Source organism: Primulina eburnea, chromosome 10 (assembly GCF_022965805.1).
Source record: "Primulina eburnea isolate SZY01 chromosome 10, ASM2296580v1, whole genome shotgun sequence".
Lineage (NCBI taxonomy): Eukaryota > Viridiplantae > Streptophyta > Magnoliopsida > Lamiales > Gesneriaceae > Primulina > Primulina eburnea.
The window spans coordinates 35,671,433-35,743,521 of record NC_133110.1 but is presented as its reverse complement, the minus strand read 5'-3'; the positions used below and the strand labels follow the sequence as shown (position 1 = coordinate 35,743,521).

At 33.7% G+C, this 72,089-nt stretch overlaps 4 protein-coding genes and 1 long non-coding RNA gene across 8 annotated transcripts; 4 read left to right on the top strand and 1 right to left on the bottom strand.

The window, feature by feature from the left end:
• Positions 1–456: 456 nt before the first annotated feature.
• On the bottom strand, positions 457–1,679 carry LOC140803928 (NAC domain-containing protein 83-like). Of its 3 annotated transcripts, XM_073159768.1 has the most exons (4): positions 1,334–1,679; positions 944–1,227; positions 635–856; positions 457–533 (listed from the first exon to the last, which is right to left on the bottom strand). In XM_073159768.1, the coding sequence occupies exons 1-3, from the start codon at positions 1,521–1,523 to the stop codon at positions 650–652; spliced, it is 681 nt and encodes a 226-aa protein (XP_073015869.1). In that variant the 5' UTR covers positions 1,524–1,679; the 3' UTR covers positions 457–533; positions 635–649. The 3 variants fall into 3 exon arrangements, with proteins under 3 accessions (XP_073015869.1, XP_073015870.1, XP_073015868.1); XM_073159769.1 differs by having other exon boundaries at positions 457–850; XM_073159767.1 differs by having other exon boundaries at positions 457–856; positions 1,334–1,678.
• Positions 1,680–17,608: 15,929 nt separating this feature from the next.
• LOC140803381 (uncharacterized) lies at positions 17,609–21,602 on the top strand. The gene is made up of 2 exons (XR_012111859.1): positions 17,609–17,704; positions 21,131–21,602. It is a non-coding gene; the product is annotated as an uncharacterized lncRNA (long non-coding RNA).
• Positions 21,603–21,937: 335 nt separating this feature from the next.
• On the top strand, positions 21,938–33,035 carry LOC140803380 (putative late blight resistance protein homolog R1A-10). The gene is made up of 2 exons (XM_073159243.1): positions 21,938–23,921; positions 32,934–33,035. Exon 1 carries the CDS (start codon positions 22,043–22,045, stop codon positions 23,570–23,572), a length of 1,530 nt encoding a protein of 509 aa, XP_073015344.1. The 5' UTR covers positions 21,938–22,042; the 3' UTR covers positions 23,573–23,921; positions 32,934–33,035.
• On the top strand, positions 30,961–32,997 carry LOC140803377 (putative late blight resistance protein homolog R1A-10). Of its 2 annotated transcripts, none has more exons than XM_073159240.1 (2): positions 30,961–32,736; positions 32,820–32,997. In XM_073159240.1, the coding sequence occupies exons 1-2, from the start codon at positions 30,962–30,964 to the stop codon at positions 32,857–32,859; spliced, it is 1,815 nt and encodes a 604-aa protein (XP_073015341.1). In that variant the 5' UTR covers position 30,961; the 3' UTR covers positions 32,860–32,997. The 2 variants fall into 2 exon arrangements, with proteins under 2 accessions (XP_073015341.1, XP_073015340.1); XM_073159239.1 differs by having other exon boundaries at positions 32,808–32,997.
• A 19,959-nt stretch (positions 33,036–52,994) lies between the features above and the next one.
• On the top strand, positions 52,995–55,726 carry LOC140803376 (putative late blight resistance protein homolog R1C-3). Its single transcript, XM_073159238.1, has one exon. It carries the CDS (start codon positions 53,215–53,217, stop codon positions 55,573–55,575), a length of 2,361 nt encoding a protein of 786 aa, XP_073015339.1. The 5' UTR covers positions 52,995–53,214; the 3' UTR covers positions 55,576–55,726.
• Positions 55,727–72,089: the final 16,363 nt, after the last annotated feature.

Sequence of the window (72,089 nt, the reverse complement as noted above, 5' to 3'; positions counted from 1 at the left end):
ACTTCATGAGATGAAATGACGAATGATGAGATGATACCAAAAACATAACTAATTTTTAACTCGAATTATTGTAAAACTTGAGCGAAATACTAGATGATGCAGTGACCTCTCTCACATCTATGCTATCAAAAGAACCCTCATCATGTATGTTTATTTAGCCACATCTCTCACAATTCATCTAAATCTGGTGTACCGTTTGGCTCGTGAGATGATGATGAATGATTGGATGATACTGACAACATAGCTATTTTTTTAACTCAAATAATTATAAAACTTGAGCCAAGATGATGAAAAAAAAATGTTGAATTTCAATATTAGCTCCAAACGATGTTTTTTATAATTCTATAGATGCGTAACCAATTTAATTTTGAACGAGATCAACCCATCAAACTCTCAGCCAGCAAAATGTGGTGCACTTAGAGTCGAGCTAATCGACGTAGCGATGGAGTCCAACGGTTCATTGAATACTCCGAAATGTTGGTTTCATTGATGATAATTCTGCACCAGCCCTCGTGAACCAAGTTCAGGTGGTGCTGTGATGCATTAAATACATTTTATAAATCTCATCTTGAAGAAATGTAACTACTGATCAATAACTTTGAATAATCTATAAAAAAGATGGGAAATGAAGTACATTAAATTCTTGCTACTAATTAGTTTCATCATTGGAGACAATATCTGAAGAGACCTCAGTTAGAATGCTAGAAGAATCAGAATCCACTGAAGAAGATGACGAAGAAGAACTATAACTCCCAAGTCCCGCGCTGTAATCGATTTTTCCCTTATGATCACTTGTTTTCTTCGTAGACAAATGGCACAAAATCCAGTTTCCTATTGGAATTAAAGATCCCTGCAACTATATATATAGAATCAAGATCCGATGAGTACCAAGAAAACTATACAAGAATTTGGAAAACCGAAAAACATATAGAAATAATCATACCAGAGAAATTTTCTTCTTCTGCTGGATTGTACTAGCTGCTGTTGCAAGGGCAGTAATATAGTATTCGTGCATGATCCAATCAGTTCTCGCGACTCGAGTGTTCTTCCCCTCGTAGAACACCAGCGTCCTCTTGATCCCGACTAGTGGCATCGTTTTCGAGCAAACTATTCGTTTCTCCGGACCAATGGCCCTCCAGAAACCAGCACGAGTTGGTATTACGATTCGTTTCTGGTTTCCATAGTTGGCCTTGTTGATGAAAAAGTACCTTTCTTGATCCGAATCGCCTATAAAAACAAATAAAGAACTAATTACAGAAAACCCTATTGCATATGCATGTGTAGTACAGAATCAAGAATGCTGAAAAGGTAGGGAAAAGATATGATAAACTACCTGCTGGAAAACTCCAGGGACCAGAACCCGAAATGGCGATTTCTGGAATGATTGAAGCAGGCAGTGGATATGAAAATATTTTCCGGGCCAAGTACTGAAAGACGATCTCCTTATCCGTCGGCTGGAACCGGAATCCGGGAGGCAATTTGCTGATAACTCCATCTTTAACGAAGCTAAACTTGTCCGTCATCGACGAATTCCCTCCAAAAGACGATTATAGAAGATTTCTACGAAATGTAGAAAAAAAATTATGAATCTGATGATGAATGTGGCAAACACAGCAAGGAATTTAAATGAAACTGAGACTTAAAGAGTAAGGGTGGACGTGCACGGAGAGTTCTACACTCGGGGGTTCTATATAAAAGAGTATTTTAACGGCTTATTTTCTTTCTAGGAAACTTTTCTTTAGAAAAATGTTGTGTCCACGCCGTAATTTGCATACAATTTTTTAAATCCGAAAGCACATTGTTTGTCTGTAAAAAGATATCTAAGTATAATTAATTAATTATCATCCCACTCCACTCGAATTTATGAGTCAATAATATAAATAATCTATTGGTATATTATTTTTTATTCGACTTTAATTTCATCCTAATCAACAAAGGAAATTGCCATGAGTGGATGATAATTTTAATAATTTGTTTTGCAATTTTAATCATTTTTTTTCCCGGAGCAATGACATGTTTGGAGCCTCGTCAACTCTAATGACTAAAATTGTAAAGAAATTAAACGATACAATTAAAACACGATCTTTTACTGTATTTAGTAGGGATGCAAATGAACCGAGTCAAACTCGACAATCATACAACTCGAGCTCGACTGACTATTCATTTCAAGCTCAAGCTCGGTCCGTGAAAATATCGAGTTATTGAAGTTCAACCTCAAAAAGTTCTATAATGTTTGTAGCATGATTTTTAGGTTTAAATTTTGTATTTATATGGGCAAAAATTAAACTTGAACTCAACTCGAGTGAACGGTCGAGCTATTCAAACTTGACTCGAGCTTGACCGAGTCGCTTACGAACTATTCATAATTAGTTTGACTCGTTTATATTCCTAACATTCTGAGTTAAAAAAACAAACATATATGCATGACAAATGTCTTAATTTCTCATCCGATAAAGTGCTAATTCAGGGTCAAACACATGGATTGTGAAAGCACAATTATCAATGCGTTGGTTGAAAACTTGGACTGCTTCATTACCAAAGACTGCTGTCATAATTACCAAATGGAATGATAATTTGATATTAAATGCGAATTATGGATGTCTGACACATAAAGCTAATTTCTCCACGTATATAAATATTTTAAATAAGGTTGGATTAATATAAATATATATAAAGCATCATGTGTGATATCTTTATTTTCTTGATTTTTATTTAAAAAAAAATGATAGGGTTGAAAGCGAAAAAGAATGAAAAAGACTAGAGCTTTAGGATAAAGTAAATCCCTCAAAAGAGACATTGACTTAAAATGGGATTGGATAGGTTCTTTCCTTCATGAAGAAGATGTTGCTTTTGTTCAATTTTATTTATAGTATAAAAATCATACAATAAATCAAATGGCAAATTAATACATCATAAATACTACCAAGTGACACATCCTATTCGTGTGCTACAAATTAAAATGTCATTAGTTCGAGTTCCTATATCGCATAATAATTGTCTATCGTGTTAATACAAATAAAAATTCCAAGAAATGCAATAAAATTTTAGGTGAAATTTTGAAATGAAAATAAATTACTTGATATATTTAATGATTGAATCTATGTTTTTATAACCATATCGGTGATCGAACCGGTCAATTTTAAAATAGTGGTTCAACTACTCTGACAGATTCAATCATACGGTCGGATTAGAACATTGTTATATTATATAAAACTAGTATTTAACATGTGCAATGCACGGGATGATATTATTAAAAATTAGTGAAAAAAGAATAGATATTTAAATTGAAAAAATAATATAATTATAAAAACTATTTTTTTGCTAATTTTAAAAAACTTTCTTAATTACAACGCATGCGATTAATTTTTTTGGCTAATACTCACTATCATATATCAAAATTTTAGATTGTATTTGTAATGCCCAGGAATTATAGAATTGATAAACCAAGATTATTAATCTTTATTAACGTGAGACTCGGAAGATATGAGAATGCATGACATGCAATGAGGGTAGAAAAGACATGTGAAAATAAGAGTTTTTATTTGAGACAAGACCGCACCCGTGCCCAGAACAGGAGTGCACCCGCGGTCATGCAATTGTGGATTTTTGTAAGAAAGGTCGAAGCCACACCGCACTCGCGGTGCAACAAAGACCGCACCCGCGGTGCATGGACAGAAAGTTGGCAAATTTTATTCGAAGCGATACCACACCCGCGGTGCAAGAGGGACCGCACCCGTGGTAGTGACACCGCACCCGTGGTCTTGTATGTAGCGCACCCGCGGTCGAAGATTTTGAAAATTATAAAGCAGCCGAAGCTTGAGCGCACCCGCGCTGCTGAACACACTGCACCCGCGGTCATGCGTGTAGCTTGAAAAATGATGCCACGTTTCATGAAGTGCATGCAGTATATATACAGAAGAATGATACGTTATTTCCTCAGAATTCAGACAAAAGGGGCGAAGACTTTGAAAGAAAATCCTTACGCCTTTTAGATTTGCGATTGTGGAAGATCCGTCTATCAGAATTCGAATCCGAACGCAGTATCGTGCTCCTTTCGCTACGAGCTACACAAGGACGTAAGTTTTGTTACATTTTGAGATGTTTTGAAAATATGATGTTGCTAGAATCGAATATGATTCAGATATGATGTTTCTGCTACCGTAAATATTATAGAATTGAAGTCAGATTAAAGAACAGACTGTTTATGTAATTGTTATGATTTTTGAAAGATATTGACTGAGATTCTATATCAGAATTGTGTTAGTATTCAGAGTATGAATTATATTAACACAGATTATGAGTTCCAGTATTATATGTGTGATGTTCAGAATTGACGGGGTTATTCAGATTATATTGTTATGCCGTCGAAACATCAGTTGATTCGATATTGATCAGAGTATATTTCGATTTGAATATTAATCAGAACAGGTATTGAATTGAGTTGTGTATTGATATTATACCTATTCAATTGTCATTATCAGATTGAGAATGGACCGAGATAGAGTCGGGACTTCTTCTTCTTTTTCTTCTGAGCGAGAAGATAAAGGTATAAATTAATGTTGAGTTGGGATTGCACAACTCGAGTGAGGTTTGACTCGAGTTTCTCTAAATCACATACTTTACTTTATTGCATTGATATTTGCATTGAGTTGATTGATATACTTGTTCTCTTGAATTATAGATGACAGGTGTTAGACGAGTAATCTTGTGACAGAAGTGCCTTATAGTGGTGGTATCTCCACGGGCACATTGCACGATATCTCAAGATAGGATGTTAGCGATGGAGCTACATTCCATGACGGTTAGATCAGGACACCGGATGTTTGGTTATATCGAGTAAATAGAATTGGAATTTCTTCTATTACGGAATTCGATATAGGAACACCATATTTGGTTATATCGTAATTCGATATAGGAACACCCTAAGTGGTTATATCGTAAATAGATATAGGAATACCATATTTGGTTATATCGTGATTCGATATAGGAACACCATAAGTGGTTATATCTTAAATCGCTATAGGAACACCATATGTGGTTATATCGAGTAATAGGGTCAGAGTTCCTTCTATTACGGAATTCGGTATAGGATTACCACATCTGAAAATCGGGATTCCTAGTCTAGGATTGAGTCTAGTCTAAAAAGTAGAGTCACGAGGTTGAGTGACAGTATATCGATTTGTATTGATGAATGTTAAGTTATGTTCCTGATATTGGTACATGCTTAGAATAGATTTATTCTTGATATTGATTTATGTTCCTGATTAAGGTACATGTTTAGAATGTGATTCATTCTTGTTATTGATTCATATCATGATTTTGATATATGATATGATTTTCTGTTATATGCTCTTATATTGTTTATATGATTGCATGTATACATGATTTATACTGGGATATTTATATCTCACCGGAGTTATCCGGCTGTTGTCTTGTTTGTATATGTGCATGGCAACAGGTGGGCTAGGATCAGGGTCAAGAAGAGAACGAGGCTGGATTAGATAGCGTGGAGATCCGGGCTTTGAAGCAACTTAGGATTTAGCACTGACTTGTAGTTGAATCTAGTCGGATTATTGTAGAGTATACAATAATTGTATGATATGTTTAATATGTAATTTGAATTTAATTACATTACGTTTCCGCTTTGCATTTTAAAAAAATGTAGACCCTGTTTATACTAATTGATTATAGACCCTTTTTATACTAATTGATTAATTAGTAATAATTATGATTTAAAACATGATTAACGTCCGGGTCCCCACAACAGGTGGTATCAGAGCATTAGGTTCCAGAGCTGTAGGTCCTTGAACTATAGGTTCCTTAGCACTGAGATAGAGAAGAGTGAGCGGGGTAGAATGAGTTTTCTTTCCTTGCATGTGATTGCTAGCATGTGATTGATTATAATGGAATTACATTGTGTATGCTAGCATGATATTATATGTTACTGCCTGGATTTATATGGCATATGATTGAATATAATGTTGAAATTACATTGTATATGCTAAGATTTCAGTATGTTTTTACTGTATATGAAGCTACATGTTACCTGAATATCTGAGTTGATTTGGTAATATGTATTATTTGAAACTGGATCAGAACCAATTATTGATCAGAGGTAAGCTGATCAGATTGGGATTGAGACGGATTTGTCTCCTGTTACTACTAATATCTGTGATTATCAGATACTCCTCCTAGAAGGATTCCAGAAAGGGGTAATACTTCGTCTGATCAGATAGATGTATCAGAAACTCAGATGGAAATAAAGTTGGGAGAGTTCCAGTTATTGCAACCGCCGATTCTGAGTGGTATCGAGACGTCTGAAGGTTGTGAAAACTGGTTTGATGACATAGAAATACTGTTCGATTTACTTGATTGTACAGATGAACAGAGAGTTAAACTGGTGCCCCATCAGTTAAGAGAGGCTGCCAGGAGTTGGTGGATTACAACCAAAGGAATATTAGAACTACGTGGTACTGTGATCACATGGGAAGTCTTTAAAGCTGAATTTTATCGAAGATTCTTCGCAGGATCGTACCGAGAGGACAAGAAATTAGAATTTGAGAATTTGAGCCAAGGTCAACTGAATATTGAAGGGTATGTTGATAAATTCTCTACTCTACTGCATTTTGCTCCTCATGTAGCTGGGAATGATGAAGCTGTAATGGCTCAGTTCATTAGAGGATTGAACTCGGAGATAGTTGCATTGATGAATATACAGCGACCGTACCATTTTGCTGATGCCTTGAGTAGAGCGAAGAGAGCGGAGACGAGTCTGATTAGACAACTAGGAAGGTTGTGTGTGACAACCCCAGACACAACAATCCCCTCTCCGATTTGATCGCGGTAGCACGAGTGGAAAGCAGGAATTGCTGAAAGCTCGAAAGAAGCCATTCAAGAAGTTAGAGAGTGGTTCCTCTAGCTCTAGTAGTTCCAGCCCGAGTTATACTGGAACCTATTGCAGAGTTTGTGGCGGGAGACATCTCACGGAGCAATGCCGGGGAGTAACTGGTAGGTGCAATATATGTAAACAACAAGGACATTTCGCTAAAGCTTGTCCACAGAGAGGTCCCTGAAGATTTCAGGGAGCAGGATCATCTGGTGGAAAGGATCGAGGAACAGAACCAGGACACCCTTGATGATATAGTGACAGGTATTGATCTTTTATGATTGTATTGCATATGTATTGATATATACGAATGCATTCTTGATGTTTATCTGTGACTGAGTTGCGTTGATATATGTTGTACCTGTTGGGTCTGTGTTACTGTAGTACTGACCTTTATACTCTTTGGGGAAAAGAATTGATATCGGTGAATTCTGTGACATATTATATACTACAGTAAGCTGAGAATGAAAACGAGTTAAAGGGTGTTGTACTTGTGTTGCCTGATTCGGATTACGTTATTGATATTGATATATCGAACAAGTACAGAGCTATTTTAGATTCTTTCCAGGAGATGGTAAGATTCGAACCTGAAATGGCCAAGGAATGAATGTTATACGATAAGGATTTAGATTTTAAATTCCTTGATATCTGTATTGTTATGATTCGATGATTATCGAAAGGAATGGAGTAATTCCTTATGTATTCAGTTGATGACTGAAGTTGAGTCTATCATGAATAGATTTACTAGTAGCAGGAAGTTTGCTATAGTCTTTCAGATGAGATTTCAGGTTTGTTCTGTATCAGGAAGAATGATGTCAGTCTTGATTCGATACCAGGTATGGGTTTCATTTTAGAATTTCTTAATAAATAATACTGATTGAACTGAAAGAATTGGAATGTCAGTTGAAAGATTTACTGCCGGAGAATTAGAGTTACACCTGATTATGTGTTTCTCTGTAAAAGACTTCAGTTCTGTGTTTGGATTGATAAAGTCTGTGTTCGGAAGTGTTATGATGATTTTATGCTTGTTTTGTCTATGACATTTTATTATATTCATAGCATATAACCGATTGAATTGAACAGTTGAAATTTTTATTGAATATTCTGGGAACTGAAATTGTTGCATACAAAATTGTTCGGATATGTATCGGGATGGTAAAAGATTGTATTCAGAGTCCGTGATATCTGAAAATAGTATACTGATTGATTGTAGCACGGTGAGACCGTGATCAGTGGCTGAGTACGACATTGAATATGGCAGAATTTTCGAAATGTCAGAAATTGCGTTCTATGCAGTTATTAGATCAGTATTGCGTATTGATATTCTGAATCTGATCCGATATTATTATCATTATGAGTTCGTTTTTAGATACCGATCGTTAAGAACCGTTGAGCTTATATACAGTTCAGTCGAGTCAGAACTGATTTTGAAGATTAAAGTAGTTTAGAAGTTTGATCAGATTGTTCAAAACTTGATTTGATAGTCAGAACCGAATACCAGGTAGGTATTTCTTCTTTAATTTATGTTATTAACTAATTTGTTTATATCAGTAGTTCGGATCTGAAATCACGGATAGGGTCAGAAATGCACCGTAGTGGATTCAGTGTTCAGTCTGATGATTGAAAATGTATGATATTCGAACAAATAATTGTGATATAGACAGATGAGATCAGTTATGATAGAAATTGTATTGAAATGTTGGCAGAAATTGTACTGATACGTCTGAATCACTAACAGAAAAGACAGAAAGATAGAAATCAGAAGATTTATTACAGAATTGTATAGTTCTAAATAGAAATGGGAGTACATTTCTATGGCTTTTGTAATGAAATTACCGCCATTTTTCCAGATTAGGATATGATATGATTGTGATTGACAGATTGTTCAATCTATATCTATTAGTTTGTACAAGATGACGTACAAATATAACCAAATGACACAGATCGATGTCAGGAAAAATGGTCAGAATAATTAGAATACAGAAATAGAGTATATCGGATTATGATTTCCGGTTGATTTTGTACTTATGACAGGGTATACCACGAGCTTTCTCTCAGACTTGTCACATATTGACAGACATTCAGGGTATATTTTATCCAGATTTGAAATCAGAGGTTGATACAAGAAAGAGATTTCAGAATGAATTCATTGAGATGAGAATTTGATTTAAACTCTGTTATACATATCTTCTGATATATCTGAATTGATTGTTTGTGAGTTCGAGGACGAACTCAGATCTAAGAAGGGGAGAAATGTAATGCCCAGGAATTATAGAATTGATAAACCAAGATTATTAATCTTCATTAACGTGAGACTCGGAAGATATGAGAATGCATGACATGCAATGAGGGTAGAAAAGACATGAGAAAATAAGAATTTTTATTTGAGACAAGACCGCACCCGCGCCCAGAACAGGAGTGCACCCGCGGTCATGCAATTGTGGATTTTTTTAAGAAAGGCCGAAGCCACACCGCACTCGCGGTGCAACAAAGACCGCACCTGCGGTGCATGGACAGAAAGTTGGCAAATTTTATTCGAAGCGATACCGCACCCGCGGTGCAAGAGGGACCGCACCCGCGGTAGTGACACCGCACCCGCGGTCGAAAATTTTTGAAAATTATAAAGTAGCCGAAGCTTGAGCGCACCTGCTGTAGTGACCCGTTCCAGAATCACCTACTAGTCAAGAACTAAGCATGCAATTAACCTAATTAACAATAATCAGAGATAACAGCGGAAAAAGTCAACAACAATACCGATAAACTAAACCAACCAGCTACTCAACGTCCTCCTCCTGCTCCTCCTGAGCTGTCCAACCTGAGGCCTGCCCCGTGGGAATGGGGTGTCCAAGAATAAACAAAACCGAGGACGTGAGCGATAAGAACGCCCAGTACAAAAGTATGAGTATACAGACCTATATGAAATGCACATGCTATGATCATGATACCGGGGTAGTCAAGAAACAGGAATCACAAAGGATCTCAAAATGCTCAGTCTAGAGGCGCCAAGTGGATAGTGCCGCGCGGTACACCTCTGGGTCACTGCATCCACTACAAGACAGACGTGGACCTAAAATGTCCCGGACCACCGAAGCCCTCCCGACCCGTCGGCCACTGTGTACTCTCGGTGTCCATGCGTCCACAAGACAGGGCTGAGCGGCCCCAAGATATAGCTTATCTCGAAAGAGATACAGCTCAACAGTAAAGGCTATCTCAAAGGAGAATACGGCTCAACATGAAATGCAACGTGCAGTAATAAACGTGACATAATAGCATGCATCATATGACATATATCAATGCACCACATAATCATGCAACACATATAAGAATGTATACTCAACCAGGATATCTCGGATAGTACTTTCGTACCTCTATCACAGCAAGCCTAGCCTTACGCAACACCGCTAATCAGGTCTAGAACAAGCCTTCGTCCGTCGACAGCCCTTTGATGTCGATTGCCTCGAAACTCCGGCGCTGCTATGCTACCAATCCCGGCAGCTCTTGGCTATCGCTCGAACAACAACTAGCCCTAGAATCCTTCCAAAACTCTCAAAGAGGAGACTTAACTCAAGGAATGGCAAGTCACAAATGAGAAATCCGAGCACTATTTATAGGCCATGTTCGGATCCTCCGAACACCACTTCGGAACGTCCGAACGCTACGTGTCCATTGGCTCTTGACAGCTCATGATCGGATCCTCCGATCATACACTTCGGACCGTCCGAACATGCACGTGTCCAGCTGCTCTTGACACCTCATGATCGGATCCACCGAACCCACTTCGGACCTTCCGAACTCTTCGGTGCTTCCGAACCATCTTCGGTCCGTCCGATCATGACTCGGTCAAAATTACACATTAAACCTTCTTAATCACCAATAATCCGTTAATTACCCAATTTGGGATTCGGGCTACTACATTCTCCCCCCCTTAAAACGATTTCGTCCTCGAAATCAAGCTTAGAAAATGAACAAAACGAAAATAACAACATCATTACCCTCCAAATCTAAGGGACAACCCATCACTAGACGCTTGGCTAAAACCGAATGACCCATCGGAGTAGAAACGGAAAGAATGACATCTAGAGAAACATGCGGTAACTTATGACGCTTAACAAATCGTCCTGGTCACCCCAACGACCTACACTTCCCTGACTACTCTCATCACCACAGTGGTCAGCCCTTGCTACAACATAGAATAGGGAAACTAGTAAATTGGTCAACGGAAATCCCAAAACAAAAATCTATATCCCAAAATCGCACGCATGCTCTGATACCATAAATGTAGTGACCCGTTCCAGAATCACCTACTAGTCAAGAACTAAGCATGCAATTAACCTAATTAACAATAATCAGAGATAACAGCGGAAAAAGTCAACAACAATACCGATAAACTAAACCAACCAGCTACTCAACGTCCTCCTCCTGCTCCTCCTGAGCTGTCCAACCTGAGGCCTGCCCCGTGGGAATGGGGTGTCCAAGAATAAACAAAACCGAGGACGTGAGCGATAAGAACGCCCAGTACAAAAGTATGAGTATACAGACCTATATGAAATGCACATGCTATGATCATGATACCGGGGTAGTCAAGAAACAGGAATCACAAAGGATCTCAAAATGCTCAGTCTAGAGGCGCCAAGTGGATAGTGCCGCGCGGTACACCTCTGGGTCACTGCATCCACTACAAGACAGACGTGGACCTAAAATGTCCCGGACCACCGAAGCCCTCCCGACCCGTCGGCCACTGTGTACTCTCGGTGTCCATGCGTCCACAAGACAGGGCTGAGCGGCCCCAAGATATAGCTTATCTCGAAAGAGATACAGCTCAACAGTAAAGGCTATCTCAAAGGAGAATACGGCTCAACATGAAATGCAACGTGCAGTAATAAACGTGACATAATAGCATGCATCATATGACATATATCAATGCACCACATAATCATGCAACACATATAAGAATGTATACTCAACCAGGATATCTCGGATAGTACTTTCGTACCTCTATCACAGCAAGCCTAGCCTTACGCAACACCGCTAATCAGGTCTAGAACAAGCCTTCGTCCGTCGACAGCCCTTTGATGTCGATTGCCTCGAAACTCCGGCGCTGCTATGCTACCAATCCCGGCAGCTCTTGGCTATCGCTCGAACAACAACTAGCCCTAGAATCCTTCCAAAACTCTCAAAGAGGAGACTTAACTCAAGGAATGGCAAGTCACAAATGAGAAATCCGAGCACTATTTATAGGCCATGTTCGGATCCTCCGAACACCACTTCGGAACGTCCGAACGCTACGTGTCCATTGGCTCTTGACAGCTCATGATCGGATCCTCCGATCATACACTTCGGACCGTCCGAACATGCACGTGTCCAGCTGCTCTTGACACCTCATGATCGGATCCACCGAACCCACTTCGGACCTTCCGAACTCTTCGGTGCTTCCGAACCATCTTCGGTCCGTCCGATCATGACTCGGTCAAAATTACACATTAAACCTTCTTAATCACCAATAATCCGTTAATTACCCAATTTGGGATTCGGGCTACTACACATGCGCTGCTGAACACACCGCACCCGCGGGCATGCGTGTCGCTTGAAAAATGATGCCACGTTTCATGAAGTGCATGCAGTATATATACAGAAGAATGACACGTTATTTCCTCAGAATTCAGACAAAAGGGGCGAAGACTTTGAAAGAAAATCCTTACGCCTTTTAGATTTGCGATTGTGGAAAATCCGTCTATCAGAATTCGAATCCGAACGCAGTATCGTGCTCCTTTCGCTACGAGCTACACAAGGACGTAAGTTTTGTTACGTTTTGAGATGTTTTGAAAATATGATGTTGCTAGAATCGAATATGATTAAGATATGATGTTTCTGCTACCGTAAATATTATAGAATTGAAGTCAGATTAAAGAACATATTGTTTATGTAATTGTTATGATTTTTGAAAGATATTGACTGAGATTCTATATCAGAATTGTGGTAGTATTCAGAGTATGAATTATATTAACACAGATTATGAGTTCCAGTATTATATGTGTGATGTTCAGAATTGACGGGGTTATTCAGATTGTATTGTTATGCCGTCGAAAATCAGTTGATTCGATATTGATCAGAGTATATTTCGATTTGAATATTAATCAGAACATGTATTGAATTGAGTTGTGTATTGATATTATACCTATTCAATTGTCATTATCAGATTGAGAATGGACCGACATAGAGTCGGGACTTCTTCTTCTTTTTCTTCTGAGCGAGAAGATAAAGGTATAAATTAATGTTGAGTTGGGATTGCACAACTCGAGTGAGGTTTGACTCGAGTTTCCCTAAATCACATACTTTACTTTATTGCATTGATATTTGCATTGAGTTGATTGATATACTTGTTCTCTTGAATTATAGATGACAGGTGTTAAACGAGTAATCTTGTGACAGAAGTGCCTTATAGTGGTGGTATCTCCACGGGCACATTGCACGATATCTCAAGATAGGATGTTAGCGATGGAGCTACATTCCATGACGGTTAGATCAGGACACCGGATGTTTGGTTATATCGAGTAAATAGAATTGGAATTTCTTCTATTACGGAATTCGATATAGGAACACCATATTTGGTTATATCGTAATTCGATATAGGAACACCCTAAGTGGTTATATCGTAAATAGATATAGGAATACCATATTTGGTTATATCGTAATTCGATATAGGAACACCATAAGTGGTTATATCTTAAATCGCTATAGGAACACCATATGTGGTTATATCGAGTAATAGGGTCAGAGTTCCTTCTATTACGGAATTCGGTATAGGATCACCACATCTGAAAATCGGGATTCCTAGGCTAGGATTGAGTCTAGTCTAAAAAGTAGAGTCACGAGGTTGAGTGACAGTATATCGATTTGTATTGATGAATGTTAAGTTATGTTCTTGATATTGGTACATGCTTAGAATAGAATTTATTCTTGATATTTATTTATGTTCCTGATTAGGGTACATGTTTAGAATGTGATTCATTCTTGTTATTGATTCATATCATGATTTTGATATATGATATGATTTTCTGTTATATGCTCTTATATTGTTTATATGATTGCATGTATACATGATTTATACTGGGATATTTATATCTCACCGGAGTTATCCGGCTGTTGTCTTGTTTGTATGTGTGCATGGCAACAGGTGGGCTAGAATCAGGGTCAAGAAGAGAACGAGGCTGGATTAGATAGCGTGGAGATCCGGGCTTTGAAGCAACTTAGGATTTAGCACTGACTTGTAGTTGAATCTAGTCGGATTATTGTAGAGTATACAATAATTGTATGATATGTTTAATATGTAATTTGAATTTAATTACATTACGTTTCCGCTTTGCATTTTAAAAAAAATGTAGACCCTGTTTATACTAATTGATTAATTAGTAATAATTATGATTTAAAACATGATTAACGTCCGGGTCCCCACAGTATTAGCCTATGGCAATGATATGATGCTTATCATGCCCAAATTACTTACTAAAAAAAAATACATATTTAATTCTTTGATTTTTGAGAAGTTATATATTATTATTTTTTAACATGTGATAAAAAAAAATTTAAATCAAATTCAACAAAATTAATGAGAAATATTTTTTTTTAAATTCAATAATTTCTTCTAAATCCACAATCACAAACAATTTTGTGACATATCACGTGTTTGACACATTTGAATGATAACAATAATTGTTTCAACAATATTTTTATCCAAATAGATTGTTATTTTATCTACAAAATGTCTTCATAATATACACAACAGCCTATTATTCCTAAAGAAAAATGAAATATGCGATTATAAATAAATTATGTATAAACCAGAAAATTTATTTTATTAACATTTACTATGTGTATTCCAAAACAATGCCAATAAATTTGTAATGTGTCTCCTAATAAAATGTGTATTTTCTTTAGAATTGGTTTGATCATTTACATTATGGGAAATTTTATACTATCATGTATCCGTGAACTTTGTAATATAGAACGAAATTATCACATTAGTAAATACGTAATAATTAAAAATTTGCACAAATAGAGGAATAATATTTTTTACTTGTCGATCATGAAAGTCAGATTTCAAACTTAATGTATTGTTGTTTCCATATGAAGGTAGTTCATAATAATGAACAAATCTAAATTTAAACGAACATTACATCTTGGAAAGATTCAACTCGGATATGGTGCTGAAAAGATGAGTCATTTCAGAATTCAATTTTGGAGTAGATAGATTTAGTACGTGAAATAGATTAAAATTGGTTTTTAATATAATATGCAATATTGTATTAGTTATAATTTAAAATTCAAATAAGACATCCCAAAGGACAAAAATTATAAATTGGATGCTTTTTGCATAATTATCATACATTAACTGTTTGAAATTATGTAAATCTCGAATTGCATGCATAGGGTGTCAACATTTTTTTATTATTGAGGGTAATATATATATGTTTATTGAGGGTAATTTAATGTCAATTTATAACTCTTTGAATCAATCTCTTTTAATTTTCTTGGGCTCTCTTATTTAAATTTTTAAGAACAGAATTCAAGATATACAATATACGTATGGTTTTGGAAGAAAAATACAATATATTAATTCTTTCAAATTAAGGTAATTTCGAAATTATATGTATCTAGATCAAAAATTTATGATTACTAAATGATAAATTAATATTAATTGGAAAACCTTGTTGTAGTGATAACTTTTAACACTCAACCAATTTAATTTTTAGAAAAATTAAATAAACTAATTAAATATTGTATTTCTTTTTTAGTAAGTAATTTGGGCAGGAAATTACTTAAAATAGAAAAATTTATTTTTGAATGATTTACCTCATGAGTGATATTGAACATTGCAATAATTTGTATTTTAAATTTATTTATACAGTTTTTAACTAAACTGATTGATATAATCAATGCAAAATTTTTGATATAGTTTATGTTTTCAATAGAGTTTAGTTTTAATTTGCGTAAAAAAAACATAAATTACATTTGGAGTAATATAAAAATTAATTAAGTTCAAATATGAATTAAATGAATTGATATAACCAATGCAAACAATAATTGAGGTGATCATTTATTGCAATACATATATGTCAATAATCATGATAAATCTTTCTTTTTTTAGAAATTATATTTTGGCGAGAAATTACTATTTTTTGACAAAAACTCTGCTTTTATATATATATATATATAATATAATATAGTAAATAATATATTTTGAATTAGTTAAATTTGCATATAAAAAATAAAAAATATATTTACAAAAATTTAAAATCTAACCAACTAAATATATATAATCAAATATATAAAATAATTATATACATATTTTAAAAATCAGATAAACTCTAATGCTATTAAAGTAATATTTTTAACAAAGTTCAAAAACCAAATAATCACATATATACAACAAAAAGTAAAAATTTAAATATATAAATATTTAAATTAAAAAAAATTAAAGGTGAACCAACCGGTCAGACCAGTTCTTGGTTTTGATCAGTAAAACGGTTTCTGGGAGTGTTTCAGAGCGGTTTTCGACTGAATAGGCCGGTCCGATCTAGGTTTAAAAACATTGGATTGAACATGATATAACTTCTAACCAATCCCAAATATAAAAGCTATATTTCTTTTTCATATGTCTCTATTATATCATCCATGATCTCAAATATAAAAGTTTATATTTCCAACAAAGTTTTATACTATATTATTAAACTCATTGACTAAGATTAAAATGAACCATATCTTTGCTTAATTTTTGGGGTCAAAATTTGTATTCGATGCAAAGGGATCTCTCAAATCGACAAAGTCAAGAATCTATCATCAAAATCTTTTGAGCATATCATCGTGATTCGTGAATACGATGCAAAAAAAAAAAAAAAGACATTCGAATGATTTGAAATATTGATATATCTTTAGTGTTTTGTTTAATTTTACATTGCCCAAGAAAATCCAGATAATTATTTAACACAAATTTTTTTTACTATAGTCTCACGAACCAATTTTGTGAGACGAGTCTCCTATTTAGGTAACTAATGAAAAATATTACTTTTTAATGCCAAAAATATTACTTATTCTTGTAAATATGAGAAAGTTGATATGTTTCCGTGAGACGTACTATTTATTTAAATATTCAACTATTATTAAAAATATGTAAAAAGTAACTATTCTATATATTTTTATTTAGAAAAGAGCATGTAAAAATCACAAGTATTCACTACGTATATAGGAGAAAAATAAATTGTAATATTATTTGAATATTTAAATAATTATCGAGAGACCGTTTCTATCTATATTTTGTGAAATGATTTCTTTGATCAAATTCATGGGACGGATTGACTTGATCCGTATATATAGTCAAAAGTAATTTGACATAAAATGTAATAGATTTCATTGGTCCATAGGATCAAAGATCTGTCTTATAAAATTGAAATGTTAGACATTCTTACATTATTTTTTGTTTAAATACTTATATAATCAACAATGTTTATGTGCTATATAATCTTAAACAAAAAAAAAAATTATTTATGGGTGATTTCAATTTTTTTTTAATTGAGTAAATCGAAATTGAAATTTCAAATTGATTTTTACAGAAATTTTTAATTCCTATATATATATATATATATTATATCAAATTTGTGTCCAATATGAGGTACCCGGGCCAAGCCCACAATTATATATCCAGTTCTGTGTTTAACCCAATCATTCCAAGTCTTGTAGGGGTTTTCCAGATTTAAATCAGAATTACCAGAAATAATTTATGCTTCAGGGCTAAGCTCCCCCGAATTGCAGAGGTTTCTGAACGTAAGTTATTCAAAATACTATTCATTTGAATGCGTGTGTTTGTTTCATTTGGGTGTTGTGGATTAAATCTTGATGTGAATATCTTTAGGAAGCAATATCTTATTTTAACTGTTGAGGAATTAATTTTTGTTTGGCTTCTATTTTATTTTTTTTATAGTTTTTTTTAATTGAATCTTCTGCTTATTTGTAATTGATGTCACAGATTGAGATTGTTATGACATGTTGAATTCTGTGTAGTAATCGGCAGGTCCATGAAAATTTGACTACTGTAATCCCGGAACATTTATTTATTTCCCAAAGAAACGAATGCTTGTTTTGATCATGTTTTCTATTGAGGGAATATGGTGTTTCTTTTAATGATGTAATTTTTTAATATACAGAGTTGACAGACCATTGCATGCGCGAATAGGTGGCCTTATTTTTATTTGTTGATTCGTGGTGGATTTGAAGTCCTTAAGTTTCGTCAGTTTTTGGGTCTAGGTTGGCCCTGTCTCAGGGATGTTGATGGTAGAGTTGTTCCGTGCCTTAGAATTGCCCTTAAGTTAAAAACCTGTGTCCCTAGAAAAGATTTGGTGATTTGTTCCGACTATTTGCGCATTTGCTCGCTTGCACGCTTGGTCTTTGTTTTTGCACAGTGTCAAAATCACGAGGCATAAAAAAGAGCTCAAGTGTCTGGTGCTTAAAGCGCAAAGCAAAGCACACGCTTTATGGGAAAAAAAATGGAAAACAAAATTCTCAAAAAAATAAAAATATAACCAAAAGTCTTTGAAAATGTGATATATGAAATATCAAATATCAAAATAATCGTCATCTTTTTTGTATTTTTCCAATTGAGTCGTAATCTTATCTTGTAAATCATCACCTCTCATCAATCTTGATATGCACTTGTACAAACCCACCATCACTTCTGTATCATTTTTTATGCCAGGTTTTAATTAAAATACTCTGGATTCAAGAAATATCCATATGCGTGCAAAGGTCGATGGAGTTGAATGGTCCATCTGTCGTCAATGAAATAAAAAAACTCTACGATTTTTTTCTGATAGCTTCTTTGGCTTTATCCACTGACTCTTAATTATAGACCATACGAGACTTTTTTTCACCATCTACTAGCCGCAATACTTTCACCAAAGGGCCGCCAACTTTTGAAGCATACACTATAGTTTTCCAAAATGAAAGCATCAAAATCACTTTTGCTACACGTTTTCCGACAACCACTTTAGAAAATCGACTATTTGCTCACTTTTCAGAAGAAACATCTTTTTCAAATTCGCTTGTTGTTCTTGAAACTGCTTTAAAGTCAAAAAAGCAGTTGCGAAATGTGTCTTTGCAGTTCTTACCATGTTTCTCTGTCCAAACTCCCTCGTCATGGTCAATACTTGTGGTTTATTGTAAATATTTAATGCAATGTTCTGAGTCGAGAAATTTTTTGAATATATCCCCGATTAACAAATCTAAACAATTAGCTGCACAGAGAGACCTTACAAGTGTGGAAATCGGTTTTTTCAAAAGACGACATGAGAAAACAAAGTAAATTTAATCAAACAAAATGAAAATATCTAATTCTTAATTGAATGCAACATAAAATTAAAATATTACCTGCATTGACATTGCAGCTTGCGTTATCTGTTACAGCTTGAATCACATTCTTTTCTCGAACGCAAATCACAAATTTAGAAAGTAACTCAAACATCTTGTCGCTCGTGTGAGAATACTCCGAAGCATCAAATGATTCAATAAATACACTTCCTTTGAAAACTTTATTAGACTCTTACTCTATTTATCCATCCACCCATCTCATGATCGTGCACCCATATTTAACCTTCACTTCATGATATGATGGATGTTTCGTTCCCAATCCATAACACCCAATAACATTATTTCGATGCTCAAAAGAATCATATTTAATGACATTAATATGAATTCCATCATCATACATCCGTGTAGCGAGTTTCTCAACCGCAATGTCTCTTAATTTCCTTTTATTTTCATAAAATAAGCTTTTATATTTTGAACGTCTTTGTTTGGAAATTTCATCGACATCTTTCATAAAGTAAAGATTAATAGGTCCAATTTGCTGACACTTTTTACTTTGGACTGTAGGATGGATGCTTGAACTGGATATTGTCCGTTTTCCTTTTTGTTTATTAGAATATCAACCTCATATTCTTCTAAATCAACAATATCTTTCATTTGATTTTCAATTCACTTTTTTTCTCCATGAACTCTCCAACTTCTTCTTTAACTTGCTTGGAATATTTCGGACAAGCTTTCATATTTCTATTGTCCCCAGCGAAATGTAGCTTATTTCGATAAATCCCGTCATTTGTTGTTTTGCCACAAAAAACACAACTAACAAAACAATATTTGGATTTTTAGTATCCGAAAGTCTAGCATAAGACCAAACAATATCCTTCCGATTTGGCAGATTTGTATTTGACATGTTTAAGAATTAACCAACTGAAAATCATAATAATCAATCAATGAATTGAAAAAAGTAAACAAAACTATAAAAACTAAAGAAGAAATTCATTTTTATCTTCTAAAACATTAAATATAAAAGAAGAGGAATTCTTACCGATCCATAACTTAGGCAGAGAGGTAGACAAAGCGCCGGCGAGGTCAGATGGGAGGTGGTGAGCCAGAGAGCAGAGGCAGGAGAGCAGCCCAGAAATCAATCGCATCAGGGCTTTTATTTTTATTTTTTAGCAGCGCATGTTTTTTAAAAATTATTTTCGGCGCTTTTCTTTCAAGCGCACTGAAACGCGCACTTCAAAGCGCACGAAGTGCACGCTTTCAACAACTATGTTTTTGCCTCATTTTGTTCATTTTCTCTCACCCCTGGCAATTATGTACATATTTATATTTGTTTGGTCGACATTCTGTTGTCAGTGTTTACTACATCTTTATTTACTTTCTGAGTTAGGTTTTGTTGTTTTCGTGATAATGTATATATACATATACTTGTATTTTCCTTTTAAACCTCGGAGATTTGATAGGCTATAGTTTGCTCTCAACATAACTATCACTTTGTGTATTTAGATCCCTTCTTTAATGTCACTAGTCAACTTGTCATGCTATTTGAAGAAGCTTGCTCAATTACATATGATTTATGGGCATGTAGCACATCTTTGTACAGAGGGGCTGTGGAACTGTAAGTTTGGTCCATTCAAGATTCTTAAACTCATTGAAAATATAATTTTAGTTCGTGATTATTTTGCTGCATTTAGTTTTTCAGTGATATAGAGCTTTCCACTCTTGAATCAATTTTTTTAGGTACATTCTAAAATTGCTTATTGATATTTCCGAACTCATATATGTGCTACTTTCTTCTTCGAGTTGTGTTCATGATATTTGTTGATCATATGTATTGTTGATGGACTTTCTAATTAATATTTGATATGTTCCATGGATAAATCTTTACAGCGAGAAAAAGAAAATGCTATGGTTAGTGAAAATGATTGGAAAGCTTACATTCGAGTGCTGGTGGAAGCAAGTTCAGCTCTAGTGAATCTACTTGTCTCGCCAATTATTGTGCCCAGCGCTACATGTATATGAGTCCCGCCATCATGAAGCGTCTCCAGCAGTGAAATTATTCAGAGTTTGGAAGAAGTCTGTCAAGTCTCGGTCTCGGAACTCGTAAGCGCACTCCTCTTAACAGTGACGATAAGCAAGTAATTATATGCAATCTAGACGATGTTTCTTACATCAATAGTCAGTTTTCATCAAAATGTACCTTGATTTTTTGTTATGTCAGCTATTTCTTAATCCAGGCGACCTCCATGTGTGCAGTTTCTAAGTTAAAGTGTCTAATTCTTGAGTTTCTTTGTAATTTTTAAGCTAATGCTTGCGACCTAAAGAATTCCCCACTTAAGCCGCCTTTCTTGGCTCCCTTATTGCATTCACCAATTTTATTTAGAGTGAGTCTCCTGTGAGACCGTCTCACGGATCTTAATCTGTGAGACGGGTCAACTCTACCCATATTCACAAAAAAAGTAGTACTCTTAGTATAAAAAGTAATATTTTTCCATGGATGATCTAAATAAGAGATCCATCTCACAAATATGACCCGTGAGACCGTCTCACACAAGTTTTTGCCTTTTATTTATTGATTTGACTGTGAAATTGAATTTTTGATATTTTTAATAGACAATTTGATAAATTCGTAATTTTGGCAATTCTGGCCTACAATTTAATTTATAATTCAGGTGCAAATGGACATGATCAAAAAAAGTTGAAAATAAAACACAATTTATATAATTTTAAAATAGAATTTACAAAAAGTTTGTCGGATAAAAATTAATTTAATCGTATCCATGAGCTGTCCCTTAAATTATAATGATCTTTAATCAGGAATTAATTGTTAATGAATGGAAATGCTACCAGCTAAATAATCAATTAAATAAGCAGCCAACTATGACTGACATTAACTTATACTTTAAAGAAAATGTGTCGCATATCTGTGCCCTTCCGTTTTTGTCTCCTCCCATGGCTGCTGCTTATGCTTCGCTTCTTGCTCTTGCTCGATCATTGCGAGAGATTTTGGATCTTGAGCAGTATATCGATCCTCTTCACAAAGAAAAAAATGTTTCTCTCAAGGAAAAAGTTGATTTCATCGTTGATTTCTTTGAAGATTATTCAGATAAGTATCAAGAAACACTTGGTCGTGAGGGAAATGGGATTAGAGAAGCTGCATATGAAGCTCAAGATTTCATGGATTCGTATCAGTGTTCGGTGTCAACTATTGGTGATGATGGGAGTTCTGAAGAGGCTGATTTGAACTTGGATCGAGACTTAACCATGGCGTCTGAAAGGATTGGTTTTATTTGGGATGAGACGATGAAGATGAACAACAGGGACACGACAAGAGATCTCCGATCCGTATCTTATTCTTTTCCTGTTGATCGTTCATCCACAGTCCAAACCACTGCCAGAAAAAGGGTAGTGGGATTTGATGATGACTTGCTCGTAATCAAAGAACGGTTATACGAAGACTCTGCTAACCTCCAAATTATCCCAGTTGTCGGGATGGGGGGAATCGGGAAGACGACTCTGGCTAGAAAAGCATACGAAGATTCAATCCTTTCTCAATACTTCGACAAATGCGCATGGATCACAGTGTCACAAGAGTATCAAAGGAGAGAGGTTCTTTCAGGGCTTTTGAAGTCCCTCAAGAATGAACAATCTAATGAGAACGAAGCAGAACTGGCAAAACTAGTGTATCAAAGTCTCTTTGGCAGGCGATATCTCATTGTGATTGATGATATATGGAGTACCCAGGCATGGGATGATTTGAAGATGACATTCCCAGATGATGGTAGTGGAAGTCGAATCCTGTTAACCACCAGGCTATTAGATGTGGCTTCTCGTGCGAGATCTTCAGATGCTCCTGTTCACCAAATGAAGTGTTTAAATAATGATCAAAGTTGGAAATTACTTCAAGAAAGTGTTTTTGAACAACAATCTTGTCCTCTCCAACTGGTGGAAGTCGGGAAGAAAATTGCGGAAAATTGTGGGGGACTTCCTCTCACCATCGTGGTGGTTGCAGGACTACTCCTTTCTTCAGGCAACGTGATGAGAGAAGAAGTGTGGGAAAATATTTCGGAAAATATAAGTTCTAAAGAGCCTACAATTGCCCTTCAGTGCTCAAAGATACTGTGTTTTAGTTATGATGGGTTACCTCTTCGACTAAAACCATGCTTCCTCTACATAGCAGCTTTTCCTGAAGATACTGAAATTGATGTTTCTGAGCTAATTAAGTTGTGGGTTGCTGAGGGATTTCTGAAACCAAATGATCAATTCAAATGGTTGGAAGATGTGGGCGAACATTATTTGGAGGATCTGGTGAACAGAAGTTTGCTGTTGTGAGCAAGAAAGGGCCTGACGGGAAGCTCGAAACTGTTGGAATCCATGACATGTTGAGGGAGATTTGCATAACAAAAGCTGAAGAAGAGGGGTTTCTTCATGGTGTCTCATCCAAAACGAATTCCAGAATAGAAATCATAAACAAACCATATCGCCGCCTCCAAATTCATTGCACGCAACATTTTCAGGAATGGAAAATCCTAGATTCGAGCGTGCGTTCGGTTCTAATTTTCTCCGAAAGATACGAGGAGCCAAGATTATATCTACGATCTAGGCACGTCGGTGTCTTGGATGCACCCCAAGTAACTTGGCAGAAATTTTCAAATGTAATATCTACATTCGTCAATTTAAGGTACTTTGCTTTTGCCTTAACCCATGCATCATGTCCCAATGGATTTCCAGTCTCAATATCGAAACAGCCCAATCTCGAAACTATAGTTGTTTATCCAGATGTCATCCTATTCGGAAACTTATGGCAAGTACCATATGAAATCTTAAAGATGCCGAAGTTAAGGCATCTGATCTGGAACTAAGATTTTCGTTTATCCCATACCTCTGATATAAGAATTGTTCATGAAAGTGATCTACAAACAATTGAGACAGTGGCCGATTTCATATTTACCGAAGAGATAATCAAAAAACTTGTGAATCTGAAGAAATTGGCTGTTGTATATTATATGAAGAATCATGATTGGGATTATTATAATCTCGAAACCTTTGCCATTTACAAAGCCTCGAGGACTTGCAAATCTCAATGCGCTGCCAGCCTGATCCCTCAATGACATGGAACCATGCTTTTCCAATCGGTCTAAAGAAGTTATTTCTATACGGAGTCCTTTTTCCTTGGGAAAATATGACCATAATTGGGTCGCTTCCGAATCTTCAAGTACTTCAGATGATATGGATGGCAGTCGATGAAGATTCAAAGTGGGTGATGATGGAAGGTCAATTTCTTCAACTCAAGTACTTTCACTCTTCCTTGGATTCTCTGTTGACGTGGAAAATGGAAAAAGAGCATTTCCCGTGTCTTGAAAGCTTGATTCTTGAGCGTGCCGAGCGGATTAATGAAATTCCTAGTGGTATAGGAGAAATAGATACACTTCGATATATTGAGTTGAAGTACTGTAAAAAATCATTGGTAATCTCAGCGAAACAAATGCAAAAGCATCAACATGAAAATGGAAACGATGCTTTCCGTGTTCATGTAATTTATTACTTTGATTAGGATGTTTTGTTTGGAAGTCACATTTAAGAGAGCATATAGTAAGATTTGTATTTCTTTCGATGAAAGATTTTTGTTTTGACAATTTTGCCAAGCAAACAGTGGAATGAGGAAACAAAGGGCCAATGACTTATAGTTTCACTTGCACTAAAATCTCAAATTTGGGACCAAATCTCAAGTTCGAGATCTAATTATAACAAATTTCTTAAAAAAATCACTTTTATATCTGTATATGCACTTTATGAATTTGAACATATATCTTATTAGTAAAATAGAAAATGGATGGATACTCGTACACATTTTTTCGATAACTAATTAAACTAACATATATTTAAATAAATATTTTTTTTTGAAAAACAAAATTAAGTTCAAAATTTTTTAAAAGATAAATTAATTAATATTTAACAATCAAGAATTTTTTTTTTTAAATAATTTGTTGAATAACTCACCATCTAAATTCATCTATTTTTTAAATTATTGAAATTGAGTTTCAATTCTCAATTTTTATATGTTGTCTTCCTATTTTACTAACAAGATATATGTCCAAATTCAATAAAGAAATAATAATACTGAAAAAAATTAAAAATAAAAAGCAGTGTCCGCTGCCAAAGGCAACAGACAGTACCATGTACAGCTGCACATGACACGTTGCTATTTGTAGTGTTCGCCGTTGATGGTGGTGTTTTGCCTTAATTTTGCCAAACTTGAAAATCTATCTTATTTTTTAAAATTAAATATTTTTTTAAAATTAAAAATTTTTTTTACAAAAAAACCAATATCTTTACGTATGGTTCAGATAATTATTCTGAATATAATATTTTTACGTATAGTTCAGATAATTATTTTATGAAAGAGGAATATGACTCATTTTAACTCATATAAGATGTACCGAAATTTCATTTAAAATAGTCTAAAAATAGTATGTAAAATGTCTTTATTAAATGGATCTATCTTCATAGGATAGGTAATTTCAACTTTCTTTCGATAAATAAGATTCCAACTAATTTAAAATTGATTAAATGGATCTAGCTTAATAAACAAAACAAATATCAACCAAAAAAATTTAGCCAAATAAATTGTACCATAAAAAGTGCAAAAACCTGATAGAAAGATAATTGACATTTAAACAATTAAATTGTGAAAAAGTTAAAAAGAAAATGTATACATTTTGATTGAGAAATTGAAAGTTTTGCAAACAATGAAGAGACGTTGAAGTACAAATCCTAAAGATCATATTTTTTTTTATCTTTCAATATTTGATTATTATTTTTTAAATAATATCAAACATGAATTGTAATATAAAAAAGATTGAGAACAACTTCAGAAAGACTAGTTAATAACTACAGTGAAACATGAAGAATTATCACTCTTGTCTTAAAATAATTACATATACATAATTTACCACATCAATGGATGTGATTGCCGGTATGTCGTCTTCTTCCATCGATATACCATCTTCTATCCTCGATTTTCCATGCTGTTGACGGAAGTGATTTCAGGCCCTCGTGGAGTTATCTCGGTCTATACCTGGCTTCTCCCATGCCGCCTTCCTTGGCCATCTTCTCGCATCATGCAGAGTTTGTGCTAACAAAACTCGAGCCTACTTGTTTAGAAAATTTAAATTCTTTTGTTTGTACACGTTTGGGTTGTCCCAATCTTTAGGAGTGTCAGTAAGTTTGTTTCTATTTACCTAATCAATAGGAGTTTGTTTTGAATGTTGGATAATGTCTATTTTCATGTTGCTTTCAGTAATGTATTAGTCTATATATATAGGTTGGTTGTTTATCAAATATTTATCCTCTGTTTCTTATTGTTATTGTGGAAAACAAGTCATTAAGTACTTTTTTTGTTTCCATCCATGGTACCATAGAAAGTTTGAGTTCCATGGAGGAAAAAAGTGAAATTGACGGCTTCCGAAAGTTTTGTACTGGCAACCATTCCACGCTTTAATAGTCACTGTGATGATTGGAGCATGCTCATCGAGAACTTCTTGATGTACAAAGAATATTGGATGGTTTTAGTTTCTGGAGTAGCAGAACCAACAACAAGTGTTGTGATGACAGATACGCAAAAGACAGGGCTTGAGGGCTGAAATTAAAGGATCTTGAAGCAAAGAATTCTCTTCCAAGCTATTGATCACCGAAGATTCATTTTTGTAAAAACAACATTTATTTGTTAGCCGGAGATTCATTTTTGAAAAATTACCCTCTAAACGTATCTTAATATTTTCAAATACATACGAAAAATGATGTTGTTGCATTATGCTATTCAACTATGGAGAGAAGGTGTGAAATGACACTACACTTTTCCTAACAATTGACTCGGGGTTCTTGATTTTTGTTGGTTGGTTGGTATACTTTTATTTGTCTTGGGAAATCTCGGAATAGAAATAGGGGTGGATCAAATGGCTATGAGAAAATTGTCGAGGCAAGAGTTTGACTCTTTTTCCTTAAAACGATATTGCCCCACCCCGGTGCTCATGGTTGTTGGCAATTCGTTTCCCAAGATACAACGACTACGACTTCAAAATAGAAGCACGACAAATGTTAAAGCCACGCAAACTTGAGATGTTTATAACGCTATCAATATGATATGCAAACTTTCTAATTTCAAATTCTAAGCGTTAAATTTAACAATTCCAAGAATCTAAATCTTGCAAAACTTGGATTTAAACGCAAATGTTTAAAAAACTCAAAATTTGAAGACAACTCTCGAATTTAATTCCACAGTTCGAATTTAAGCGTATAAGTTTAGAAAATTTACACTCAAGATTTTATATCTTGAAAATTTGAACTTTAAGTGCTAATGCTTAAAAAAAATTCGCATCTAGAATTAAATATAGAAAAAAAGGAAAAGAAGAGAATTGATGCAATAAATACAAATGAGTGAGGTCTTATTTATAAAAGATGAAAAGTTTTGAATCAAAAAACATGCCTCTTCATGAAATGATGCACCATTTTACTAATAAGATGACACATTGTTTGGATCAAATCACGGCACCTCTTCGGACAAGTTAATTGAGGTGCCAACATCATTATTTTCAAATATATATATATATATATATATATATATATATATATATATAATCATTTCGATTCAATCTTTTCACTCGATAAAATTTGAACTCAATTAATTTCTCATTCACTCGAATTAGTAATCGAGAAGTAATTTTGTTTGTCACGTAACTCGTTCAAATTATTTTATCGATTCCAAATTAGTACAAAACTCATTTTTTTAACAATCCCCCACATGAATGAAAATTAATGCATGTGACTAAATTGACTCGACAAATAGTGTTCTAGTGAAAGATTATTGCATCGGGATATGTAGCTTTTGCTTTGAATCTTCCTTAGTAAGATATAATCGGATTTACTTGGTAATTAGTAGTTGTGATGCCTTAAACTGTTCGCCGTTTTGTGTAAATCAAGACAATTATATGCACACAATAACACTTCTAATATTTCATTATGTTCTCACTGTTTGGTCCATTTCTCCCATGGACACTGCTTGGTTTCGTGAGTGCTTTTCATATTTGAAGTTGTCACAATTCGCACTTACGTCGGTGATCTCCTAGGAGAGTATCCCACTATACTCCAACATACTTATTAGTATATCTTAGGAACCTGGCCTCATACCCTTTTGTGGGCAACATTTCTTATCATAGGAATACATAGGAGATTTCTCCAGGTGTTTCTACAAATCTCGTAATTTAGTTGTCCCTTTTGAACTTAGATTTTGGGATCTCCAGTCAACTAGGTTGGGTATCCACTACAAGATTTAATATTGGGGTTTTAATTCCATTCCTTTGATAGACAATTCATTTGATCTCTCGGCATACCTTTTGTAAGTGGATCCGCGAGATTCTCCATTGATTTTACATAATCAATGGAGATAATGCCATTAAAAGATTAATTGTCGTGTGGTATTATGTTTACGACGGATGTGTCGAGACTTATCGTTATATATAGTTTTTTTTGCCCTTCCAATTGCTGATTGACTCTCACAATGAATTATTATTGAGGACACTGGCTTATTCCAACATGAGATTTCTTCTAAGAAATTTCGAAGCCACTCGGATTCTTCTCCAACTTTATCTAAAGCTATAAATTCCAATTCCATTATGGATCGAGCAATGCAAGTTTGCTTAGAAGACTTTCATGATATAGCCTCACCACCAATGGTAAATATGTAACCACTTGTGGATTTCGAATCATTTGTTTCAGATATCTAATTTGCGTCACTATAACCTTCTAGGACCGCGGGATGTCTCGATATTGTAATCCATAATTTAAGGTGTATCTTAAATATTTAAGTACCCTTATTAATGCCTTCAAATGATCATTAACAGGATTACTTTTAAATCTGCCGTGTTTGTTGACATACTAAGTAATATCTGGACGAGTGCAGTTCATGAGATACATCAAACTACCTATGGTCTTTGAATACTCTAATTGAGATATGTGTTCACCTTTATTTTTGGAAAGATGCAAACTTGGATCTACAGGTGTTTTCATCAAGGACACATCATTCGCATTATCTTTTTCCAATATTTTCTCAACATAGTGAAATTGCGACAAAACAAGTCCTTCCTATGTTTTGTGACTTGTATTCCCAAAATGACATCTATTTCTCCCATATCTTTCGTATCGAAGTTGTTTTTTTAAACATCTTCTTAATAATCTTGATGATATTATTATTTCTTCCCACAATTAATATATCATTAACGTACAATTATACTATCACATATGCTTCAGGTATGTTTTTGATGTAAATACATTTATCATATCGTAAATACATTTATCACTGATTCAGGCAACCTTTGGTACGAGGGTTAAGGTAGGATAAAGAGTTGGTTTTGAGTCTAATCCCATGTTTGGTTCAATTTTTACTAAACTCATTTTATCATGTATATAAAGGACTAAGTTGTACTAAATGTGGACAATTAAACCCACCTACAACCTAAGGACTAAGAATCCTTATTTTAAATATTCATATTATTCCTAAAATGCCCTTTGCGTTTTCCTTCCATAAAATTTTTAAAGCAATAATTTTATATATTTATTACTCATTTCCTTTGCTTGATAACTTTTTTTTTTTTAAGAATTCACTTTTGAGTTTTGTCAACAGTAGTCGTATATTACATTTTTGATATAATAATAAAAATATGTTTACAAAATGTATATCAAATTCAAATATCGAAACCAAAACTTCTCAAGGATATTTTGGGTATAATACAAAATCCTCTGCACTTATCCTATTCATAAAAATCAATCCAAACATAACATATTTTATCACCACATATTACAAATCCTTATCTATCATTTTTCTTATCAATCATTTATTAATCATTCGATAATCATATCATTCGAACCAAACATTGCCTGAGTGTTTAATTCTTGAGTAAAGAATTGTACCATCTTCCCACTTAAGCCGCCTTATTTTATTTATGGCAAAAACTTGAGTGAGGCGGTCTCATGGGTCGTATTTGTGAGACGGATATCTTATTTGGGTTACTCATGAAAATGTATTACTTTTTATGTTAAGAGTATTACTTTTTATTGTGAATATTGGTAGAGTTGACCCGTCTCACAGATTATGATCCGTGAGACGGTCTCACATGAAACTCACTCTTTATTTATTGATTTGACTGTGAAATTGATTTAAAACATTATTTGAATTTGGAGTGAGTCTCATGTGAGACCGTCTCACGGGTCATAATCCGTGAGACGGGTCAATCATACCCATATTCACAATAAAAAGTAATACTTTTAGCATAAAAAGTAATACTTTTTCATGGGTGACCCAAATAAGAGATCCGTCTCACAAATATGACCCGTGAGACCGTCTCACACAAGTTTTTGCCTTGAATTTGTAATATTTTTTAATAGACAATTTGATAAATTTGTAATTTTGGCAATTCGGGCCTACAATTTAATTTATAATTTTGGTGCAAATGGACATGATCAAAATAAGTTGAAAATAAATAATTTTAAAATAGAATATACAAAAAGTTGTCGGATAAAATATTAATTTCATCGTATCCATGAGCTGTCCCTAAAATTATAATGATCTTTTTATCAGAAATTAATTGTTAATGAAAGGGAAAGGCTACCAGCTGTTTTTACAAGCTAAATAATTATTAATAAAATAAGCAGCCAACTATGACTGACATGAACTTATACCGAGCCCCTCCATTTTTGTCTCCTCCCATGGCTGCTGCTTATGCTTCGCTTCTTTCTGTTGCTCGATCATTGCGAGAGATTTTGAAACTTGAGAAGTATATCGATCCTCTTCACAGAGAAAAAAATGTTTCTCTCAAGGAAAAAGTAGATTTCATCGTTGCTTTCCTTGAAGATTTTTCAGATAAGTATCACGAAAGACTTGGTCGTGAGGGAAATGGGATTATAAAAGCTGCATATGAAGCTCAAGATTTCATGGATTCGTATCATTGTTCGGTGTCAACTATTGATGATGATGGGATTTCTGAAGAGTCTGATTTGAACTTGGATCGAGACTTAACCATGGCGTCTGAAAGGATTGGTTTTATTTGGGAAGAGACGATGAAGATGAACAACGGTGACACGGAAAAAGATAGGCGATCCGTATCTTATTCTTTTCCTGTTGATCGTTCATCCACGGTCCAAGCCACTGCCAGAAAAGTGGTAGTGGGATTTGATGATGACTTGCTCGCTATCAAAGAACGGTTATACGAAGACTCTGCTAAACTCCAAATTATCCCAGTTGTTGGGATGGGGGGAATTGGGAAGACGACTCTGGCTAGAAAAGCATACGACGATTCAATCCTTTCTCAATATTTTGACAAATGTGCATGGATCACAGTGTCGCAAGAGTATCAAAGGAGAGAGGTTCTTTCAAGGCTTTTGAAGTCCCTCGAGAATGAACAATCTAATGAGAACGAAGCAGAACTGGCAAAACTAGTGTATCAAAGTCTCTTTGGCAGGCGATATCTCATTGTGATTGATGATATATGGAGTACCAAGGCATGGGATGATTTCAAGATGGCATTCCCAGATGATGGTAGTGGAAGTCGAATCTTGTTAACCACCAGGCTATTAGATGTGGCTTCTCATGCAAGATCTTCAGATGCTCCTGTTCACCAAATGAACGGTTTAAATAATGATCAAAGTTGGAAATTACTTCAAGAAAGTGTTTTCGAACAACAGTCTTGTCCTCTCGAACTGGTGGAAGTCGGGAAGAAGATTGCGGAAAATTGTAAGGGACTCCCACTCACCATCGTGGTGGTGGCAGGACTAATCCTTTCTTCAGGCAACGTGATGAGAGAAGAAGTGTGGGAAAATGTTTCGGAAAATATAAGTTCTAAAGAGCCAACAATTGCCCTTCAGTGCTCAAAGATACTGTGTTTTAGTTATGATTGGTTACCTCTTCCACTAAAACCATGCTTCCTCTACATAGCAGCTTTTCCTGAAGATTCTGAAATTGACGTTTCTAAGCTAATCAAGTTGTGGGTTGCTGAGGGATTTTTGAAACCAAATCATCAGTCGAAGTGCTTGGAAGATGTGGGGGAACGTTATTTGGAGGATCTGGTGAGCAGAAATTTGCTCTTGGTGAGCAAGAAAGGGCCTGACGGGAAACTCGAAACTGTTGGAATCCATGATATGTTGAGGGAGATTTGCATAACAAAAGCTGAAGAAGAGGGGCTTCTTTATCATGTGTCATCCAAAACCAATTCCGGAACAGAATTTGTAGAGAATCCATATCGCCGCCTCAGAATTCATTGCACGAAGGATTTTCATGAATGGAAAATCCTAGATTCGAGCGTGCGTTCGGTTCTACTTTTCTTCGAATTCGAGAAATATAAGAGGCCAAGAATAGATCTAAGGTCTAGGCACGTCGGTGTCTTGGATGCATCCCAAGTAACTTGGCCGAAATTGCCACATGTAATCTCTACATTCGTCAATTTAAGGTACTTTGCTTTCAATTTAGATTATGGATTTCCACTCTCAATATCGAAACTTCCCAATCTCGAAACTATAGTTGTTTATGTAGATATCTTCGGATTCGAAAAGTTTTGCAAAGTACCATATGAAATTTTAAAGATGCCGAAGTTAAGGCATCTCATCTTGAACGATGGTTTTCCTTTATCCTATGCCTCTGATAGAGGAATTGTTCATGAAAGTGATCTACAAACAATTCAGACAGTAGTCGATTTCATATTTACCGAAGAGATCATCAAAATACTCGTGAATCTGAAGAAATTGGCTGTTGCATATCATATGAAGAATCATAATTGGGATTATTTTAATCTCGAAAACCTTTGCCATTTACAAAGCCTCGAGGACTTGCAAATATCAATTTGCAATGACATGGACTACCCCGATCCCTCAATGACATGGAACCATGCTTTTCCAATCGGTCTAAAGAAGTTATCTCTATACCGAGTCCATTTTCCTTGGGAAAATATGACCATAATTGGGTCGCTCCCTAATCTTCAAGTGCTCGAGATGACAAGTATTGCAGTCAATAAAGTTTCAAAGTGGGTGATGATGGAAGGTCAATTTCCTCAACTCAAGTACTTCCGCTCTTCCTTGGATTATCTGTTGACGTGGGAAATGGAAAAAGAGCATTTCCCATGTCTTGAAAGCTTGATTCTTGAGCGTGCCGAGCTGATTAATGAGATTCCTAGTGGTATAGGAGAAATAGATACACTTCGATATATTGAGTTGCAATATTGTAAAAAATCATTGGTAATCTCAGCGAAGCAAATGCAAAAACATCAACATGAAAATGGAAACGATGCTTTCCGTGTTCGTGTCATTGATTACAAAATGCAAAAGTATCAACATGAAAATGGAAACGATGCTTTCCGTGTTCGTGTCATTGATTACAATGTTTTGTTTTGAAGCCACATTTGAAAGAGAATATAGTAAGATTTTGTATTTGTTTCGATGAAAGTTTTTTGTTTGACAATTATGCCAAGCAAATTGTTGGACGTGGGAATAAAAATTATCAGTTTATGGCCAATTACTTATAGCTTCACTCGCACAATATCTTAAATTGGGGACAAATTTGAGACCAAATCTCAAGTTTGAGGTCTAATTATAACAAACTTTTAAAAAAATCACTTTTATATCCGTATATGCATTTTTATTAATTGAAATCAAACTGAACCGATAGCACATGTAAAACAAGATTAATCGAATAAAAAATTTCTAATATTTGATTTAAACCTCAAAACTTTCTTTATTGTCCTATTTTAAAAATAAAAAAATTAAAATCATAAACATCAAATATACAGTTTATGGCCAAGCAATTCTTGTCCTTTATGTTCAAAAAAAAAAAAATTCTTGTTCTTTGAAATAGTATGAACGGACCAAATTGAATATAATATCTTTGTTTTTTTTTAATTAATTTTAAAAATAAGGTATATTGTGGAATTTTGCAAAATTAAGGCAATACGCTATCATCAATGACGGACGTTGCAATATATTTTGCAGCATCCACCATTAATAGCATCTGGTGCTGCAAAATTGCAGCGTCCAAGCTACCAAGGCATTGGACGTTGTTTTTTATTTTTTTAATTTTTTTATTATTATTTATTGAATTTGGACATATATCTTATTAGTAAAATAGGAAAATTACATGCAAAAAATAGAGTAAAAACTCAAGTTCAATAATTTGAAAAATAAGTCACTTTAAATGGTTAGTTAGTCAACCAATTTTTGTTTAAAATTGTTTATTTGTAAAATATTAATTAATTTATCTTTCAAAAAATTTAATTTTTTTGTTTTAAAAAAATTATTTATTTAAATATGTGTTGATTTAGTTTTCGAAAAAAAATATTTACGTATCCATCCATTCATTTTTTATTTATTATTAGTAGTATTATGATTAATAAATAATAATAATAATAGTTGGAATATGATCTTTTATTTATTTAAAGATACGTTGATTTAGTTTTTTTTTTTTTTTTTAAAAAAGTAGTGTATATGTGTCGATCCACTTATTTTATTATTTTTAAAATTAATGAATTGGAGATCCAACTTAGGGGTGTCAAAATCAAACACGACCCACCAACCCGACACGGTTCAACCCGAAAAAAATCAGGTTATGTTGTTTGGGGTTTCGGGTTCGAGTCAGATCGGGTTGGACCCGATAGCTGACCCGAAAAAAATGATCGGGTTGGGTTGGGTTCGGGCTGACCCGTAAAGTTTAATTTTTTTTTTAAAAATATAACTAATTAATATTGCCTACATTTTTATATATTGTATGTCTGAAAAATATTTATTGTATATTTATATCATAAATTTTCATAATTTAATATTTATTTTGAACATTTTTTATTTTTAAAATAATTGTTTATTTGATTTAGTAAATATACTTTATTTTTCTATAATTAGACTTTCAAATTTAAATCATATATATGAGGAAAATTTTGTTACTATGTGTTTAAATTAAAATATTATTACTTTTTTTTAATTTTATTTAATTTTCTTTAAAAAATTCAGAATCGAGTTATACGGGTTGATCGGGTTGATTCGGGTTCAGGTTCGGTTTGAGAATTTTTGGATTGGTTCGGGTTCGGGTTGGGTTCGGGTTGAGAAATTTTTGAATAGTACTATTATTCAACCCGACCCAACCCACCCAACCGAATTGATAACACTATCCAACTTTCATTTTTTGTAAAAGGACTAATTTGAAAGATAAATAACTTTAAAATAGTGAACCGATCAGCAATTTAGAAAATTATTAATTTTATAAATATTAAGAAATTTATCTTTCATAATTTAACGCAGATTCAAAAATTTTTGCCTGTGAAAAAAATTAAAAAAAAATGATTATCTTTCAAATTAGTCTACAAACAAAAAATGTAAGTTGGAGCTCAAATCCATTATTTAAAATATATATATATATAATAAGTGGATAGACGCATATATATTTTTTTCGAAAACTAAACCAACATATATTTAAATAAATAATTTTTTATAAAACAAAAATAAGCTCAAATTTTTTTTGAAAGATAAATTAATTTATATTTTACAAATAAAGAATTTTTTTTAAAGAAAAATTGGTTGACTAACTCATCATTTAAAGTGATATATTTTTAAAATTATTGAACTTGAGTTTCAACATTCATTTTTTTTACATGTTTTCTTCCTATTTTACTAATAAGATATGAGTCCAAATTCAATAAAATAATAAAAAAAAAATTAAAAATAAAAAACTTTTTTTGCAAAACTCTACCATCTACCATATTTTTGAAATTAAATATTTTTTTAAAAACATTAATTTAAAAAAAATATCTTTACATATGGTTCAGATAATTATTTTGAATATAATATCTTTACGTATAGTTTAGATAATTATTTTATAAAAGAGGCATATGACTCATTTTAACTCATATCAGATGTACCAAAATTTCATCTAAAATAGTATGTAAAATGTCTTTATTGAATGGATTTATCTTCATAGAGAGGTAATTTCAACTTTTTTCGATAAATAAGATTTCAACTAATATAGAATTGATTTAATGGATCTAGCTTAATAATAATAAAAAAAAACAAATATCAACCAATAAATTATTATCCAAATAAATTGCACCCAAAAAAAGTGCAAAAACCTCATTGAAAAAAATTTGGCATTTAAACAATTAAATTGTGAAAAAGTTAAAAAGAAAAGGAAAATGTATAAATTTTCATTGAACTTGAAATTTTTTAAACAATGAAGAGAAGTTGAAGCAGAAGTCCTAAAGATAAAATTTTTTTATCCTTCAATCCTTATTTTTTAAATAATATCAAACATAAATTGTAATAAAAAATTGAGAACTACTTCTGAAAGACAAGTTAATATCTAGAGTGAAACATGAAGTATTACCACTCTTGTCTTAAAAGAATTACATAGACATAATTTACCAAATCGGTATTGCCATCTTCTATCATCGAGATACCATCTTCTACCATCGATTTTCCATTCTGTCGACGGAAGTGATTTCAGGCCCCGTGGAGTTATCTCGATCTATACATGGCTTCGCCCAAGCCGCCTTCCTTGCCCCGCTTCTCGCATCATGTGGAGTTTATGCTAACAAAAATAGAGCCTACTTTTTAGAAAATTTAATTTCTTTTGTTTGTACACGTTTGGGTTGTCCTAGTCTTTAGGAGTGTCAATAAGTTTGTTTCTATTTACCTAGTCAATAGGAGTTTGTTTTTGAACGTTGGATAATGTTTATTTTCATGTTACTTTAAGGTTATGTAAATTTTTTTATTAAATATTTATCCTCTGCTTCTTATTGTTATTGTGAAAAACACGTCATTCAGTATTTTTTTGTTTCCATCCGTGTTACCAGAGAAAGGTTGAGTTCCAAGGAGGAAAAAGTGAAACTGATGGCTTCCAAAAGTTTTGTACTGGCAGCCATTCCATGCATTGTTGGTCACTATGATCATTGGAGCATGCTCATGGAGAACTTCTGGAGGTCCAAAGAATATTGGACGTTGTAGTTTCTGGAGTAACAGAACCAACAACAAGTGTTGTGTTGACAGATGCGCAAAAGAGAGGTTGAAGGCCTGAAATTAAAGGATCTTGAAGCAAAGAATTCTCTTCCAAGATATTGACCACTCAATCTTGGAAACCATTCTTTGCCAAGACACATCCAAGCATATTTGGGATTCCATGAAGAAGAAGTACCAAGGTACAACAATAGCTAAGAGGCAGCAAACACCTTGTCGGAGTTCGAAATACTTCGAATGAAGTCAGGAGAATCAATTATAGAATATTGTTCAAGAATGATGGCAATCATTAACTAGATGCGGATCCATGGCGACAAGACAGAGGATCTTCTCATTATTGAGAAAATTCTTCGATCCCCGACATCAAAATTAATTTTTTTGTCTGTGATATAGAAGAAGAAAATGATGTTGGTTTACTGTCAATTGATGAAGTAAATAGTTTTTTTTGGTTCATGAGCAAAAAATTAACCAGCAAGAAAAAGAAGAACAAGCATTGAAAGCGCTATCAGAAAATACTCTACACCTAGTAGAGCTAATAAAGGAAGGGGCAGAGATCGAGGTAGAGGAGGAAGAAGAAACAATGATCGTTGGAATCAACAACAAAATCATCATCATCAAGAGAGTCAATTTCAAGGAAAAGGTAGAGGACATGGAGGCCACCATCCAACAACTTATATATCAAAGTCAGCAGATAAGTTCAATGTTGAATGTTTCAAATGTCATAGGTATGGACATTATAAATCAGAATTGATGAACCAAGTATTATATAAGATAAAGGAGGAGCCCTAAGGAATTCAAAAATAATTTGAATAAATCAAAATGCGTGCTGGTACAGAGAAGGTCTTGGAATGATGGAAGAAATAGAAAAAGCAGAAGGAAAGCAACGACGGAAGTAAAAAAACACACAACTCAACTCAAAAATCGATTTCTGCAAATTCCCTGGTTTCCATCTTGAATCAATTAAACATTTTAGTCTAATTCCAAATATTTTACGTATTTTTCATTCCAGATTTCAGCTAATTTATCTTAATTTTCATAATTGTTGATTCCTAGTGATTTATGAAAATAAAATCATTTTGGAAGTCCGTTTTCTACAGTTTCCAGTATCGTTTCAATCCATTTCTTTTATTTTGATATATATTAATTTTAAATATTAGGACTAACGTTCAAATTTAAGATGATATAAAACTTACATTATTATTATTTTTTATTCAAATTCCAAACAGTTTCCTTTCGTACCTATTTCAATGGTTTTTTTTAATTTTAATTTAATTGAATATTATAATACAGACCCACGAAGAAAAGGATTGCGAGGGAAATTCAGGGAAAAGGGAGTGGATCGTAACTTATTTAAAAAAAAGGATTCACAAGTCAATTTACATAAATGTCCTTTTACTTAAGTATAATATATCATTAACTTAAACTATTAACATTAAATTCATTCATGTTATTCAGTCGACTCCAAACTAGGTTTATCTTCTGTCGACCTCATTTCATTTCCTTTCCATCGTGTTTTCTTCCATCAATTCTCGATGCAAATATTTCCAATCTAAACAAACTCAATCGCTTCTATTTCTTCGACTCGTTTACAGAAGAAAAAGTCGACAAATCTTGGTCGACCCAAAATGTTGGGTCGAACAAAGCTTGGTCGACCCAAGAAAAAATTACTTGGATCGACCAAAGCATGGGAAAGTATACCCATCCCATGCTTTGGTCTACCCAAAATGGGTAGACCAAAGCTTGGTCAACCAAAGCATTTGCTTGGGTCGACCAAGCTATAAAATGTTGGAGAGACCGAAAATACGATATTAGCGACGGATTGTATTAAACCGTCGCTCGTAGCGACGGATTAAAAAACCCGTTGGTATTAGAGACGGATTAAAAAAACTGTCGGTAACTCTTCGCTGATTTTATAAATCGTCGTTATTAACGATGGTTTAAACAAACCGTCGCCAATAGCGACGGTTTAAAACAATCCGTCGCTAAAGAAATCGGCGACAGTTTAAAAACAATCGCTAATTAGCGACAGTTAAAATCAAATCGTCGCTAATTTCTGGGTCGAAAGCATTAGCTCTCCCTGAAAAGGAGGTGATGAATCCCGTCAGTAAAATAGGTCCTGGGTCGACCTTGTTATATTTGGGTCGACCCATGTTAATTTTGGGTCGATCAAGGTTGCCTTTTGTGTCGATCCTTTTTTTAACACATAAATCCATATATTTGACAAATATGACCGAAAATTACTTAATTTTAACGGATAATTACACAATTTTTACCAATGTTGCATGTTTTTAATATATGAATCACATAATTTCACAAATATATATATATATAATGTTACATGTTATGACATATGAGTCACAATTTCACAATTATGTTACATGTGTTTTGACATATGAGTCATAATTTCATAATTATGTTAGATGTTTTAACATATGAATCTAAATTTCACAATTATTGTACATGTTTTAATATATGAATCACAATTTCACAAATATGTTACATGTTTTAACGTATGAATCATGATTTCACAATTATGTTACATGTTTTAACATATGAATCATGATTTCACAATTATGTTATATATTTTAACATATGAATCAAGATTTCACAACTATGCTACATGTTTTAACATATGAATCACAATTTCACAACCAACTATGTTACATGTTGTTTTAACATATGAATAACAATTTCACAATTATTTTACCACTATGTTGTCACGCCCCGAAACTCGGGAAGGACACCGGCGTTGTTTGACAATCACATAATCGTAACAACAAGCCTCTTGTAGCACAGTATATACCAAACCAGTTTAATATCATAATCTCAAATTAAATAACCATTGTCTTTACAATTGCCAAAATAAATAAGACGACGGAGTTTTAATGCGGAAACGTAATTCTGAAATAAAATAACTTAAACATAATCAACTTTCTCGAACTTTCACCATCCCCAAAACTGCTCGGATTCTTCCTCCTCAATCTGTTCTTCGGGCTTATCTGGGGAGGGTCATAAGGGGGTGAGTATTTTGGGAATACTCAGTAAATGGGGGAAAATCGAGCACAATAAAGACAACATGCATAATTTCGAATCATAAAACATGACTTGCATACATACTTCATAAACATGCATAACATTGACACAGCACTGCGACTCATCTACTTTCTACGGTTTACTGACGTCAGTCCTTAATTTTTACTCCTCTAAGGGGGCGAGGCCGTATAGCGGTTATGTCCCCCACCGCGTAAGGGTACGTCGTGGTTGGGATTCCCTCCCGTATATAGTCGACTCCTCACAGTGCTTTTAAAATCGTATGACAATACAAGAAAAGGAGTAGAAAGAAGATTGTACTCGACTATTTATTTTTCTTGTATAATTCGAAAACATGCATACATAAATTCGAGATTTTAAAGTTTTAAAAATAAGCCCACTTACAGTATTTTAGATTGCTAAAACGTGGATACTCGACTTCGGAAAGTGGATCGCCCCTTTCTCTATACTCGAGCGGTACTTCGACGTGATTTCTTGCACGACCTTGGAGCAGAATTTCGGCTTGGATGCTTGCTGGATTTTCGAGAACTTTAGCTAGGAGAATTTCGAAAATATAGTGTAGGGAATTCTAGGCTTTGATGTGGTATTTATAGGGGAGAAGGGTGGAGCTCAATATGGTAGTCCAATCATGCCTAAAATTGGTTCAAATCTCTCAATTTTGACTCTCATATTCTTGCCATTGGTGTTGATTCATCTTCCAATTTCGAAAATTTATCTACCTAAGTTGGGAGATTCATATTCTAATCCAATGCTCTAGATTAATTCGAAAATTATGTTGTTAGATCTAATGGTTTTGGTGCAAGGTTGAGGATTTCCTTCCAACTTGCATGGTATGCTTCCCTTGTAACCATGCCTTACAATACTTAGGCAAGAATCATGTAAGAATTTCGAAAATAGACAATAAGTCTAGCATAAAATCTCCAATCTTTGGCTCAATCTTGCATGATATCAAATATCTAGGCACCATCATATTTAGGCAAAATAATATAGGAGGATTTTCGAATTTTACTAGTAATATTCAAGCCTTAATTCTCCTATAATTATATGATATCTAAATCTCCTACCTTCTCTTCCCAAATTTCGAATTTAAGCATGTCTTCAATAAAATATTGTTGACTTGATCAAAAATATATCTAACAATAAATTTCCAAGGTGCAGAACTTATTATCTTATTTATTCTTTATACACAAAAAATCAAATCCTACAATTTCCTTACAATTGCTAATTGTATCTTTGAAGAAAATTTCGGTTCTCACATATGTTACATGTGTTTTGACATATGAGTCACAATTTCACAACTATGTTACATGTGTTTTGACATATGAGTCACAATTATATGATATGTTTTAACATATGAATCACAATTATGTTATATGTTTTAACATATGAATCACAATTTCACAATTATTTTACATGTTTTAATATATGAATCACAATTTTACAACTTTGTTACATGTTTTAACATATGAATCATGATTTCACAATTATGTTATATATTTTAACATATGAATCACGATTTCACAACTATGCAACATGTGTTAACATATGAATCACAATTTCACAACCAACTATGTTACATGTTGTTTTAACATATGAATAACAATTTCACAATTATGTTACATGTGTTTTGACATATGAGTCACAATTATGTTATATGTTCTAACATATGAATTACAATTATGTTATATGTTTTAACATATGAATCATAATTTCACAACTATGTTATATGTTTTAACATATGAATCACAATTTCAAAACCAATTATGTTACATTTGTTTTAACATATGAATCACAATTTCACAATTATGTTATATAATATTACATGTTTTAACATATGAATCACATATTTAACTGAATCGACACAAAGTAAACCATGTTGTTTTACTGGGTCGACCAAAATTTTGGTCTTATTTAGATCCCAAATTTGGTCCACCCAAATTGCTTGTTGTTTGGGTCGACCCAAGCAATTTGGGATTTCCCCAATTGCTTGGTCGACCAAGCAATTGGGGTCTACCTCGACCAAGCAATTGTGGAAACCCCATGGGTAGTAGACCAAGCAATTAGGGGAAACCCCAAATTGCTTGGTCGACAAGCTTGGTCTACCCATGGTCGAGCAATTTGGGGTCTACCCAAATTGCTTGGTCGACCCAAACAAGGTCGACCAAATTTTGGTCTGCTCCTGGCTTTGGTCGACTCAAGCAATGTCGATCAAAGCAATTTTGGTCGACCAAAATTTTGTTTTTATATTTGACTCGTAAATTTTAATTGGAGGAAGATGTGTGTCGACCGAGAAGAAAAGAATTAATTAAGTTAAAAAATGGGTAATTTGTAGAAAAATACATCTGTCCAAGATTTATTTAAGATTCAGTACCCAACAGTTTTTTTTTTAAATTTAGAACCTGACAAAACATCAACTTAGCTTTTACTACATATTTCATGCATTTTTACATTTTTACCCTTTCAATTAATAAAAAAAGTATATAAATACTTATTTTGGTTGCACATCTTCTCTTTCAACTCATCAATCCCGATTCATTTGGATGACTTGTATATTTAATTTAAATATTTTTTATTAAAAAAAACAAATTCACAACTAATTGAATTTTTTGAAATACTTAGTTTTACTTGTGAAATACTTAATTTCAATTTTAAAATACTTGATTTAGTAAATGAAATACTCAGAATGTGTATTAAAAACTGGATATTCGAATATGCATTTAAAAAAAAAACCGCAACTAATTGAATTTTTTGAAATACTTAGTTTTACTTGTAAAATACTTAATTTCAATTTTAAAATACTTGATTTAGTAAATGAAATACTCAGAATGTGTATTAAAAACCTGGATATTCGAGTATGCATTTTAAAAAAAAAACTTTACGCAACTAATTGAATTTTTTGAAATACTTAGTTTTACTTATCAAATACTTAATTTAAATTTTAAAATACTTGATTTAGTAAATGAAATACTCAGAATGTGTATTAAAAAGCTGGATATTCGAATATGCATTTAAAAAAAAAATCGTAACTAACTGAATTTTTTGAAATACTTAGTTTTACTTGTGAAATACTTACTTTTAATTTTAAAACTACTTGATTTAGAAAATGAAATACTCAGAATGTGTATTAAAAACTGGATATTCGAATATGCATTTAAAAAAAAAAAAAAAAACAAATTCGCAACTAATTGAATTTTTGAAATGCTTAGTTTTACTTATTAAATACTTAATTTTAATTTTAAAATACTTGATTTATTAAATGAAATACTCAGAATGTGTATTAAAAAGCTGGATAATCGAATATGCATTTAAAAAACAAAATAAATTCGCAACTAATTGAATTTTTTGAAATACTTAGTTTTATTTGTGAAATACTTAATTGTAATTTTAAAATATTTGATTTAGTAAATGAAATACTCAGAATGTGTATTAAAAAACTGGTTATTCGAATATGCATTTAAAAAAAATTCGCAACTAATTGAATTTTTTGAAATACTTAGTTTTATTTGTGAAATACTTAATTTTAATTTTAAAATTTAAATTAAGTGTTTCACAAATAAAACTAAGTATTTCAAAAAATTCAATTAGTTGCGAATTTGTTTTTGTTTTTTAAATGCATATTCGAATATCCAGCTTTTTAATACACATTCTGAGTATTTCATTTAATAAATCAAGTATTTTAAAATTAAAATTAATTATTTAATAAGTAAAACTAAGTATTTCAAAAATTCAATTAGTTGCGAATTTGTTTTTTTTTTTAAATGCATATTCGAATATCCAGTTTTTAATACACATTCTGAGTATTTCATTTTCTAAATCAAGTAGTTTTAAAATTAAAAGTAAGTATTTCACAAGTAAAACTAAGTATTTCAAAAAATTCAGTTAGTTACGATTTTTTTTTTAAATGCATATTCGAATATCCAGCTTTTTAATATACATTCTGAGTATTTCATTTACTAAATCAAGTATTTTAAAATTTAAATTAAGTATTTCACAAATAAAACTAAGTATTTTAAAAAATTTAATTAGTTGCGAATTTGTTTTTGTTTTTTAAATGCATATTCGAATATCCAGGTTTTTAATACACATTCTGAGTATTTCATTTACTAAATCAAGTATTTTAAAATTGAAATTAAGTATTTTACAAGTAAAACTAAGTATTTCAAAAAATTCAATTAGTTGCGGTTTTTTTTTTTAAATGCATATTCGAATATCCAGTTTTTAATAACATTCTGAGTATTTCATTTACTAAATCAAGTATTTTAAAATTGAAATTAAGTATTTCACAAGTAAAACTAAGTATTTCAAAAAATTCAATTAGTTGTGAATTTGTTTTTTTTTTAATAAAAAATATTTAAATTAAATATACAAGTCATTCAAATGAATCGGGATTGATGAGTGGAAAGAGAAGATGTGCAACCAAAATAAGTATTTATATACTTTTTTTATTAATTGAAAGGGTAAAAATGTAAAAATACATGAAATATGTAGTAAAAGCTAAGTTGGTGTTTTGTCAGGTACTAAATTTCAAAAAAGAACTGTTGGGTACTGAATTTTAAATAAATCTTGGACAGATGTATTTTTCTACAAATTACCCTTAAAAAATTTAATTACAGTTAATATAATAATCAAAAAGTCAACTCCTTGTTTCTTAAAAAAAAGCCAGAGTCTTTGTTTTTTAAATACTTTCTTTCTCACTCTTACTTTTTTAATTGGCCCGGATTGCGAGCATATCCTCACGCTGATGAAATATTCCGAAGATATATATATATATATATATATATTCGAAATATGTGATTTCCTAAGTTTCAAATTAATTAATAATGCTAATTTCTTTATTTATAAATTATTACCAATAATTGCTTTGAGAAAATAATCTCGTCAAACTTCATTTTCAAAAAAATTTACTGTCTAAATGTATTTTAATATTTTCAAATACATATGAAAATGACAGCTATGCATTATGCTATTCCACGATGGAGAGAAGGTTCTTGATTTTTTCTCGAACTTCACATATAAAAATGAATAATAAGCATTAAATACGACACTGACATTTATGCTAAAGTAACATGTCAATATATACATCGTTTTACTTAGAGCATCTGCATTGGTGTCAAAAGAGATGTTATAACACCCCTTAACACCTTCTCTCCAATGTGAGTGGGCGTTATAACGCCCACTCACATGAGAGAGAGTGTGGGGCGTTCATATGTATGAACGCCCCTGTGTCAGTTTTTTTAAAAAAAAATTCGCTAATTAGCGACGGTGTCTAACACTCCGTCGCTATTTGCGACGGAGTATTGAAATCCGTCGCGGCACGCGGACCCCACACGCGTGATGACTTTTTCTTATTTAATGTATTGGATTAAATTTCAAATTTGTATGTTTTAAAAAAAAATTCGGAAATTAAAAAATAATGTTAAATTAAAAATATATTATTATTAATATAAAATAATAATAATTCAAATTTCTTAAAAATATTTGAAAGTGAATATATTTAATTTAAATTAATAGTAAGATGAATGAGTGGACAGCGGGACCTACAAATAATGAGTTTGAATGTTAAAATGAATGTGAGAGAATAGATGTGTTAATGTAATGTGTATGTAGCATATGGACCCTACGATTTTTGATGAGGTGGTGTTAGTTATAACACCCACCAATGCGGATGCCCTAATATTTTAAAGAATATATATATATATATATATATATATATATATATATGTGTGTGTGTGTGTGTGTGTAATTAAACTTTAACAAATATTAAAATTTGAGTCGACATTTACCAAACTCACTATACAACTTGTACAAATTATTTTAATAAATCATATTTAAGTTAATAAAAATTTAAAATAATTGATAGGAGAAAATTTGATTGTCATAAATGAATATTTTATAGATGCATTGAAATCAGAATGATTTATTATATTATAATAATTAATGAATGCTATCAGCTGTTTCCCACAAGCTAAATAATTATTTAACTAAACAGTCAATGTCTGTACTGCACCTGTTTGGCAATATTCGAGTTAATTTATTATTATATTTTTTTAATTTTCATTTCTCGTAACTATGTCTTTCCAACTTTTGAATGAAAAATGTTTTTCATCACACTTAAGATATAACGGAATTTTTTTAAAAAAATTTTCAATTTAACATTCAAAACGTTCTTAAATGTAATATGATTTAAACAATTCATTGAATGTTCATATTTGATTTACTTTTGTGTTTAAGAACGTTGAATTCCAAAATAGTTCCCGATTAGCGGAGTTGTTCTTTTTTGTAAATATCTACGAATGATCTACTGGAATCAATCACTTTTTTCAATCTCTTGAATCAGATCCACGATCAGAAACTGGATTCTTCGTATAAATCGTATTAGAGATCTAAACGAAATTTAAATAACTTTTATTTAATTAATCAATTAATTAATTAGTATATTCTAGAATCTTCTAGAATGTTTAATGATAATTTTGCATTTAGTAACACTAATATTAATGTATTATTTAATTATTATATCCTAAATTTACTTAATAAATAATTATGAATTCGTCGTAACCTCGATCGACGATCAGATAACGCCGATGTAACGAGGGTACAAATTTTGTTAATATAATGAAAAATGAAAATTTCGAATGACAAAATTTTCCATTGGTCCATTTATTATAGCTGTCAGTTTTGTGAACTCCTTCACAAAAACAAACAGTTTCACTCTCTTTACTGAATTGACAATCAAGCTAAATTCCACAAGTTCCATTAGATGAAATGAACTTATAAACTCTTTTATAAGCAATATGTTGTATCTCCTTCAAGTCGTCAAATTCAACTCCTTCAATGTGACTATCACAATAGCAACACGAAACTCAATATTTGTGTGGTATCAACCGTTCAAAGATACAGCTAGCCATAAGTTCACAACTTCTTGTGATTCATAATAACATTTATTCTTATTCGAGTTTATCCTAATTGACCTCATTCTTTTCATCAACCCCTTGATAGCTTGATTTTTGTCAGTCCCAATGGATTAATAAGATTCCTAGTGCCATAGGAGAAACATATACGCTTCGATACATTGAGTTGCAGTACTGTAAAAAATCATTGATAAACTCAGTGAAGCAAATACAAAAGCGTCAACATGAAAATGGAAACGATGCTATTCATGTTCATGTAACAGATTTCGATGAATACGAATTATATTTTCGAAAGAGAATATTGTAAGAATTTGTATTTGTTTCAATGAAAACTTTCTGTTTGGACAATTATTCCAAGAAAATAGTGGGACGAGCGAACGCTTAAACTTGATTAAGCAACCGGTTTTTAGAACACGAGCAAATGAATATATTTGTGTAAATATTAGTTATAAAAATTATGAACATAAATATGTCATAATGAACTTATATGTCATAATGAACTTATATTTATTAATATGTCACAAATACGATCCGTGAGACCGTCTCACACAAGTTTTTGTCTAATATTATTTTGTAGATTTGTATGAAACTATTAATTATTATAATTTTAATTATTCTGTAGATTTGTATGAAACTATTAATTATTATTTTGTTTCTTCGTCAATTGTGGTCACTGAAAATCGTGTCTTTGTCCATGGTTTCCAATGGTTAGCGGCTTCAGTAATTTGACGTTTGTTTCCCATTTAAGATGGAGAGATGGGCAGAGGGAAAATGAGAATGAAACCAAACAAAGGTAAATATGTGGACTGAAAAACCAAACCTTGCCGAGGAACAGGGGAAATTCATCGCTGACGGTTGTTCGTCACTCAAATTCATCTTCTCCAATATGCCATTTAAACTTCTCTGCGATTTTTTGGATGGGTTTTTTTTGTAGAGACAAGACGAGTGGTAAAGAAAAGAAAGAGGAAGGAGAATGAAGGGCAGGATTGAGAAGGTAACAGTGTAGCAACGGCGATTCGTAGCTTTGAGATTTTTCTGATTGTTTTTTTTGGTTAAGGTCGAGAAAAATGGGGTCGAGGGAGGAGACGAAAAAAAGATTTTTTTTAAAAGAAATTTGTAAATAAATGAGGTAAATCCTAGAACAAGGAGTGCAAAATAAAAAGTTTTATATGTTAGGGAGTTAAAAATAAAAGAACTTTGACTTAGCGACTGAACAACAATTTCAGTTTCTGAATAAAAATTTTAGAATTGTCAATACGGGTTAGGTTCGTCGGATCACAAAAAGTCGTGTGAGACGGCCTCACGGGTCAATTTTGTGAAACAGATATTCTATATGGGTCATCCACGAAAAAGTATTATTTTTTTGTCAAATATATTAATTTTATTGTAAATATGAACATGATTGATCCGTCTCACGAATAAAGATTCGTGAAACCGTCTTATGAAAGACATACTCTCGTCAGATGGACTTAACCCGCTAAACAATTTTAGTGGGTTGAGTTGGGAAAATCTCATCCCATTTTACAACTCTAGTATCTATGAGATGCCATTATTCTAAAATGATCTTTAATTAGAAAATTTAGTTACTTCTTTGAGAAAAATGAGAACGAATTATTCTAAAATGATATTTTTATGTCTAAAATGATATTTTGTAAAAATATCTATTTTTACCGCTCTAGTAATCTATGAGATTGAATGCTTTCGAATTGATTGGGTTCGACTCGATTATGCAAGAACATTCCAACTCTTTTACAATACTTTTTTTTTCTCCTAAATCAACTCCGAAAACAAAATTATGCGCATAATTTGGAATAAGTTGTAATGCTAGATCAAATAAAACAAAATGTCTTTGTACCATATAAATGTTTATCTTCGAAGTTAGCTAGATAGTCCGATTCAAAAGAAAGAAAGAGAGAACAAATTTCATCATTGAGATATAATAAACTCGGCAAAAAAAGTTCACCTCGGGCCGATCCATTGAGCATTAAATTACAACCGCTCCAAAATCATCGAAATCAATGTGATTAGTAAAGACATGGGCCACAGTTTCTAGTTTTCATGATTTTGAATCAATTAAACTTTTTAGTCCAATTCCAAATATTTTACGTATTTTTCATTCCAGATTTCAGCTAATTTATCTTAATATTCATAACTAGTGTTTAACCCGTGCGATGCACGGGATGATATTATGAAAAACTAGTAAAAAATGAATAGATATTTAAATTGAAAAAATAATATAATTGTAAAAAATAAAAATAAAAACTATTTTTTCGCTAATTTTAAAAAACTTTCTTAAATACAACGCATGTCGATTAATTTTTTTGGCTAATAATCATTATCATATGTCAAAATTTTAGATTGTGTTAGCATAAGGCAATAACATGATGTTTATCATGTTTATTGCATTGATGTCGACCACCAACCTTAATGCATATTTAATTATTTAATTTTCGAGAAGCTATATATTATTATTTTTTAACATTTGATAAATTTTTTTTAGTCACATTCAATAAAATTAATGAAAAATACTTTTTCTAAAATTCAATAATTTCGTCTAAATTCACATTCACAAACAATTTTGTGACATGACACGTGTTTGACACATTTGAATGATAACAATAATTGTTTCATCAATATCTTTATCCAAATGAGTTGTGATTTTATCTACAAAATCTCTTCATAATATACACAACAGCCTATTATTTCGAAAGAAAAATGAAACATGTGATCATAAGTAAATTATGTATAAATCATAAAAGTTATTTTATTGACATTTACTATGTGTATTCCAAAACAATGTCAATAAATTTTATAAAGTGTCTTCTAATAAGATGCGTACTTTCTTTAGAATTGGTTTAATCATTTTCATTACGGGACATTTTATACTATAATGTATCCGTGAACTTTGTAATATAGAAGAAAAATATCACATTATTAATACGTAATAATTAAAATTTTGTACAAATAGAAAAATAATATTTTTTACTTCTCGATCATGAAAGACAGATTTCAAACTTAATGTCTCGTTGTTCTCGTTGTTTCCATATGTAGGTAGTTCATAACAACGAACAAATCTAAATTTAAACGAACATTACATCTTGGAAGGATTCAACTCATATATGGTGCTGAAAAGAGGAGTCATTTCATAATTCGATTTTGGAGTAGATAAATTTAGTAAGATAAATAGAATAAAATTGATTTCTAATATAATATGCAATATTGCATTATTTATAATTTAAAATTTAAAATTCAACTAAGACATCTCAATGGAAAAAAATTATACATTGGATATTTTTGACAGAATTATATCATACATTAACTATTTCAAATTTTGAAAATCTCGAATTGCATGCATTGAGTGTCAAACATTTCTAATTATTGAGGGTAATATACATGTTTATTGAGAGCAATTTAATATCCATTTGAAACTCTTTTGAATCTATCTTTTTTAATTTTCTTGTGCTCTCTTATTTGAATCTATCTTTTTTAATTTTCTTGTGCTCTCTTATTTGAATTTTTAAGAAGACAGTTCAAGATATACAATATACATATGGTTTTGGAAGAAAACTACAATGCATTAATTCTTTCAAACTAAGGTAATTTCAAAATAATATGCATTTGAGATCAAAAATTTATAATGATTATTAAATTGTAATTTAATGTTCATTGGAATACCTTGTTGTAGTGATAACTTTTAACACTCAACCAATTGTATTTTTAGAAAAATTAATAAACTAATTAAATATTATATTTCTTTTTTTGTAAGTAATTTGGGCAGGAAATTACTTAAAATAGCAAAATGTATTTTTGAATGATTTTACTTCATGCATGAGTGATACTGAATATTGCAATAATTTATATTTTAAATTTATTTATATTGTTTCCAATAACGCTTCAATCAATTTCTTTTATTTTGATATATTTTAATTTAGAAGATTCATTTTATTTAAATAATTAAAAGATAGAATATAAAAGTTACATTATTATTATTTTTTATTCAAATTCTTGTTTATGCATCTTACATTGTCCGTATTCTGCAAACAGTTTCCTTTCACATTCGTACCTATTTCAATGGTTTTTTTTATTATTTTAATTTAATTGAATATTATAATACAGACCCACAAAGAAAAGGATTGCGAGCATATTCTCACGCTGATGAAATATTCCGAAGATATATATACTCGAAATATGTGATTTCCTAAGTTTCAAATTAATTAATGATGCTAATTTCTTAATTTATTTATAAATTATTATCAATAATTGCTTTGTTTAAATTTTTGTATCGTATGTTGATGTTGAAATTAAAAATAAATGTTGTGAGAATATTATATTGTATGGAATGAGTCGGAGATGATTTTGTTGTAACATTGAATGTGATGCAATGAATCGAAGACATATATACAAAATGTCATTATTCTAAAATGATATTTTTTCAAAACATAACAAATAAAAAAAATGTTATTTTTGTAGTAAAATATAACATTTTAGCCATAAAAAAATATTTTTTTCACAGATTAAATATTTTTCACTCAAATCAACATAACATAACTAACAAAAAATTATACTTTGAACATAAAAAGTGAGAATTTTCATAATGTTTAGTCGAAAATTTGTTTCACAAAATTAACTGATAACTCAGAAGACAAATATCATAATATTTTTTTGTCACCGACAATTAACCAATCTTTATTTAGGTAATGCCCAATTTGTAATTGAAAAAAAAATTGAACGTGATTGCCCGATTGTCATATTCTACTGTTGACTTTCCATGCCTACATATGGGATCATTTGAATTTAATGGTCTTAATTTATTAGCCAAGTGTCATTTTTCTAGTAGCTGTTCAGAAAAAAGTTATAAATTTAAATAGCTGATTTTGGATTGACAGAGACATTTCAGTTTCTATTCTTCTCACCATTGACATTTAAGTTATAAATTTAAATAAATGAAAAATAAACTTATTCATTTTTCGTTAAAAATGAATAAGAAGTATTAAATACAACATTGAAATTTATGTGAAAGTAACATGTCAATATATATATATATATATATATACACACACACACACACACACATTGTTTTACTTATAATTATTTAAAGAATATATACACATATTAAAATATTAAAACTTTAACAAATATTAAAATTTGTGTCGACATTTACCAAACTTTAACGTACATATAATTAAACTTTAATAAATATTAAAATTTGTGTCAACATTTTCCAAACTCATTATACAAGTCAACATGTACAAATTAATTTAATAAATCATATTTAAGTTAATAAAAATCTAAAATAATTGGTAGGACAAAATTTAATTTTTCATAAATGAATATTTTATAGATGCATAGAAATTAGAATGATTTATTATATTTATACTATATTATTAAGTTTGAGACACTTAAAATAACTAACTTTTGGTGTCGTTGTCTGTTTTAAAATTTATATATATTAATAAAATGTTAAAACTTTAATGCAAGTTAAGTATATTACAGTGTATAGAATTTTTGTTTCTTAGGCATTAAATTGTGGGTTCAACTCTTATTTGAGTCTTTTTCTCTTTCTTTATTTTTTCTATTTATTTTTTTAATTCATATATCAAAATTACATTATACTCACTCATTATTTTTATAATTATATTTTGATCATCATTTAAATATAATATAATAGTTACGATGGTTAATGAATGCTACTAGCTGTCTCCCACCACGGTTACGCACAAGCTAAATAATTAATTGACTAAACAGCCAACTATCACATGAACTAGTACTTGCTCCATTTTTCTCTCCTTCCATGGCTGCTGCTTATGCTGCACTTCTTGCTGTTGCTCGATCATTGCGAGAGATTTGGATCTTGACAAGTATATCGATCCTCTTCACAAAGAAAAAAATGTTTCTCTCAAGGAAAAAGTTGATTTCATCGTTGCTTTCCTTGAAGATTATTCAGATAAGTATCAAGAAACACTTGGTCGTGAGGGAAATGGGATGAGAAAAGCTGCATATGAAGCTCAAGATTTCATGGATTCGTATCAGTGTTCGGTGTCAACTATTGATGATGATGGGAGTACTGAAGAGGCTAATTTGAACTTGGATCGAGACTTAGCCATGGCGTCTGAAAGGATTGGTTTTATTCGGGAAGAGACGATGATGATGAACAACAGTGACACAGCAAAAGATCTCCGATCGGTATCTTATTCTTTTCCTGTTGATCGTTCATCCACGGTCCAAGCCACTCCCAAAAAAAGGGTAGTGGGATTTGATGATGACTTGCTCGTAATCAAAGAACGGTTATACGAAGACTCTGCTAACCTCCAAATTATCCCAGTTGTTGGGATGGGGGGAATCGGGAAGACGACTCTGGCTAGAAAAGCATACGACGATTCAGTCCTTTCTCAATACTTCGACAAATGCGCATGGATCACAGTGTCACAAGAGTATCAAAGGAGAGAGGTTCTTTCAGGGCTTTTGAAGTCCCTCAAGAATGAACAATCTAATGAGAACGAAGCAGAACTGGCAAAACTAGTGTATCAAAGTCTCTTTGGCAGGCGATATCTTATTGTGATTGATGATATATGGAGTACCCAGGCATGGGATGATTTCAAGATGACATTCCCGGATGATGGTAGTGGAAGTCGAATCTTGTTAACCACCAGGCTATTAGATGTGGCTTCTCATGCGAGATCTTCAGATGCTCCTGTTCACCAAATGAAATGTTTAAATAATGATCGAAGTTGGGAATTACTTCAAGAAAGTGTTTTTGAACAACAATCTTGTCCTCTCCAACTGGTGGAAGTCGGGAAGAAGATCGCGGAAAATTGTGGGGGACTTCCCCTCACCATCGTGGTGGTTGCAGGACTACTCCTTTCTTCAGGCAACGTGATGAGAGAAGAAGTGTGGGAAAATGTTTCGGAAAATATAAGTTCTAAAGAGCCTACAATTGCCCTTCAGTGCTCAAAGATACTGTGTTTTAGTTATGATCGGTTACCTCTTCGGCTAAAACCATGCTTCCTCTACATAGCAGCTTTTCCTGAAGATTCTGAAATTGATGTTTCTAAGCTGATCAAGTTGTGGGTTGCTGAGGGATTTTTGAAATCAAATCATCAGTCGAAGTGCTTGGAAGATGCGGGGGAACGTTATTTGGAGGATCTGGTGAACAGAAGTTTGCTCTTAGTGAGCAAGAAAGGGCCTGACGGGAAACTCGAAACTGTTGGAATCCATGATATGTTGAGGGAGATTTGCATAACAAAAGCTGAAGAAGAGGGGTTTCTTTATCATGTGTCATCCAAAACCAATTCCGGAACAGAATTTGTAGAGAATCCATATCGCCGCCTAAGAATTCATTGCACGAAGGATTTTCAAGAATGGAAAATCCTAGATTCGAGCGTGCGTTCGGTTCTACTTTTCTCCGAGAGATATCTGAGTCCAAGAATAGATCTAAGGTCTAGGCACGTCGGTGTCTTGGATGCACCCCAAGTAACTTGGCCGATATTGTCACATGTAATCTCTAAATTCGTTAATTTAAGGTACTTTGCTTTCAAGTTAGATCATGCATGTCCCGATGGATTTCCAGTCTCAATATCGAAACATCCCAATCTCGAAACTATAGTTGTTGATAATCTAGATGTCACCAGATTCCGAAACTTCTGGCAAGTACCATATGAAATGTTAAAGATGCCGAAGTTAAGGCATCTGATCTGGAACAAAGATTTGCAATTATCCCATCCCTCTGATACAAGAATTGTTCATGAAAGTGATCTACAAACAATTGAGAAAGTGGCTGATTTCATATTTACCGAAGAGATCATCGAAATACTTGTGAATCTGAAGAAATTGGCTGTTGAATATTTTATGAATGATCATGATTGGGATTATTATAATCTCGAAAACCTTTGCCATTTACAAAGCCTCGAGGACTTGCAAATCTCAACGAGCTTCTGGCCTTGTCTCTCAATGTGGAACCATGCTTTTCCAATCGGTCTAAAGAAGTTATCTCTCCATAGAATTCATTTCCCTTGGGAAAATATGACCATAATTGGGTCGCTTCCGAATCTTCAAGTACTCCAGATGACAAGGATGGCAGTCCATAAAGTTTCAAAGTGGGTGATGATGGAAGGTCAATTTCTTCAACTCAAGTACTTCCGTTCTTCCTTGGATTCTCTGTTGAAGTGGGAACTGGAAAAAGAGCATTTCCCATGCCTTGAAAGCTTGATTCTTGAGGGTGCCAAGCTGATTAATGAGATTCCTAGTGGTATAGGAGAAATAGATACACTTCAATATATTGAGTTGCAGTACTGTAAAAAATCATTGGTAATCTCCGCGCAGCAAATGCAAAAGCATCAACATTAAAATGGAAACGATGCTTTTCGTGTTTGTGTCATTGATTTATTTGGATATGATGTTTTGTTTTGAAGTCACATTCGAGAGAAAATATAGTAAGATTTTGTATTTCTTTTGATGAAAGTTTTTTGTTTGACAATTATGCGAAGCAAATAGATAGTGGGACGAGGACAAAAAAAATATCACTCTAAGACCAATTACTTATTGTTTCAATCACAAGATTTCAAATTTGTGGCAATCTCAAATTCGAGACCTAATTATAACAACTTCTAAAAAAACCGTATATGCACTTTTATTAATTGAAATCAAACTAAACCGATAATATATGTAAAACAAGTTTAATCGAATAAAAAAATTCTAATATTCGATTTAAACCCCAAAATTTTCTTTATTTTCCTATTCTAAAAGTAAATAAAAAATTTAAAATCATACACATCAAATATACAATTTATGGCCAAGCAATTCTTGTTCTTTCTGTTCAAAAAACAAAATTCTTGTTCTTTGAAATAGTATGAACGGACCAAATTGAATATAATATCTTTGTTTTTTTTTAAAAAATTAATTTTAAAAAATAAGGTATATTGTGGAATTTTGCAAAATTAAGGCAAACGCTATTATCAATGACGGACGTTGCAATATATTTTGCAGCGTCCACCACTAATAGCATCTGAAGCTGTAAAATTGCAGCGTCCAAGCTACCAAGGCATTGGACGTTGTTTTTTATTTTTTAAATTTTTTTATTATCGTTATTATTATTTATTGAATTTAGACATATATCTTATTAGTAAAATAGAAAAATTACATGCAAAAAATAGAGTAAAAACTCAAGGAGTGAGTCTCATGTGAGACCGTCTCACGGATCTTAATCTGTGAGACGGGTCAACTGTGGAGACCCGGACGCTAATTAAATTCTTAATCATCATTGGGACTAATTAATCAAATATAAAACAGGGTCTAAATTTTTTTTTTCCTCTTTTAAAATGCGGAACGTAGTGACATAAAACATACATATATATACGTCTCAGTATATAAAAGTACCAATCCTGTACCACATACATTTATTCGGCTAAGGTTTAAACAGCTAATGTCAAGTGTCCAACCCTATCTCTAATCCAAGTCCGGAGCCTCCACTCTAATCACGATCTTTCCTCATCTCCTGGACCCTGATCCTGTCCCACCTGTTGTCATGTACACATACAGACAAGACAACAGCCGGATAACTCCGGTGAGAATAAATCCCAGTATAAATCAACGAAACATGCAATCATATAAACAATAAAGCATGTAATCAGGTAACAGATATATGTGTCAAAATCTGAAACATAAACAATCATAAACTGTCGACAATGTTCATAACTCTATCATTCAGACTAGACTCAATCCTAGTCTAGGGATCCCGGTTTCCAAATGTGGTGTTCCTATATCGAATTCCGTAATAGAAGGAACTCTGATCCTATTACTCGATATAACCAAATATGGTGTTCCTATATCGAATTCCGTAATAGAAGAATTCCAATTCTATTTACTCGATATAACCAAACATCCGGTGTCCTGACCTAACCGTCATGGACTGTAGTTCTATCGCTAATATCCTATCTTGAGACATCGTGCAATGTGCCCGTGGCGATACCCCCACTATCAGGCACTTCTGTCACAAGATTACTCGTCTAACACCTGTCATCTATAATTCAAGAGAACAAGTACCTTAATCAAATCAATGCAAATATCCATGCAATAACGTAAAGTATGTGATTTAGGGAAACTCAAGTCTGAACAGACTCAAGTCGATCTCCCAATACCAAATTGACTTATACCTTTCTTTCGTCGGTTTCTGGCTCAGTCGAAGTCCTGAACTCACAGCCTGTCTGGCAATGACAATACCAATAATTTCATATCAATATACCTTTCAAATCAATAACAATATGATCAATATGGATTTAATTCAAAATCAACGGTACAACGGTACACTTTCAATATCCCCGTTAATACAACATCTCCAGATAGCAGTTACAATCCATAATCCATATCCAATACAATCCGTAATTCAATCGTAAATCAAATATGTCCGGTATAACTCAATATACCCTAAAAATTCATAACACTTCCATAATCAGTCCGTTTCTTAATCTGACTTCTATTCTATGATGTCTAATATGTCAAGAACAACATATATGAGTTCCATTCAATTCTGACAATATCATAATTCTAAAACATGTCAAAACGTAGTAAAACTTACGTCCAGTTGTAGCCTACGTCGATAGGAACTCAATACCGAAGTCGGATTCAAAATCAGATGGACGGATTTCTCACAAAAGGCGTAAGGATTTTCAACCCAATTCCTCGGACCCTTTCTCGGTTTTTTGGCTGATAATTTTGAAATAATCATGATATATATATAGCCATGCATGCATACGACGAGGTGGCCTCATTTTGGCACAACACGTCGCACCGCGGGTGCGCTACATTCCGGACTGCGGGTGCGCTCAGCGTACTGATCCACATCCATTTTCCAGAAATTATGACCGCGGGTGCGGTCTTGTTTGCACCGCGGGTGCGGTCTTGTTTCTCACCGCGGGTGCGGTCACCCTACTGTACCAATACATAAAATTTCCCGAAGCACGACCGCAGGCGCGCTATGTTTCTTACCGCGGGTGCGGCATTGCTTCGGCAACACATTCTAAAATTCAGAATAAATAGCAGCACATTATCTTAAATCGTGCCTCAGTTGGCCCTTTCGTAATCACGTTAAATTATAAGTCAATAATCTTTGATTGACAGTGATTAATTCTCGAGCATTACATTTCTCCCCCCCTAAGATACGATTTCGTCCTCGAAATCACAGGCATTTCGTTCGTATCAATAAGGAGTATATATACAAAACTGTATAAGAAATTTACATCAGTGAAACAATGCTGGGAATTCTTGTCTCATGTCAGATTCAGTTTCCCAAGTGGCTTCTTCAATGCCATGACGAGTCCATTGAACTTTCACAAGGGGAATCGTCTTTGTTCTAAGCTGTTTTTCCTTACGATCGATAATCCGAATCGGTTTCTCGACATAACTCAATGTCTCATCCAGCTCGGTCTCGTATGGCTGAATCACGTGAGAATCATCAGGGAGATACTTCCGCAGCATTGATACATGAAAGACATCATGTATTCCTGATAATGAAGGCGGTAAGGCGAGTCGATATGCACGATCTCCTACCTTTTCGAGAATCTCATAAGGACCAACATATCTTGGAGACAATTTCTCTTTCTTGCCAAATCTGACAACACCTCTGAAAGGAGAAATCTTCAGAAATACTCGGTCTCCCACCTTAAATACCAACGGTCGTCTTCTGAGGTTGGCATATTTGGCTTGTCGGTCCTGAGCTGCCTTCATTTTCTTCTGAATCAATTTCACTTTCTCGGTCATATCTCTGATCATATCAGGTCCAGTCTCAGGAGCTTCAGAGATATCATCTCAATACAATGGGGATCGACACTTCTTTCCGTACAACGCTTCGAATGGAGCCATCTCAATACTCGTCTGATAGCTGTTGTTGTACGAAAATTCACAAAGAGGCAATGCATCTTGCCAATTAGTGCTAAAATCCAGTACTACAGCTCTCAGCATATCTTCTAATGTCTGAATCGTCCGCTCTGACTGTCCGTCAGTCTGTGGATGATATGCAGTACTCCGATATAACTTCGTACCTAGAGCTTGCTGCAGACTCTGCCAGAAGTGCGAAGTAAACCTAGGATCACGGTCTGAAACAATCGACTTCGGCAATCCGTGCAATCTAACCACTTCTCGAACATAAATATCGGCTATCTGGTCATACCTGTAGGTCATTTTGTATGGAATAAAACAAGCGGATTTGGTCAATCGATCAATCACGACCCAAATCGCATCACAACCTCTGGAGGATCTCGGTAACTGCGTCACAAAATCCATGGAAATGTGATCCCACTTCCATTCAGGAATGGACACACTCTGCAACAATCCTCCTGCTTTCTTTCTTTCAGCCTTCACCTGTTGGCAATTCAGACACTTGGCTACAAATTTAGTCACATTAGATTTCATTTGTTTCCACTAATACCGTGTCTTTAAATCATTATACATTTTCCTGCAACCAGGATGAATGCTAAATTGGCTGTTGTGTGCCTCTGTCAGTATCCGTTGTCTTAAATCAGAAACATTCGGCACAACAAGACGATTATTCACATACAAAACACTATTCCGAACCTGATATTTCGATTGATGACCAGCTCTGACCATTGCAATCGAATTCTGTATATTCTGATCACCTTTCTGAGCCGCTTTAATTTTCAAAATCAGCTCTGGTTCAGCTTGAATAGTATATAATTTCATTGGTCTCTGATCTGTCTCAAACACTAATCCAGACAAACAACAGTCTTCAACCAAATTCGAAACACCCATAGTCGATAAGGATAACGAACATACCTTTCGACTCAGTGCATCTGCTGCTGCATTGGACTTCCCCGGATAGTATTTAATTTCACAATCAAAGTCTTTCAATAAATCCAGCCATCTCCGCTGTCTCATATTCAACTCTGATTGTGAAAACAGATATTTCAAGCTTTTATGATCAGAATAAATCTCAAATTTCTCACCGTACAGATAGTGTCGCCATATTTTCAATGCAAAGACTATGGCTGCCAATTCAAGATCATGAATTGGATAACGAGATTCATGGGGTTTCAGTTGTCTCGAGGCATACACGATAACATGTCTTCGCAGCATCAACACACAACCCAATCCTCGATGAGATGCATCACAATAAACAACAAAGTCACCAGTACCTGAAGGAATCTTCAACACAGGCGCACTGGTCAATCTCTTTTTCAATTCTAGAAAACTGGATTCACAGTCTTCTGACCAAATAAATGGAGCATTCTTCTGAGTCAACTGCGTAATCGGTTTGGCAATACTCGAAATATCTTTAATAAAACGTCGGTAATATCCCGCCAAACCCATAAAGCTGCGAATCTCGGGTACAAATATCGGTCTTGGCCAAGAAATCACTGCCTCAACCTTACTGGGATCAACTGATATCCCGTCTCCGGATATAATATGACCCAGAAACACCACCTGTTTCAACCAGAACTCGCATTTTGACAGTTTAGCATACAGTTTCTCCGTCCTTAAAATTCTCAACACAGTCCTCAGATGATTAGCATGCTCAATCATATTCTTTGAATAAATCAATATATCATCAATGAATATGATAACAAAATCATCCAGATATTTCTGAAAGACGCGGTTCATCAATCCTATAAATACCGCCGGTGCATTCGTCAAACCAAATGGCATGCCAATAAATTCATAGTGTCCATACCTGGTTCTGAATGCTGTCTTTGAGATATCAGACTCCCTGACTCTCAGTTGATGGTATCCAGATCTAAGATCGATCTTGGAATAAACAGAAGATCCCTGCAACTGATCAAACAAATCATCGATACGAGGCAATGGATATTTATTCTTTACCGTTGCCTTGTTCAGTTGCCGATAGTCGATACAAAGTCTCATCGACCCGTCTTTCTTCTTCACGAACAGTACTGGAGCACCCCAAGGAGATACACTCGGTCGAATATACCCCTTGGCCAGTAAATCCTCCAACTGTTCCTTCAACTCTTTCAATTCGATCGGTGCCATCCTGTATGGAGCACTAGAAATCGGAACTGTTCCTGGCATTAACTCAATGCTGAAGTCTATCTCTCGAATCGGAGGCAATCCAGGAATCTCATCTGGAAAGACATCAGCAAACTCACACACCACTGGCAAGTCCGCCAATGATGGGCTCGATTTCAGTAAATCAACTGAATATACCAGGAATCCATCTGCTCCCTTCTGCAATAATCGAGTCATATTCATTGCAGATATCAAAAGAATTCTGGCACGAGAACCTTTACCATAAAATTTCCACTCCTCAGCCATCTTAGGTCTGAATCGAACTATCTTATGGAAGCAATCGACTGTAGCTCGGTACTTGGTCAACCTATCGATACCGACAATACAATCAAAATCAGATAAACCAAGCACAATACAGTCTAACTCAATCGTATGCCCATCGTACTGCAGTATACACGATTTAAAAGATTTTACTGATATCAAACATGTTCCTAACGGAGACGTGACAGATACTACAATGGCTAATGACTCAACAGGCAATGTGTGCATTAATGCAAATCTCTCCGAAATAAAGGTATGAGATGCATCAGTATCAATCAATACATATGCAGGATAACCAGAAATAAAACAGTTACCTGCCACAACATCATCAGGTGCATCCTGTGCCTGATCCTCGGTCAAAGCAAAAACTCTGGCCTGCTGTCTCGGAGGCTGGCTCGCTGTCTGGCCCCCTCCTGGCCTCTGCTGTGACTGAGTAGGCGGTGCTGGCTGAAAAGTATGAACGGCAGATGGTCGTCTACCGGTCTGAGCCACTGATCCCGATGACTCAGTTGCCTGTGATCCCTGGGCACTCCTCTGGGGACACACTCGGGCAAAGTGTCCCTGCTGTCTACAGATACGACAGCTGCCAACCACTCCTCGGCACTGATCTGTGGAATGCCTCCCTCCACACGTACCACAGTACGGTCCTGTATAACTCTGGCCTTGACCGGTCTGTCTAAAGCCACTCGAACTGGACGAGCTAGTTCCTGATTTCTTGAATTGTTTCCCTCTAGCCTTCAAGAAATCCTTCTTCCTGCTACTGTTACTGCCACCTTCAAATCGAGGAGGTGGTTGTTGCTGTCCCGGTACTGGAAGCACAAACGAAGCCTCTCTCTGTCTCATCAGTCCTGCTTCGGCTCCCTTGGCTCTGTTCAAGGCATCGGTGAAATTTTTTGGCCTCCCGGTATTCACCAAGGTAAATATTTCAGGATTTAGGCCATTTATGAACTGGTCCGCAACGGCCTCATCATGTTCAGCTACATGGGGAGAAAATCGAAGCAGTGTAGAGAACTTAGCCACATAGTCCTCAATGTTTAACTGGCCTTGCCTCAAGTTCGCAAACTCGGCTCCCTTGTCCTTCCTATAAGATACTGGAAAGAACCGTAGATAAAATTCAGAATTAAACACATTCCAGGTAATGGCCGTACCTCGTTGTTCCAATGCCCGTTTCGTTGTGATCCACCAGTGTTTAGCCACATCATGCAACTGGTGTCCAACCAGTTTCACCCTCTTTTCATCAGTATATTCCAGAGATTCGAACATCGCTTCAATATCGTCCAACCAACTTTCACATTCTACGGAATTCTCCGTACCTTTCAAAGTCGGTGGATGAAATGACTGAAACCTTTTCAACAGTTTCTCCATCGGTGTAGGAGTCACATCCATGGGAGGATTTGATGTACTCCCATGTTCTGGTATTCTTCTCGGAGGCATATCTGAAATCAAAAAGATTAGCAACTCCAAACCAAAGTTCTAACTTAGTCCTCCTCCGATCATCTTACTGCTGATCCAGAATCGGCTCTGATTTGTTCTCAATAATACATGTTTTCAAATTAAGTCAGATAAACAGATAACATGTATTATAAAGCAGTAAATCATGCTAGCAATCAAAAGCAGGAAAGAAAACACATTCTACCCCGCTCACTAGCATCTTCTATCTTAATCTAAAGGATCTATCGTTCTGATACCACCTGTTGTGGGGACCCGGACGCTAATCAAATTCTTAATCATCATTGGGACTAATTAATCAATTATAAAACAGGGTCTAAATTTTTTTTTTCTCTTTTAAAATGCGGAACGTAGTGACATAAAACATACATATATATATATACGTCTCAGTATATAAAAGTACCAATCCTGTACCACATACATTTATTCGGCTAAGATTTAAACAGCCAATGTCAAGTGTCCAACCCTATCTCTAATCCAAGTCCGGAGCCTCCACTCTAATCATGATCTTTCCTCATCTCCTGGACCCTGATCCTGTCCTACCTGTTGTCATGTACACATACAGACAAGACAACAGCCGGATAACTCCGGTGAGAATAAATCCCAGTATAAATCAACGAAACATGCAATCATATAAACAATATAAAGCATGTAATCAGGTAACAGATATATGTATCAAAATCTGAAACATAAACAATCATAAACTGTCGACAATGCTCATAACTCTATCATTCAGACTAGACTCAATCCTAGTCTAGGGATCCCGGTTTCCAAATGTGGTGTTCCTATATCGAATTCCGTAATAGAAGGAACTCTGATCCTATTACTCGATATAACCAAATATGGTGTTCCTATATCGAATTCCGTAATAGAAGAATTCCAATTCTATTTACTCGATATAACCAAACATCCGGTGTCCTGACCTAACCGTCATGGACTGTAGTTCTATCGCTAATATCCTATCTTGAGACATCGTGCAATGTGCCCGTGGCGATACCACCACTATCAGGCACTTCTGTCACAAGATTACTCGTCTATCACCTGTCATCTATAATTCAAGAGAACAAGTACCTTAATCAAATCAATGCAAATATCCATGCAATAACGTAAAGTATGTGATTTAGGGAAACTCAAGTCTGAACAGACTCAAGTCGATCTCCCAATACCACATTGACTTATACCTTTCTTTCGTCGGTTTCTGGCTCAGTCGAAGTCCTGAATTCACAGCCTGTCTGGCAATGACAATACCAATAATTTCATATCAATAGGAACTCAATACCGAAGTCGGATTAAAAATCAGACGGACGGATTTCTCACAAAAGGCGTAAAGATTTTCAACCCAATTCCTCGGACCCTTTCTCGGTTTTTTGGCTGATAATTTTGAAAGAATCATGATATATATATAGCCATGCATGCATACGACGAGGTGGCCTCATTTTGGTACAACACGTCGCACCGCGGGTGCGCTCAGCGTACTGATCCACATCCATTTTCCAGAAATTATGACCGCGAGTGCGGTCTTGTTTGCACCGCGGGTGCGGTCCTGCACCGCGAGTGAGGTCTTGTTTCTCACCGCGGGTGCGGTCACCCTACTGTACCAATACATAAAATTTCCCGAAGCACGACTGCGGGTGCGCTATGTTTCTTACCGCGGGTGCGGCGTTGCTTCGGCAACACATTCTAAAATTCAGAATAAATGGCCGCACATTATCTTAAATCGTGTCTCAGTTGGCCCTTTCGTAATCACGTTAAATTATAAGTCAATAATCTTTGATTGACAGTGATTAATTCTCGGGCATTACATCAACCCTACTCATATTCACAATAAAAAGTAATACTCTTAGCAAAAAAAGTAATATTTTTTCATGGATGACCCAAATAAGGGATCCGTCTCACAAATAAGACCCGTGAGACCGTCTCACACAAGTTTTTGCCAAACTCAAGTTCAATAATTTGAAAAATAAGTCACTTTAAATGGTTAGTTAGTCAACCAATATTTGTTTAAACTTGTTTATTTGTAAAATATTAATTAATTTATCTTTCAAAAAATTTAACTTTTTTGTTTTAAAAAAATTATTTATCTAAATATGTGTTGATTTAGTTTTCCAAAAAAATATTTACGTATCCATCCATTCATTTTTTATAATAATAGTTGGAATATGATCTTTTATTTATTTAAATATACGTTGATTTAGTTTTTTTTTTTTTAAAGTAGTGTATATGTGTCGATCCACTTATTTTATTATTTTTAAAAATAATGAATTGGAGATCCAACTTTAGGGGTGTCAAAATCAAACACGACCCACCAACCCGACACGATTCAGCTCAAAAAAAATCAGGTTTTGGTTTGGGGTATTCGGGTTCGGGTCAGCTATCGGGTTCGACCCGATAGCTGACCCCAAAAAAATGATCGGGTTCGGGTTGACCCGTAAAGTTTAATTTTAAAAAAATATAATTAATTAATATTGCCTACATTTTTATATATTGTATGTCTGAAAAAAATATTTATTGTATATTTATATCATAAATTTTCATAATTTAATATTTATTTTGAACATTTTTTATTTTTAAATTAATTGTTTATTTGATTTAGTAAATATACTTTATTTTTCTACCATTAGACTTTCAAATTTAAATCATATATATGAGGAACATTTTGTTATTATGTGTTTAAATTAAAATATTATTAACTTTTTTTGTAATTTTATTTAATTTTCTTTAAAAAATTCAGAATCGGGTTATACGGGTTGATTCGAGTTGAGAATTTTCGGGTTGGCTCGGGTTCGGTTTGGGTTCGGGTTGAACAATTTTTGAATAGTACTATTGTTCAACCCGACCCGACCCAACCGAATTGATACCTCTATCCAACTTCCATTTTTTGTAAAAGGACTAATTTGAAAGATAAATAACTTAAAAATAGTGAACCGATCAGCCATTTAGAAAATTATTTATTTTATAAATATTAAGAAATTTATAAATTTTTGCGCAGATTCAAAAATTTTTGCCTGTGAATAAAATAAAAAAATGATCATCTTTCAAATTAGTCTACAAGCAAAAAATGTAAGTTGGAGCTCAAATCCATTATTTTAAAAAATATATATAATAAGTGGATAGACGCATATAAATTTTTTTCGGAAACTAAACCAACATATCTTTAAATAAATAATTTTTTATAAAACAAAAATAAGCTCAAAATTTTTTTGAAAGATAAATTAATTAATATTTTACAAATAAAGAATTTTTTTTAAAAAAAAATTGGTTGACTAACTCATTATTTAAAGTGATATATTTTTAAAATTATTGAACTTGAGTTTCAACATTCATTTTTTTTACATGTTGTCTTCATATTTTACTAATAAGATATGAGTCCAAAATCAATAAAATAATAAAAAAATTAAAAATAAAAAACTGTTTTTGCAAAAATCTGCCATCTACCATATTTTTGAAATTAAATATTTTAAAAAAAATTAATTTTAAAAAATATCTTTACGTATGGTTCAGATAATTATTTTGAATATAATATCTTTACGTATAATTTAGATAATTATTTTATAAAAGAGGCATATGACTCATTTTAATTCATATCAGATGTACCAATATTTTTTGGTTTCCATCTGTGTTACCAGAGAAAGGTTGAGTTCCATGAGGAAAAAGTGAAACTGATGGCTTCCGAAAGTTTTGTACTGGCAGCCATTCCATGCTTTGTTGGTCACTATGATCATTGGAGCATGCTCATGGAGAACTTCTTGAGGTCCAAAGAATATTGGATGGTTTTAGTTTCTGGAGTAGCAAAACCAACAACAAGTGTTGTGATGACAGATGCACAAAAGACAGAGGTTGAAGGGCTGAAAATAAAGGATCTTGAAGCAAAGGGTTCTCTTCCAAGCTATTGCAGCAACCACATATGTGGAGAGAAGAAGGCATTTTCTGAATTGCAAGATTTCCTTTGCAGCTCTGTTAAGTTTGGTGACAACTCTAAGATTTCTATTATGGGAAAAAGAAAAGATAACAATCCAAACTAAAAGAAATTCCACCCACACTATCGCTAATGTTCTTTTTTGTGCCAGATTTAAAGACCAACTTGCTTAGTGTGAGTCAGTTGCAAGAAAAAATATATGAGATTTTTATCGAAGATAGAGTATGTCAAATTCAAGACCCAAAGTTGGGCTTAATTGCTCAAGTTAACATGACGGCGAATCGTATGTTCCCACTTTTCTCCACAACACTACACATTCATGCTTCTCAGAAAAATTAGAAGACGAGGCATGGCTATGGCATTTTTACTATGTGCATCTGAATTTTGGCGGATTGAAAATGCTACAGCAAAATAACATGGTGACAGGGCTTCCTCAAATTATAGATTCTTCTCAATTTTGTGATGAATGTGTTGTTAGAAAACAACACCGTAATCAATTTCCACAAGGAAATCATGGAGGACAAAGAAGACATTGGAGCTTGTTCATTCCGACATTTTTGGGCCAATAACACTACATTCTAAGAGAGATTGTGATCCTACCATTTTTTTGAAGTGGTTGTCCAAGAATCGAAATGGAGAAAGGATATGGATGCTGAAATTACAGCCATTGAAAGAAATGATTCATGGGAGCTATGTGATCATCCAAAAGGGCATAACACAATTGGTGTAAAGTGGGTTTACAAGACAAAGTTAAAGGAGAATGGTGAGGTCGATAAGCACAAAACAAGCTTGGTAGCCAAAGGCTATAAACATGAGTTTGATGTTGATTATAAAGAACTATTTGCTCGAGTTGCGAGGCATGATACAATTAGATTGGTAATTGCTATGACAGCTCAAAACTCATGGCCTATCTTCCTGTTAGACATAAAATCAGCATTCTTTCATGGATATTTGAAAGAAGAGGTATTTTATAGATCAACCTCTTGGTTATGTAAAACTTGGCAATGAGCAAAAAATGTACAAGTTAAAGAAAGCTCTACATGGATTAAACAAGTTCCACGGGCTTGGTATAATCGTATAGAAACCTATTTTTGAAGGAAGGATTTCAAAAATGTACTTGTGAACATACACTTTTCTTAAAGATTGAAGATGGAAGGAAATGCTCATTGTTTGCTTATATGCAGATGATTTACTGAAAATAATACAACCATATTTGGAACTTTTAAGAAATCCATGATGGATGAATTTGAGATGTCTGATCTTGTTACGATGAATTATTTTGTTAGCATTGAAGTGGTGCAGTCCTCTGTTGAAAATTTATTTCTTAAAAGAAATATGTTCGAGAAATCTTGGACAAGTTTAAGATGAAGGGTTGTAATGTTGTAATACTCCATCTGAGTTTGGAGTGAAGGTAAACAAAAATAATGATGGAAAGAAGGTTGATGACACTCTCTACAAACAAATAGTGGGGAGTTTAATGTATTTGACATCAACAAGACCTGATATAATGCATGTTGTAAGTGTGATTAGAAGGTACATGGAATGTCCTATAGAGATTCATATCTTGGTTGCAAAAAGAAATTTCTGTTACTTGCTAGGTGCTAAGGAGTTTGGGTTGTTCTACAGGAATGGAGAAAAGTTAGATTTGTTTGGCTTTATAGAGAATGACTGTGCTGACGATTCAGATGATCGTAAAAGCACATCTGGTTATGTTTACATGATGGGGACATAAGTTGTTTCATGGTCATCAAAGAAGCAACCTATTGTCATATTATCATCTACTGAAGCTGAATTTGTTGATACAACTGCTTGACTTGTGCTTGTCAAGCTATTTAGATAAAGAAAATCCTTAAAGAGCTGAATTTCTAGGAAGATTGACTAACTCAAATTTATTGTGATAACAGTTCAGCAATAAAGCTTTCAAAAATTCTAGTTTTACATGGTCGAAGCAAGTATCTAAATGTGAAGTATCATTTCTTGAGGGATCTCACAAATAATGGAGTCATTAATCTTATTTACCGCCGAAGTGAAGATCAGGTTGCAGATATTCTAACCAAGCCTCTCAAATTACCTGTATTTCAGAAGCTCATAAAACTACTTGGTGTTTGTACTTCAAATGTTTCAGTTTTAGGAATGGAGCTTCAAAGTTAACTTTTATTAAACTGGATGTATGTCTGGAACATCAGTTTAAAGAAGAGATTGATGTGAAAATTTAAATTCTTTTGTTTGTAAACATTTGGGTTGTCCTAGTCTTTAGGAGTGTCAGTAAGTTTATTTCTATTTAACTAGTCAATAGAAGTTTGTTTTTGAACGTTGGATAATTTTCATGTTGTTTCAGTTATGTATTAGCCTATATATAGGCTGTTTGTTTATCAGTGTTAAGTAGGAAAAACATATTTATCCTATGCTTCTTATTGTTCTTGAGAAAAACACTTCCTCCAATATTTTTTTGGTTTCCATCACTAGTTGATATGACAATTGCAATCCGAACTCATTCTGCAGTTTTGCTCGAAAGTTGTTCTTTGATGGAGGAATACCACTATAGAGTACCTCCAAGAAGTTGAGAACCATCCCTCTGTTGTAAGGATTCACGTGTCCATCTAAAATTCTCATAACCATTTGACTGCAATAAAAGCATTAGATATATATATATATATATATATATATATATATATATATATATATATATATATATATATATATATATATATATATATCTGAGGTACTAAAATCCTGTTAGAGATAGTAGTTTTTCTTGTTGCGTATACCTTCACCTAGATTACAATAAAAACGTGCAGAAACAATCTGATGAAGTAATTGAAAGACAATAAAAAGAGTAGGCAGCAGTTGTTTATGGAAATTCGAAGATGAAATCTTCTACGTCTCCCCTTCTTCTGTTTCCAGAACGTATAACTAAAAGACTTTGGATATTACAGTACAACTCTTGTACACACCCACTTCAGAAGGACTTACACCTCAGCCAACTGAAACTCTTAGTTACTCAACTCACAAATAATGTAATACACAGAGTTCTGAAAAGACTCTTTTCAGATTACAATCTCTTCCTGATAAAGTATAAGTGATGTAAAGATTGTGAAGAGAGTAAGAATCAGTAGCACAAGATGATCTTTGAGAGATCAGATATTTGCTGTGAAGCGTGTGCTACTATTCTTTGTGTTGAACTCTAAGTAATCAAGGAATTTTGAGGTTGTCTCGTATAGAGAAAATTAGCTTTGATCCTTGAAAAGATATTATGCGTAGTGTCTTCTATCGTAAGGGTTTGTTTCATGTATATATAAGTGACTGAGTTCAACGTCTATAATCAGAAGATGTCTTCAGAAAACTGATAGAGTCAGCTTTATTACCAAAAGAAGTTCCTGCAGAAAAGCTATAAAACAATCAGTCTTGTTTTATACTAAATTGGGTAAAGTGCATTAAATGACTTCGTATAGTATTTAATGCTGCAATTAATACTAGTACTTGGTGACTTTAACGGTAACATTTAAAATAGTCACGTTACGGAACATCTTCTACTGCTTCTGTATTTCTAGTCTTTCTACTGTTTTTGTTTTACTAGACCAGTAGCTTCTGATTAGTTAGACTACTGTTCTGATCTGCTGGTTTTAGTTAACATCGCCATAATTAAATTCATGTCTAACAATTTCCCTCTTTGTGGTGATGCCAAAACTTAAAGAGTAGAGAAGCGTTAAACAAAGCAGATAATCAAATAAAGGATAATGTCAATAAAGTATCAAGGTAAATAATCAATCAGTTTCAATATCCCTGTAGATGACTTCTTCATTCTGAGGATCCTGAAGTCTTCTGTCTGAAGGTTCAGCTTCAGCTTCTGATTGCCTTAGAGCTTCTGCTGGATCTTTTCTTTCTTCCCCCTTTTTGGCATCAGCGGCAATCACATGGGTCAAGAGATCAGTCATTATTCCAGACAGGTTTTGAATGCTATTGGTCAACATATCTAGATATGGAGCTTGAGTAGAGATGCGATCATCGATGGTAGTGAGAGATTGAGTTTGAGAGTCAATCTTGGCATTCATGACTTCCATGGAGGTGGAAAGTGATCGAATGAGAGCATCATGTCCGTTAAGTCGATTGAGTATATCATCTTGAACAAGCACGATTTGACTGTTATTCTTCGTTATAGCTTGTCTGAAAACAATAGTTTCAGCACACATTTTCTGCATGGTTTCCGCCGTGTTATGTATGTGTTTGCCCATTGGTTCTCTGAAAGACTGAGCACCACTAAATTCTGATATGCTTTCACGGGACATTCGCTTGACCAAATCAGACACATGCAGAACGTCAATCTGGAACTCCAAGTTAAATGAATCTGATTCAGATGAGGGGGTTTGCTGAAGCAGGCGTTGCTTGATTTCAGTAAGACGAGTGTTTGTCTGAACAGGATCAGTGACAATCATCGCAGTAGAGACTTGATTGGTGTCGATCACAGCTGTAGAAGGACCAGGGTCAGCATGGCTTTCTTCTGAAAAAGTAGAGACAGTTGGTTCAGCAGTAACCATTGGAGGAGCAATTTCTTCAGCGGGAACAGCCAAATCAGAGGCCAAATTTTCTTCTGGTGGTGCAATGGCAGCAGGTGAATCTGATGGTTCTGCAGTTGAAGGTGCAGAAGGTTGATCCAGAAGAGTTTCATTTCTGCTTGATGATCAGCAGAACATATCTCTAGATTTGGCAAGAGAGAAGTGGCATCATATTCTGCCATTTGTTGTTCTGCGGTTGGAGAGACTGATGGTGGCAATGAAGAAGCGGGAACTGCTTCCTGAGGAGAGGCCGTTGGAATAATCGACTCAATGACTTCTTCAACTGAAGCCAGTTCATGCACAGACAAAAGAGATGAAGACTGAATAGGCCTTGTTGGAGATGCAGGAGTACTGAGAACAGAAGCCTTTGGTGAGGCTATAGTTCGTTCCTCAACTGTCTGGATCTGTTGAAAGTCTAGAACAAGGCCGACTTGATATTCAATTGGCTCGCCAAATCCCTTTTCTTGAGCAAGAAGTTGCTCATTCATTTGATTCAACTTGTCAGTCAGAGTCAGAATTACATTTTGATCCTGAACAGCAGTAGGAACAGCAGGATCAAAATTTGATTCAAGAACTTTCAGAACCGATTCCAGCTTCTGACTTTTCAACTGATCGAGGATGTAACTCCTTCTGCGCAAGGCCTTGAT

Bases quoted from the DNA above. Each gene is read 5' to 3' on its own strand.
- LOC140803377 (XM_073159239.1), top strand. From the start codon at position 30,962: ATGAACTTATACCGAGCCCCTCCATTTTTGTCTCCTCCCATGGCTGCT. The intron at 32,737-32,807 runs GTACTTTGCTTT...TCGAAACTATAG, and splicing joins TCTACATTCGTCAATTTAAG to TTGTTTATGTAGATATCTTC.
- LOC140803380 (XM_073159243.1), top strand. From the start codon at position 22,043: ATGATCTTTAATCAGGAATTAATTGTTAATGAATGGAAATGCTACCAG.
- LOC140803928 (XM_073159768.1), bottom strand. From the start codon at position 1,523: ATGACGGACAAGTTTAGCTTCGTTAAAGATGGAGTTATCAGCAAATTG. The intron at 1,228-1,333 runs GTAGTTTATCAT...TTGTTTTTATAG, and splicing joins TCCCTGGAGTTTTCCAGCAG to GCGATTCGGATCAAGAAAGG. The intron at 857-943 runs GTATGATTATTT...CTATATATATAG, and splicing joins AGAAGAAGAAAATTTCTCTG to TTGCAGGGATCTTTAATTCC.
- LOC140803376 (XM_073159238.1), top strand. From the start codon at position 53,215: ATGAGAAAAGCTGCATATGAAGCTCAAGATTTCATGGATTCGTATCAG.